The 72,089-nt window shown below is 46.1% G+C and overlaps 3 protein-coding genes across 3 annotated transcripts; all 3 read left to right on the top strand.

The window, feature by feature from the left end:
* Positions 1 to 30,221: 30,221 nt before the first annotated feature.
* On the top strand, positions 30,222 to 31,178 carry LOC309546776 (olfactory receptor 1500-like; the record flags this gene model as incomplete). The annotated part of the gene is made up of 1 exon (XM_082246466.1): positions 30,222 to 31,178. One exon carries the CDS (start codon positions 30,222 to 30,224, stop codon positions 31,176 to 31,178), a length of 957 nt encoding a protein of 318 aa, XP_082102592.1.
* A 7,873-nt stretch (positions 31,179 to 39,051) lies between these two features.
* Positions 39,052 to 45,323, top strand: LOC309546775 (uncharacterized protein; the record flags this gene model as incomplete). The annotated part of the gene is made up of 3 exons (XM_082246465.1): positions 39,052 to 39,382; positions 41,096 to 41,657; positions 45,239 to 45,323. 3 exons carry the CDS (start codon positions 39,052 to 39,054, stop codon positions 45,321 to 45,323), a joined length of 978 nt encoding a protein of 325 aa, XP_082102591.1.
* Positions 45,324 to 50,045: 4,722 nt separating this feature from the next.
* Positions 50,046 to 50,975, top strand: LOC309547842 (olfactory receptor 51I2-like; the record flags this gene model as incomplete). Its single annotated transcript, XM_082247847.1, has 1 exon — positions 50,046 to 50,975. One exon carries the CDS (start codon positions 50,046 to 50,048, stop codon positions 50,973 to 50,975), a length of 930 nt encoding a protein of 309 aa, XP_082103973.1.
* Between the last annotated feature and the right edge of the window lie 21,114 nt (positions 50,976 to 72,089).

Raw genomic sequence — 72,089 nt, 5'->3', positions numbered from 1 at the left:
GAGCATATTTGGCGCCCATGGCAACGCCGGTGTCTTGCCTGTAAAATTGATTTCCAAACCAAAAGTAATTGTGTTTGGTCGCATAATTTAACAGCTCCATGACAAAGTCAATCTGTACCGGGGGTAACATTGAATCCCTCCTTAAGAACATGTACACGGCATCCAAACCCTGGTCATGTGGAATAATTGTATAAAGCGACGACACGTCGGCAGTAACCATCCACATGTTATCCACAGGAACTGTATTTGACAGTAAATTTATGATGTGTCTACTATCGCGAACGTAAGAGGGCATTTGTTGAACTAAAGGTTGTAAATAATAATCAATAAAGTCTACTAATAAATCAATAGTAGACTTACTGGCCTCCAGGAGCGATGCTGCGGAGCTGCTTGATCCTCCTCTGTGTGTGGCGGGAGTGCAGGACCCGCCGCCGGCGCCATCTTGGCTGGTGCGGCCTGATTCAGGGCTGAAGAATTCTGTCAGTTTTTTTGGCTTGTCCCTTTGTTTTCGTTTCCCCATTGTGGACATATCGGTTCCTGGCACTGTTAGGAAGGATCCCGACCAGGTGGATATGCTGTGCTGTCGCTCGGTAAGGCTTAGTTAGACCCGTTATAGCAGAGCGGTGAAATCAGTCGGCCATCGGCTCCACCCCCAAGAACGTAGTATTTGATGGCTGAAGGTACATTAGGCATTCACAGGATACAGAAGTAAGTGTCGGCCAGTATAGGCCCCAAAAATTAGACCACATGGGTTTACCTGACAGCTAAGAACATAGTGTTTGATGACTGGAGGTACATTAGGCATTCACAGGATACAGAAGTAAGTGTCGGCCAGTATAGGCCCCAAAAATTAGCCCACATGGGTTTACCTGACAGTAAAGAACGTAGTATTTGGTGGCTGGAGGTATATTAGGCATTCACAGGATACAGAAGTAAGTGTCGGCCAGTAGAGGCCCCAAAAATTAGACCACATGGGTTTTCCTGACAGCTAAGAGCGTAGTATTTGGTGGCTGAAGGTACATTAGGCATTCACAGGATACAGAAGTAAGTGTTGGCCAGTATAGGCCCCAAAAAATTAGACCACATGGGTTTACCTGACAGCTAAGAACGTAGCATTTGGTGGCTGGAGCGACATTAGGCATTCACAGGATACAGAAGTAAGTGTCGGCCAGTATAGGCCCCAAAAATTAGACCACATGGGTTTACCTGACAGCTAAGAACGTAGTATTTGGTGGCTGGAGATACATTTTGCATTCACAGGATACAGAAGTAAGTGTCGGCCAGTATAGGCCCCAAAAATTAGACCACATGGATTTACCTGACAGCAAAGAGCGTAGTATTTGGTGGCTGGAGGTACATTAGGCATTCACAGGATACAGAAATAAGTGGCGGCCAGTATAGGCCCCAAAAATTAGACCCAATTGATTTACCTGACAGCTAAGAACGTAGTATTTGATGGCTGGCGGTACATTAGGCATTCACAGGATACAGAAGTAAGTGTCGGCCAGTATAGGCCCCAAAAATTAGCCCACATGGGTTTACTTGACAGCTAAGAACGTAGTATTTGGTGGCTGGAGTTACATTAGACATTCACAGGATACAGAAGTAAGTGTCGGCCAGTATAGGCCCCAAAAATTAGCCCACATGGGTTTACCTGACAGCAAATAATGTAGTATTTGGTGGCTGGAGGTACATTGGGCATTCACAGGATACAGAAATAATTGGCGGCCAGTATAGGCCCCAAAAATTAGACCACATGGGTTTATCTGACAGCTAAGAATGTAGTATTTGGTGGCTGGAGGTACAATAGGCATTCAAAGGATACAGAAGTAAGTGTCTGTAACGCTCTGGCGTTTGTTTTAGTGAACTGGATTTGCAGCTGCAGAATTTCCACTCAGTAGTCCTGTAGAGATGTGTTGAATCACCATATCCAACTCTCCAGACTCATCATTGTGGCCCAGCCTGCTTCAGCATGCACATACACAGACACTCAGATAAGATGTTCCTGGAGTGATAGATTGTATGCGATAGTATAGAGGTGATGTGCTGAAGGGACAGGCGTGAGTAGTGATAGCAATGATAGGCACTCAGGTAGTAATGTTCAGGAGTGTTAGCAGATGGTGATAGATAGTATGCAGGTAGGTTAGCAATCATGTACAAGTAACAGGTGGTAGGGGACAGCAGATGAAGTGTACAGGAGATGCTAACTTAGTGCAAGGATATAGATGGTAGTAGGCTCAAGAGCTAGCAATCTAGGTAACCGTGCAGATGATAGATATAGCAGTGCATAGATCCTAGAGATAGCAACAGTCTATAGTATGCAAGAGTAGATAGTGTAAGTTGATAGGAAGGAATCCCCTGCGGGGTACTTATCACTAGTTGGTTTAGCGAGGTGAGGGGTCCGGTAGTGAGATACAGGATCAAGTAGCGAGATACAGGATCGAGTAGCGAGACTCCGGTCAATCCAGGTATTGGGGAAATAGCTGGAGGCTTCGGCAGCGTCAGACAAGGCTGTATAACAGGCGGTTTGCACGAACACCTTGTGAGTGAAAGCCGGCGATTGAAATAGCCGCTCAGAGCGGCACCTAGTGATGACATCATCCGGTGTTTAAAGAGATAGGCAGCTATATGCGTTCCACCTAGCTGAATAGTGGAACGCAATGCGGAAGAAATAGGCTAGAAGGGTACCGAAGGTACCAGAATCTTACAGTACCCCCCCTTAAGGCCGGCTCCGGAAGGCCTATAGCACTGGTCTCTCCGGGTATTTGGAGTGGAACCTTCGTATAAGCCTGGGCGCGTGAACGTCAGAAGTATCCAACCAGGTGTAGTCTTGGGGTCCATAGTTTTTCCATCTTATGAGATATTGGAGTTTTCCTCTGTGGATACGAGAATCCAAAATCTCCCTAATCTCAAATTCTTCTCCGCCTTCAACTTGTACTGGAGGTGGAGGCGAGATGGTAGGTCTTATTCCTTGGTTGGGTATATATGGCTTCAGTAGAGATACATGGAAAATGGGGTGTATTTTAAGATCTGCTGGTAAAGTGAGTTGAACTGCAGCTCTCCCAATGAGCTTCTCGATTGGGAAAGGTCCCAGAAACAAAGGTCCAAGCTTTTTACTGGGGATTTTTAACCTCAAGTTTTTCGTAGATAGCCAAACAAGATCCTCAATAGCATATTGAGGTGAAGGTCTTCTACGAAGGTCATAGTACCTTTTTTGTTGGCTATGAGCATGTGAGATGGTGGTGTTAAGTAAACCCAGAGAGTCCTTTATTTGGGTGAGATAGTCAGAGGCTACTGGGTTACTTGATGGTAGGATGTGTGGTGGAAGAAGTGTGGGTTGAAACCCATAGTTTAGGTAGAACGGACTTTGCTTAGTAGTACTGTGGGTTGCATTGTTATAAGCAAATTCTGCCAGAGGGAGGAGGTCCACCCAATCATCCTGTAGGTATGAGGTGTAGCAACGCAAATATTGTTCAATACACTGGTTGACTCTTTCAGTTTGTCCATTAGTCTGTGGGTGATGGGGGGAAGTAAGTTTTCGCTCAATACGTAGTATATGACATAGAGCTTGCCAAAACTTAGAGATGAACTGTGAACCCCGGTCAGATAAAAGAGTCTTTGGAATTCCATGTAGTTTGAACACATGTTTCACTAGCAATTCCGCTGTTTCCTTAGATGAAGGTAGTCTGCGAATAGAAGTGAAATGTGCCATCTTTGTCAGATGGTCCACTGACACTAGGATGGTAGTAAATCCTTTGGAAGGTGGTAATTCCACTATGAAGTCTAAAGACACAACTTCCCATGGAACTTTGGGTATTGGTAGACTGCAAAGTAGACCAGATGGTTTTGTAGTGTCGATTTTGGACCTTGCACAGATGTCACATGAGGAAACAAATTTTTGTACAGACGTCTTCATCCCAGGCCACCAAAATTGCCTGGTGAGCAAATTAAATGTCTTAGTCATACCCATATGTCCTGCCATAGGTACGTCATGTGATAATTCCAAGATTTTAGTACGCATACCAGGAGGTATGTAGAGTTTGTCGTTAAAGTAGAGGAAGCCTTCTGCATCAGCACTTAGTTGTGGTGGTGGTGAATCCAGTCCTAGACTGTGCAGAATCTCTTCCTTTAAGGAACGAACAACACCAATAATACGGTCATGGGGTATTATAGGAAGTGAAGGGATTTCGGCACAGTTATCTTCGGTTAACCGTGATAACGCATCCGCCTTCTTGTTTTTGTCTGCAATCGTGTAGGTCACTAAGAAGTTGAATCTTAGGAAGAATAATGACCAACGTACCTGCCGGTGGGAAAGGGTCTTGTTGGTCTGAAGGTATTGGAGATTCTTATGATCTGTATATATGAGTATTGGCAACCGGGTACCTTCAAGTAAATGTTGCCAATTTTCTAGTGCCAGTTTTATGGCAAGCAACTCTTTTTCACCCACTGGGTAGTTCACCTCTGGGCTACTTAGTGATTTTGAGAAGAAAGCAACTGGGTGGAGTGGTGAAGTATTCATTGGTCATTGGGAAAGAACTGCTCCTACAGCCATATTTGACGCATCTACCTCTAGGATATATTGGAGGGATGGGTCTGGATGGCGTAGTATGGGAGCAGAAGTGAAGCTTGATTTTAACAAGCGGAAAGCTTTGTTTGCTTCTTCAGACCATTTGAATGTTTTTTTTTTACACTTGTAAGTTGTGTGAGCGGTCTCACAATAGAAGAGAAGTTCTTGATGAACTTCCTATAGAAGTTTGAGAATCCAAGGAAGCGTTGTAATGCCTTACGAGTTGTTGGTACAGGCCAATCCAGAATACACGATATCTTGCTCATATCCATCTTGATACCGTTCTTAGATATGATGTATCCTAGGAATAATACTTCTTCCTTATGAAATAGGCATTTCTTCAGTTTTACGTATAAATTGTGTGCGAGTAATCTGGACAACACAAGTCTTACATGTCTTACATGTTCAGACAAGGATTGGGAATAAATGAGTATATCATCCAGATATACCACAACACAAACATCGAGTAGGTCTCTGAAGATGTCATTTATGAACCGCTGAAATGCTGCGGGAGCATTACACAACCCAAAAGGCATCACTAGATACTCGAATAGTCAGTATCTAGTTCTGAATGCCGTTTTCCACTCATCCCCACCACGGATGCGGATGAGATTGTAAGCCCCTTTTAGGTCCAACTTTGAGAAGTAAGTGGCTCCACGCACTTGTTCAATAAGTTCTGGGATGAGAGGTAAAGGATAGCGATCCTTTATTGTGATAGTATTTAATTGCCTATAGTCAATAATAGGCCTGAGACTTAAATCCTTATTGCGGACAAAGAAAAGTCCTGCAGCTGTGGAAGAAGTAGAGGGTCTAATAAACCCTTTCGCTAAATTCTCATCCAAGTATTCCTTGAGATGAGAAAGTTCATCCTGAGAAAGAGGATAAACATGACCGAAAGGTAGTTTACTGTTAGGGAGTAGATCAATAGAACAATCGTAGTCCCTATGGGGAGGCAATACTTGAGCATTTTTCTCAAGGAAGACTTCAGATAGATCCTGATAGCATGATGGTGGTGTAATTTCATCTGACACCATGGACAGGATTTTTTTATGAGATTGGAGGTTACACGTGGTCTCGCAATAGTGAGAGGGGAAGGTTAGAGTCCGCGTTTTCCAATCAATGATTGGTTGATGTATGTGTAACCAGGGAAGTCCCAAAATAATGGGAAAATGTGGTGAAGGTAATACATCAAAAGTGGTGGTCTCAGCATGAGACTCGTTAGCAGTAGCAAGAAGTGCTTGTGTCTGATTGGTAATTGGACCAGAAGATAACGGAATACCGTTAATAAAACTAACAGAGACAGGTTTCGATTTTGAAATAATAGGTATTTTATTCAAAGCAACAAAACTAGTGTCAATGTAGTTTCCACAAGATCCTGTGTCGATCATAGCCTTGGTGGTGATCCTATTTTGGTCCCACTGTAAGGTCAAATGAATAAAAAGATAGGGATTAGAAAAAGAAGTCGTTAATCCCCCCAACAAGACATGTGAACACTCACCCTCTTTTTTGCAAACAAGGGGACAGATGATCCGGGGAGGCGCAGTACATGCAGAGATTTTGAGTTTTCCTCCTGGCTCGTTCAGCAGACGATAATGGTGGGCGTATGGTTCCTACCTCCATAGGAGTAGGGTCAAAGGACGAAACCCGAGAAGGATTGGGTAATGGTATTCCCATTTTCTCAGCCTTCCTTTCTCGTAATCGTCTGTCAATATTGATGCTGAGTTGTATCAAGGCATCCAAAGTGCCAGGTAAATCCGCTCGGGCGAGCTCGTCTTTAACGGCTTCGGAAAACCCGAGCCTGAACTGGGTTCGCAGAGATGCATCATTCCACCCTGAATCAAGGGTCCATCTCTTGAACTCTGCTACGAAATCTTCAACAGCTCTCCTTCCTTGTTTTAAAGCCCTCAATTGGCTGTCAGCAGTACTCTGCCTATTTGGGTCTTCATATAGGCTAGAGAGCTCTGCTAGAAACGTAGGATAGGAGTTGAGAAGAGGGTCATTTTTCTCAAGGAGAGAGTCTGCCCAAGCCCGTGGATCACCTGACAGATATGAGATAGTGGTGCAGACTTTAATTTGGTCTGTATTGTAAGTACGAGGTTTTAAATTAAAAAGCAATTGACATGCGTTTTTAAATTCACAAAATTTTTTCCGATCACCTGTAAACACTTGGGGAGGGTTTATTTTGGGCTCACGAGGTTGAGCAGCAGTGAGCTGTGACACATGGGCTATCTGCTGTCTCAAAGTCTGATTTTCATTTTTCACTTCGGTAAGAGAAAGGATTAATGCATCTACCTTTTGTGTTAGTTGTATCACATGAGTGGCTAATTCTGCTGAATCCATTTTTTTTCTGGTTCGTGCAATCTGTAACGCTCTGGCGTTTGTTTTAGTGAACTGGATTTGCAGCTGCAGAATTTCCACTCAGTAGTCCTGTAGAGATGTTTTGAATCACCATATCCAACTCTCCAGACTCATCATTGTGGCCCAGCCTGCTTCAGCATGCACATACACAGACACTCAGATAAGATGTTCCTGGAGTGATAGATTGTATGCGATAGTATAGAGGTGATGTGCTGAAGGGACAGGCGTGAGTAGTGATAGCAATGATAGGCACTCAGGTAGTAATGTTCAGGAGTGTTAGCAGATGGTGATAGATAGTATGCAGGTAGGTTAGCAATCATGTACAAGTAACAGGTGGTAGGGGACAGCAGATGAAGTGTACAGGAGATGCTAACTTAGTGCAAGGATATAGATGGTAGTAGGCTCAAGAGCTAGCAATCTAGGTAACGGTGCAGATGATAGATATAGCAGTGCATAGATCCTAGAGATAGCAACAGTCTATAGTATGCAAGAGTAGATAGTGTAAGTTGATAGGAAGGAATCCCCTGCGGGGTACTTATCACTAGTTGGTTTAGCGAGGTGAGGGGTCCGGTAGTGAGATACAGGATCAAGTAGCGAGATACAGGATCGAGTAGCGAGACTCCGGTCAATCCAGGTATTGGGGAAATAGCTGGAGGCTTCAGCAGCATCAGAGAAGGCTGTATAATAGGCGGTTTGCACGAACACCTTGTGAGTGAAAGCCGGCGATTGAAATAGCCGCTCAGAGCGGCGCCTAGTGATGACATCATCCGGTGTTTAAAGAGATAGGCAGCTATATGCGTTCCACCTAGCTGGATGGTGGAACGCAATGCAGAAGAAATAGGCTAGAAGGTTACCGAAGGTACCAGAATCTTACAGTTTCGGCCAGTATAGGCCCCAAAAATTAGACCACATGGGTTTACCTGACAGCTAAGAATGTAGTATTTGATGGCTGGAGGTACATTAGGCATTCACAGGATACAGAAGTAAGTGTCGGCCAGTATAGGCCCCAAAAATTAGCCCCCATGGGTTTACCTGACAGCAAAGAACGTAGTATTTGGTGGCTGGAGGTACATTTGCCATTCACAGGATACAGAAGTAAGTGTCGGCCAGTATAGGCCCCAAAAATTAGACCACATGGGTTTACCTGACAGCTAAGAAGGTAGTATTTGATGGCTGGAGGTACATTAGGCATTCACAGGATACAGAAGTAAGTGTCGGCCAGTATAGGCCCCAAAAATTAGCCCCCATGGGTTTACCTGACAGCAAAGAACGTAGTATTTGGTGGCTGGAGGAACATTGGCCATTCACAGGATACAGAAGTAAGTGTCGGCCAGTATAGGTCCCAAAAATTAGACCACATGGATTTACCTGACAGCTAAGAACGTAGTATTTGATGGCTGAAGGTACATTAGGCATTCACAGGATACAGAAGTAAGTGTCGGCCAGTATAGGCCCCAAAAATTAGCCCCCATGGGTTTACCTGACAGCAAAGAACGTAGTATTTGGTGGCTGGAGGTACATTTGCCATTCACAGGATACAGAAGTAAGTGTCGGCCAGTATAGGCCCCAAAAATTAGACCACATGGGTTTACCTGACAGCTAAGAAGGTAGTATTTGATGGCTGGAGGTACATTAGGCATTCACAGGATACAGAAGTAAGTGTCGGCCAGTATAGGCCCCAAAAATTAGCCCTCATGGGTTTACCTGACAGCAAAGAACGTAGTATTTGGTGGCTGGAGGTACATTGGCCATTCACAGGATACAGAAGTAAGTGTCGGCCAGTATAGGTCCCAAAAATTAGACCACATGGATTTACCTGACAGCTAAGAACGTAGTATTTGATGGCTGGAGGTACATTAGACATTCACAGGATACAGAAGTAAGTGTCGGCCAGTATAGGCCCCAAAAATTAGACCACATGGGTTTACCTGACAGCTAAGAACGTAGTATTTGGTGGCTGGAGGTACATTAGACATTGACAGGATACAGAAGTAAGTGTCGGCCAGTATAGGCCCCAAAAATTAGACCACATGGGTTAACCTGACAGCTAAGAACGTAGTATTTGATGGCTGGAGGTACATTAGCATTCACAGGATACAGAAGTAAGTATCGACCAGTATAGGCCCCAAAAATTAGACCACATGGGTTTACCTGACAGCTAAGAACGTAGTATTTGATGGCTGGAGGTACATTAGGCATTCGCAGGATACAGAAGTAAGTGTCGGCCAGTATAGGCCCCAAAAATTAGGCCACATGGGTTTACCTGACAGCAAAGAACGTAGTATTTGGTGGCTAGAGGTACATTAGGTATTCACAGAAAAAATTATTGTCAGCCATGAAAGGCCCCAAAAATTTGGCATTCAATGGACATGAAATGCCTTTTATGCCGCTGTATTTAGCGAAGACAAGTACCAGGAATTGTTGTGGGTGGATGGCGGTCTGGCAGATATTTGTGGCCTGTTATGAGGAATTTCAATGAAACCTGGTCTACTGGTCACATGTGTTGAATTCCTCAGAGATCCATGCCTCATTCATTTTTATAAATGTGAGGTAGTCTACATTGTCATGAGCTAGGCGAGTGCGCTTATCGGTCACGATCCCCCCTGCTGCACTGAACGTCCTTTCGGACAGGACACTGGACGGGGGGAAAGCCAACAGTTCCATTGCAAATTGTGCAAGCTCTGGCCAGAGGTCAAGCCTGCCCACCCAGTAGTCCAGGGGTTCATCACTCCTCAGAGCGTCCACATCGGCCGTTAACTCGATGTAGTCGGAAATCTGTCGGCCTAGGCGTTCCCTGATGCTGGATCCAGAGTACATCTGTCGATGGTTCGGCTGAAAGAAGGATCTAATATCTGAAGTGACCAAGACATCTTCAAACCGCCCTCTTCTTGCAGGCACTGTTAGATTGCTACCCGCAACTGTTTCTCTGTGAATGGAAATTCCTCTGCCAGCACACACAAAAGCAGAATGCAGCATTTCCTGCAGCAAGGCCTGGAAGTGCTGCATTCTGACCGCCCTCTGTGATTGTGGTAACATTTCCGCCATTTTTTGTTTGTTTCGGGGGTCTAAATACGTTGCCACCCAGTACTGGTTCTTGGCCTTTATGCTTTTTGTACTGGGGTCCCCCTTAAAACACTGGAGCATGATAGCCCCCATTCGCACTAAACTGGAAGCGGTGTAGATTGACGCCTGTTGTTGACTTGTCTCAGATGGAGTAGCACCCACTGGGAATTCATCCAACATTGCGACTTCCTCATCTTCCTGCTCCTGCTCCTCGACGGCTTGATCAATGACATGACGCAATGCCCACTCCAGAAAGAAGGCATAAGGTAGGATGTCACTGATGGTGCCCTGGTCGTGACTGACCAGTTTGGTGATCTCATCGAATAGCCGTAGAAGTCTGCATGTGTCGCGCATGAGCAGCCACTGGTGAAGAAAAAAACCCAAGCTCCCCAGAACCTTTCCTGCCCCAGAGTTCATACAGGTAGTCGTTAACTGCACGTTTCTGCTGGAGCAGCCTATCAAGCATATGCAACACTGAGTTCCATTGCATCGGGCAGTCACAAATAAGACGCCTGACGGCAGGTTGTGTCGCAGCTGAATGTCAGCAATTCGAGCCATGGCTGTGTAAGATCTTCTGAAATGGCCCGAGATTTTCTGGGCCTGCCGCAAGACATCCTGGACCCCAGGGTATTTGGCAACGAATCACTGCACGACCAAGTTCAGGACGTGTGCCATTCATGGCACGTGTGTTATTTTGCCCTGTTTCACACGCTCAGAAGATTGGCACCGTTGTCGCACACCACTTTACCAACTGTCAAATTGAGCGGTGACAGCCACTGTTCTGCCTGTGAACACAAAGCTGAAAGGAGTGCAGGACCAGTGTGGCTCTTGGCTTCCAGGCACAACAGACGCAGCACAGCATGGCAACTTCTCACCTGGCATGTCGAATAGGTTCTGGGGATCTTGGGCGGCGCAGCGGAAGAGACTGTAGCAGCAGAAAAGGAGGAGTCAGCCGAGGAGGAGAGGGAGGATGGAGGAGGAGGAGAAGAGGCAGGCCTGCATGCAATCCGTGGCGGTACAACCAAATCTACATGGGTGCCACGGGTTACATGCTTGGCGGCCGTCAGAAGGTTCACCCAGTGGGCAGTAAAAGTGATATACCTTCCCTGCCCGTGTTTGCTAGACCATGTGTCTGTGGTAAGATGTATGTTGGCACCAAAGCTGTGTGCCAGAGATATATTCACTTGCCGCAGAACATGGTCATACAGCTCTGGAATGCCCTTCTGCGAGAAATATTTCCTGCCTGGGACCTTCCATTGTGGTGCTCCAAAGGCCACAAATTTCCGAAAGGCCTCCGAGTCCACCAGTTGATATGGCAGTAGTTGGCGGGCTATCAGTTCCGACAAGCCAGCAGTCAAATGTTGAGCAAGAGGGGTTATCCGGCGTCATCATTTTCCGCTCCAACATTTGGGCCACAGAAGCCTGCCTTTTTCCAGAACAACATGATGACGGCATGATGGAAGGTGGAGTGGAGAACAATTGTGAGGAGAAGGAGAAAGAGAAGAGGCTGGATGGTGAGAGCCTGAAGTGTGGCTTTGTGGGTTCTGACGGTGTTGCTCCCACTGGGCTCGGTGATGGGAGTTCAGTTGCCTTCTTAAGGCGGTCGTCTCTAGGTGAGTGTTGGGCTTACTGCGACTTATGCATTGACTGAAAAAGTTGCAGATGGCAACACTGTTGTCAGCAACGGACACATTAATAAAAGCCCACACTGCAGAGCCATGTGCTGGTGTCCTGGGAGCGCCAGATGTGACTGTACATGGTTGATGGCTCGCTCCTGATACATTTGCAGTCTGCTTTGTACCTCTTGTGCAATGCAAGTTCTGCCTGCCTCTCCTCCCTATCTGCCGGTCCGTCTCTCCCTCTGAACTCCCCTCCTCTTCCTCTCTTGTGGCCACCCATGTGACGTCCATAGACAAGTCATCATCCATGTAACCTTCCCCACCACTAACATTCGAGATCTCGGAGTAGGCAGCAACAGCGGAGACCAACCTCCTTGGGCTGATCTGGGTACTGTCGTCAGACTACTGAGTGGCGGCTGTTGCTACCTCCTCTTCCTGATCCGATGCCAACAATGGCTGTGCATCGCAAATGTCTTGTGATGGATCGGAAAATTATTCCAGTGACTCAAGCAGAGGGTATGTGGTGGTGGTGTTTGTGGTGGTGTCTTTGGGGGTGTACACAGCAGAGAGTGAAAAGGGTGCAGATAGAGAGGATGAGGAGGGTGCAGAAGAGGAAGGCTGAGTGAGCCACTCAACCAAGTCTGGTGAGTCCTTTGACGTAATCGAACGCACCTTCTGAAACTTCACACTTTGGCTCCGGCCTACTGCTCCTGCCCTACCCCTACCACCCCTGCGTAAGTGTCTGGCTCTTCCTCTTCCTGTCATGTTTTTAAATTACCCTGTGACAAAAGTCTCTAGAGAATCGGAGTATATCTGGAAAAAGGTATATAACACCCCACTTCAATATGTGGTATTGGGGGGCCTCTGGTTTATCACACCAGTTGTACAAAAAATTGGCCAGTGAGTTTTGCACTGTGTGTAGCAGTGCTAATGCAGCAAATGAGGCAATATTGTTGCAGGACACAAGTACACTTATACAAGTATACTCAGATAACACCCCACGTCAATATGTGGTATTGGGGGGCCACTGGTTTACCACTGGTTTACCACACCAGTCACAATGCTGCACAGTGCACAATACAAATCCACTATAATATGCTTTCTATATTAGAAAGTAAATTATAAGTGTATTACACCCCTATATAGTGCACTGCACACCTATAACAAATACCATTCCTTAAAATGACTTTTGTGGACCTTAACAGAGCAATTTGTGTCACTGACAATCTTTCCCTGGTGCACACAGCAGACCTCTCCCTACACTGACAAAAGAGACAGTACACATATACCAAATACCAGCCCTTAAAATGACTTTTGTGGACCTTAATAGAGTGATTTGTGTCACTGAAATCTGTCCCTAGTGCACACAGCAGACCTCTCCCTACACTGACAAAAGAGACTGTAGACCTATACCAAATACCAGCCCTTAAAAGGACTTTTGTGGATCTTAACAGAGCCATTTGTGTCACTGACAATCTGTCCCTGGTGCACACAGCAGACCTCTCCCTACGCTGACAAAAAGCAGAATGTGAAATGGCCGCCACCTCAGGTCTATTTATAAGATAGGGGTTATGTCCATGTGCTGCAATGTTTCAATTGGCTGTCCCGTTCCACCTGATGGCTGTGTCATGGGTCAAAGTTCTCCCCATTGTAAACGAATATGGCCGCTGTGAACGCGGTGGGCTGCGAACGAGCAAAGTTCGCCGCGAACCGACCGCCGGGCAAACCACAAGGCCATCCCTACTGGAGAATTTAGTCAGGAGGGCTACTGAGAGAGGCAGCTGTAGCTAGGCAGTGCATGAAGAGGTGGTGCTGGGATCAGTAGCCACAGGGATGAATGCTGGACACTGACCTTTTTTGCTACACATCAAGAGGCCTCGGATTCCTCCCTCTAATGTGCTAATACTCTAAAAGCTGACAGAGATCTGTGTCAGAATAACTATGAGGGTGCCAGCTGGAATTCTGCAAGCAAGTGTGCTGGAGGAAGTGCGGAGCGTATATAGACTGTATATAGGAGAAGTTGTTCCTAAAGTTGTTTGAAGTCAAGTGGGCATTCCATAATACCCCTATTCCCATCCAAGTTTATTATCCTCAATAAAACAAAAAAACAAACAAACTAAGTCCTAGACTGTTTTCTGACTCTGAAGTGACTGTGGAAATGTTTTGTGCCTGGCTGTGTAGGGTGGAGAATCCCATTGTACTTGTGGCACCTTAAGGGGTGCGCTACACAGGAATATTTATACATCCTGCAGGGTGACAGGAGTACAAGGGTACTGTCAATAATACAGCATATAAAAGCAATTTAGATAAATGTACACTTTCAACCTTGTAGTACCAGTTTGGGGAAGGCCCTTTTCTGTTCCTCGGTGGCTGTGTCCTGTGCACAAAGCTAGTTCCATAAAGGCATTGTTCAATGAGTATGATGTTGAGGAACTCCAGTGGATTACTCAAAAGCCTGACCACAACCTACTGAACACCCTTGGGATGAATTCAAATGCTAATTCCAAGCCAGGTGTTTTCATCCATTAGTACCTGACTTTACAAATGGTCTTTTGTCTGAATTTGCACAAACTCCCAAAGACACCCTCCAATATTTTGTGGAAAAACTCGGTGTGAAGGCAGTTTAAAGACCATTGGAATGGGATTTCCAACAAGCTAATATAAGGGTAATTAGCAGGTGTCCACAAAGTTCTGGAAATATGCTGTACAATAATATGTTATTGAATATAACCGTTTTAATGATTGAGTTTACATCTCCTTTACTAACATTATACAGTAAACCCCCCTCCATTGCGGGGGTTACGTTCCGGACCCAGCCGCGAAAAGTGAAATTCCGCGAAATAGAAAAACCCTATTAAAATGCATTGTAGGCATGTTTTTTTACTGTCACTGTACGTGTAAAAGCATTTTAAGGTCTTTAAACACACTTTTAAAACAATAGAAACTCATTTAAACACATAAAAGATACTTAGAGACAGAGCAAGAGCTATGAAAAACACAAAAATCTTTCATTTTTAATGATTTATATAGTAAAATAACATTACAAAAAAAACCGCAAATTACCGGGACCGCAAAAACTGAACCGCGATGTAGCGGGGGATTACTGTATTACAAAATAGCTTGAATATCATTTTATTTTTTCATATCATTTTTCCAGCCAACATGGAAACACACTTTAAATTCAGTTGAGCAATGGTGGCTTGGAAACCATTTACTAGAAGGTGCCCCATAGATGAGCATATGCTATTTCCCTTGAGTAGGTAAACATAGGCAACATAGGGATTTTGTTTTCGCTCTCATTAAACGCCTTATCATTACAGCTCTTTGATTGGTCCAGAGGGTATTTATTGACTGTATAAAAGAGAAGGTAATAGACTAAAGGGAGTTTCTTGTGACGTTTATGTAAGTATTTCTTCTTATTATTATTATACTATGCTTGTGATTATTTTCCCAGATTGCAGTTTTTTGAACACTATGTAGCAAATGCACTTTATGGCCAACAAATAGTTGAAAACCAATCATATGTATTAAATGATTGTTTCCACTGAAAGGTACTGGTAATACTTCAATAAACAAAGACATTTTAGACAATCTTGAGCAAACAGTTTGAGGAAACTCTGTTTCTGTTCCATCATGACTGTAACCCTTTGCACAAAGCCAACTCCATAAAGGTGTGGTGAGTTTGGTGTTGAGGAAATCGAGTCCTGACCTCAACCTACTGCACATCTCTGGAATGAATTGGAATGCCAATGGCAAACCAATTGTTCTTGCCCAACATCAATGCTTGACTTCACAAATGCTCTTTTGCCCAAACGGGCAAAAATTCCTGCAGATGCACTCCAAAATCTTGTGGAAAGTCTTCCCTAAAGAAAGAAGGATGTTAAAGAAACAAGGTCAGTGGGGTAGGGTAAATCCATATAGTTATGGCATGTGATGTCTAATGTGCTTAAATAAGTGTAATGGTCAGGTGTCTGAAAACGTAGGGAAGTAAGTATGCAGGTCAGGACAGAGTTCTGCATTTTTCTTCACTGGCTGCTCAAGGTTCTCAATATTCTTCATCGGGTGATTTCTCATCTGTGCAGAAGTGATTGGTGGTGATGAAAGCTTGAGTATCTCAGCTTTTCTTTGAAGGTACACCTTTACTTTTTTAGAATTTGAGTGGCTTTAAATATATATTTCCTGCTCATTATTAAAAGGCTACTCTGTAATCTACCTCATTTGTTGTTTTATATCTATAATGTGACTTTTTCTTCAACTTTTTAAAACATTAAATCTCAACTCTAGGAATCCTAAAATTATTCCCTTGCAGTGGAAATGCTCCCACACTGCAAGAAGTAACTTCATGGTTAGTCTAGGGGACAGATAATTGCAGTTTTACCTACATAATCCTCCACTTCCCATGCTCTGACAGCAGACTTTCCCTTGGTGTCCCAATGTCCAGTGCAGGGCTATGGGTCCTGCTCTCATTTTGATGACGTCAGATGATCTTAGATGGCCTTGCAAGAGCATAAGGTAAAAGTGAGTGCACGAAATGGTCTATCAGCACAAAGGAAGTTGCAGGAACAAAGAATTGGGTAAGTAAATTTGCTTTTTCAAATCCCCTAGACAGAAACGAGTAGTGAATCCCTTGCAGTGCAGGTGCAGCTCCACTTCACTCCAAATCCAAGTTGCTGAAGAGAATTTAGCAGATATTAAAATATTTATGGATTTCAAGTGTAGTTGTATTTGTTTGCCTTGAATAAGAATTACATGTTAACACACCTAACATCCACTTGTGTAGACATTGTGCTTTGTACACCCCATAGCACAATTATTTGCCACATTCTCGACTTCCTACCTTTCCTCCCTACCTGTTTCATCTACCTTGGTGCTGCTGTCTTAGAAGCCCCTAAAGTGATTATTCAGAATGGGACTAGTAGTGCCTGTGCAATTTTTCTCACTATGCTGAGATTGTTTGTGTGATGTTTACTTTACAAATTTACAGCAATGGCTCAGGCTACAGACACCACCATGGTGGGAGAAGGTGAGAAACAGTGACATTCTGACCTAAAGCAGAACTTTCAATCAGCATTACCTATTTTTAATCCTTGTGCTGGTAGCATAGGTAAAAAGATAGGAAGGTGTATTATATTTACTTGTTTTAATTTTTTTTTTACATTTCTTCAGTTGCTTTCTGGTTTCTGGCCAAGGCCAAAATGATGTCATGCATCTCAGGAGGCTTCATTGGCATTTTTTTTCTCTCATCTGGAGGGGGAGAGGAGAGGAGGGACTTTCACAGCTAAGTACACCTTCCTGTCTGCATGCCTGAGATAAGGGCAGATGCTACCAGACTCTAGAAGTCTCCTACTGTATGTTGGCTGCTAAAACTCTTGCAGCGTGCCAGCAGCGTCTAATAGTCTTTTGCAGTATATTAAAGACTTCTAGTATTCTCTAGCAGCAGTTAACTTCTTCAGTTCACCTAGTGTCTTGCAACAAATACCTGGCCTCTAGTAGTCACTTTCAGTCTGCTGACCTCCTGTAGTGGTTCTTTTCAGTATGCTGTCCTCCTGTAGTGGTTCCTTTCAGTATGCTGTCCTCCTGTAGTAGTCTCTTTCAGTATGCAGTCCTCCAGTTTTAGTCTCTTTTAGTATGCCGTTCTCCTGTAGTAGTCTCTTTTATGTGCTGTTCTACTTTTTTAGTCTCTTATCCTCCTGTAATTGTCTCTTTTATTGCATTGTCCTCCTGTTTTAGTCTCTTTTAGTATGCTGATCTCCTGTAGTAGCCTCTTAGTATGCTGTCCTCCTGTAGTCAGGTCATCTAGAGCCCAGGGCGAACATGCCAATTTGTGCCACCCCCCCCCCCCCCCCCGAAGATAAGCATTGTGTCAGTGAAAATACCGTCACATTAAAAAAAAATTGAGCACTAATCTGCATGCTAACCCCTAAGCACACTTTCCCCTGCATCCCAGTATGAATCTGCCTCCCTCCTGAAATCAACCACCCCAGCACGAATCTCTGCCCCCCCCATTCCTCCAGCTCAAATCCTTTGCCCCCTCCAAAAAATAAATGTCCCCTCCTAGCCCAAATCCTCTACCCCTCAAAACCCCCCTTGTGATACCCCCCTACCTCACTAGATACCACAGTGCCCAGGGCAGCCGCCCCTCCTGCCTTACTCCTTGTCCCGGCCCTGCCTGTAGTCATCACTTTTAGTATGCTGCCCTCCTGTTTTAGTCTCTTTTAGTATGTTGTCCTCCTATAGTATTAACTTTAGGTTTCCTAGCCTTCTGTTTTAGTATCTTATCCTCCTGTAGTAGTCTCTTTTATTATGTTGTCCTCCTGTTTAATTGTCTATCAATATTTTGACCACCTGTAGTAGTCTCTTTTAGTATGCTTTGCTCCTACTGTAGTCTCATTTAGTATGTTGTCCTCTTGTAGTAGTCTCTCACCATGGCTCTATTATAATTCACAAATAATGGAAGATAAATGGTAAAGTGCTTTTAGGTAACATCGATATTCTATGCCTTTGTGATTGCTTACAGAGTATGTAAATCCTAACAATAAACTTCTCCCACTTGTTAATTTTGGGTCTGATAAATATTCCATTTAAAATGTTTTTGTCATTACTGTTGAAGTGCAAAAAATTACTTGTTGATTTTATCAGAAATCTTGTGATCTGATAACTTCCTATGCGCTTAGCCTGTGCAAATGGAGGGGTTATGGAGATGAGTAAGAGAGAAGAAGATGAGGAGAAGCAGCAATGGAGATAAGTAAGAGGGGAGGAGATGCGGAGTAGTTATTGAGATGAATAGGAGGGGAGGTGATGGGAAGGAGGGGTAGCACATGATGATGCCAAAAGACAGTCCACTAATGGAGTGTGGGGGAGCAGAGGATCAGGTAAGGTAAAAACGCTGCTACCTCCACCCTAGACAGAATGAGTTACCCCTTCCTTCCCTGTACAAGGGATCATTTTAATACTTCCTGGAGTTAGGTTTGAACTAGTACCCGCATCTATGTTTTATTCAGCTTCCTGTAATTCCCCTGCAAATCAAAAATAACTCTGCAGAGGAAGGCCAGCACTAGAAGCTAGTTAGGCTTTACAGAATTCAGCAGAGCTATCAGTTGAAGGCAGGAAGCCTGATAACAGAAGAAAAAAGCATGAAGAAGAAGATCTGTGATTGCCTAGTGTGACATACATACTTATAAAATGACACTTGAAGGAGTTATCGTGCCTTTACGACATCAGTGTAACGCTCCTGCGTTTTCTGAAACAAGATGGATTTGCAGCTGCAGAAAAACTCCACTCAGCAGTCATGTAGAGATACGTTGAAATACCAATTCCAACTCCCAGGACTCATCACTGTGGTCTGTCTGATTCAGCATACAAATATACACACTCAATAAGATGTTCCTGGAGTGATAGATGTATATAGCAGTATAGTGGTGATGAGCTGAAGAGACAGGTATGAACAGTGACAATAGGTGAACAGCACTTGAGAGAAATGTTCATGAGAGTATAGATGGTAACAGGTAGGATGCAGATAGGTTAGCAATCATGTATGGTAGTAGGTGGTAGGATAGCAGATGACATACAGGAGAGACTAACCCAATGCAAGGATAGATGTTAGTAGGCTCAAGAGCTAGCAATCTAAATAATAGTTCAGATGATAGTAACAGTCCTTAATATGCAGAGCTAGATAGTGTAAGCTTAGTAGGAAGGTTATGGAGGATTCCCCTGCGGGGTACTTATCACTAATAGCAAGCAGTGGTAGAGAGGTTCGGTATGAGCGAGTGATCTGGTAGCGGGATACAGGGATCAGTAGCGAGGTTCCAACAGCGAGGTACGCTTGTAAGCATATGAGCTTCAAGGAAGGTTGAAGAGTGAAGGGTGAAAGCAGCATGCCGGGAGTGATCGGGTGGCGAGACACAGGATCAGATATGAAACAAGTTCAGGTAGCGAGATACGGGAGCGAGTAACATCTGGCATGCCGACTTCAGACAGGGATGATCCAACCATGACGGTTGAACGAACATGTGAGTGAGAACGCCGGCGGTTGAAATAGCCGCTCTGCGGCGCTCAGTGAACTACCAGAAGAGAATGGTGGGACGCATACACTGAATTGGAAAGTGGAATAAGGGTACCAGAGGTACCAGAACATTACAGTACCCCCCCCCTTAAGGCCGGCTCCGGAAGGCCTCTAGAACTGGTTTTTCCGGGTATTTCGCGTGAAAATTGCGAATCAGCCTAGGGGCATGTATATCAGAGGTATCCAGCCAGGTGTCGTCTTGGGGCCCATAGTTCTTCCATCGTACTAGATATTGGAGTCTTCTTCTGTGGATACGAGAATCCAGAATCTCCTTTATCTCATATTCTTCTCCGCCTTCAACTTGTACAGGAGGTGGAGGTGGGATGGTAGGCCTTATTCCTTGGTCAGGAACATGGGGCTTCAGTAGCGACACATGGAAGATGGGATGTATCTTGAGGTCTGTTGGTAATGTGAGCTGTACTGCAGCTTTTCCAATAAGTTTCCTGATTGGGAAGGGTCCCAAGAATAGAGGCCCAAGCTTTTTGCTAGGGATCTTTAATCTTAAGTTTTTTGTTGATAGCCAAACGAGGTCCCCAATAGCATACTGAGTTGAAGGTCTTCTACGAAGGTCATAGTACTTTTTTTGTTGACTATGAGCGTGTGAGATGGTAGTATTAACCGCTTCCATACAGAGCAGTTAGACACCCTTCCTGCCCAGACCAATTTTCAGCTTTCAGCACTCTCACACTTTGAATGACAATTGCTCAGTCATGCTACACTGTAACCAAACAAAATTTTTATCATTTTTTTCACACAAATAGAGCTTTCTTTTGGTGGTATTTGATCACAACTGGGGGTTTTTTTTTCGTGATATATGCAAAAAAAGAGTAAAAATTTTGGAAAAAAAACACTTTTTTTTAGTTTCAATTATGAAATTTTGCAAAAAATAAATTTTTCTTCATACATTTGGGCCAAAATGTATACTGCTACATGTCTCTGGTAAAATTAACCCAAATTAGTGTATATTATTTAGTCTGTGTGAAAGTTATTGAGTCTAGAAGCTATGGTACCAATTACTGAAAATTGATCACACCAGATGTACTGACTGCCTATCTCCTTTCTTGAGGCCCTGAAATGTCAGGACAGTACAAATACCGACCAAATTACCCCTTTTTGTAAAGTAGACAGTCCAAGGTATTTAGTAAGAGGCATGGTGAGTTTTTTGAAGTTGTAATTTTTTCCCACAATTCTTGGGAAAATGAAGAAAAAAAAATTTCTTTCTTTTTTTTCCCACAAAGTTGTCAATTTATAAGCTATTTCTAACACATAGCATGTACACAGCAAAAATTACACCCAAAAATACATTCTGCTACTCCTTCCAAGTATGGCGATACCACATGTGTGAGACTTTTACACAGCCTGGCCACAAAAAGAGACTCCACGTCCAAGAAGCACATTCAGGCGTTCTAGGAGCATAAATACACATAAAACTTTCTTACTACCTATCACACTTTTCAAGGCCCTAGAGCACCAATACAATGGAAAAGTCCACAAAATGACCCCATTTTGGAAAGCAAACACTCCAACGTATATTCTATGAGGCATTATGGGTCGTTTGAACATATCATTTTTTTCCACAGGTTTTTGGAAAATGTGGGAAAAAAATGAAAACTTTTTTTTTTTACACAAAGTTGTCAATTTATAGGATATTCCTAACACATAGCATGTACACAGCAAAAATGACACCCCAAAATACATTCTGTCACTCCTCCTGAGTATGGCAATACCACATGTGTGAGACTTTTTCACAGCCTAGCCATATAGAGGGGCCTAACATCCAAGGAGCATCATCATGCATCCTAGCCACTTGCCTAGGCCTATTTTTGACATTTGGTGTTTACAAGCTAAAATCAGTTGTTTTGCTAGAAAACTGCTTAGAACCCCCAAACATTATATATTTTTTTTTAGCAGAGACCCTAGAGAATAAAATGGAGATTATTGCAATATTTTTTATCACACCGTATTTGCGTAGCGGTCTTCCAAACGCAATTTTTTTGGAAAAAATTCACTTTTTTTAATTAAAAAATAAGAAACCAGTAAAGTTAGCCCAATTTTTTTCCATAATGTGAAAGATAATGTTACGCCGAGTAAATAAATACCCAACATGCCATGTTTCAAAATTGCGCACGCTCACGGAATGGTGACAAACTTTGGTACTTAAAAATCCCCATAGGCGACAATTTAAAAATTTCTACAGGTTGCCATCTTTGAGTTACAGAGGAGGTCTATTGCTCAAATTATTCCCCTTGCTCTAACGATCGCGGCGATACCTCACATGTGTGGTTTGAACACCGTTTACATATGTGGGCGGGGTTTCTGTATGCATTCGCTTCTGCGCGCGAGCTAACGGGGACAGGGCGCTTTAATTTTTTTTTTTTTTTTTTTTTTACTATTTATTTTATTTATTATTTTTTATTTTTACACCGTTTAAAAAAAAAAAAAAAATTGATCATTTTTATTTCTATTAAAAGAAATGTAAATATTCCTCGTAATAGAAATAGGCACGACAGGGCCTCTTTTTTGTGAGATCTGGGGTCAAAAAGTCCTCAGATCTCGCAAGTACACTAAAAGATAGAAAAAAAAAAATAATAATTATAATATAAAATGAAAAAAAAAAAAAAGGACCTTTAAACCGGTTGCTAGGCAACAACATTTTCCGTAGCTCCGGTCCTCCAAGACCATAGAGTCAAGTGAGGGCAAGCTTGCCCTCACTCGACATCCTGTCTGTGAGGATTCGGGACCGGATCGTTTTCCCCGCTGCCGGCGGGTCCGGTAAGCGGGGAAAAGGACCGGAACGCGTCGGGAGGGGGGGGGGGCGCCTCTTCCGCCATCCCGGAAGGGTGATCCCACGGCGAATCCGCCGCTGGGACCACCCTTATCGGAAAGCCAACCGTCCACCGTTTAAAAAAATACCAGGGTTATGGCAGCTATCTGCTGCCATAACACCGGTATTTAGGTTTAAACGGAGGACGTATATAAACCTTTTTGGACTTGGACATGGTGGCTGTATGAAGGGTGACAGGTACTCGGGTACTTTGTTGGGCAGGTGACAGGTACTCTGGTACTGATGAGCAGGTGGCAGGTACTCGGGTACTCCGATAGGCAGGTGACAGGTACTCGGGTACTCTGATGGGCAGGTGACAGGCAGGTGATAGGTACTGATGAGTAGTACTCACTGACTGATAGGTGATAGGTGATACTGTACTGATGGGTACTGATGATCAGTACTGATACGTGATAGGTACTGATGAGTACTGATGAGTAGTAATGGGTACTGATGAGCAGGCGGCAAGTACTTGGGTACTTCAGGCGTCAGGTACTCTGATGAGCAGGTGGAAGGTACTCGGGTACTCTGATGCGTAGGTGACAGGTACTCAGGTACTCTGATGACGGGTACTCCGTTGACAGGTACTCAAAGTACCCGAGTACCTGTCATCAGAGTACCCGAGTACCTGTCATCAGAGTACCCGAGTACCCGTCATCAGAGTACCCGAGTACCTGTCATCAGAGTACCCGAGTACCTGTCAGAGTACCCGAGTACCCGTCATCAGAGTACCCGAGTACCTGTCATCAGAGTACCCGAGTACCTGTCATCAGAGTACCCGAGTACCTGTCATCAGAGTACCCGAGTACCCGTCAGAGTACCCGAGTACCTGTCATCAGAGTACCCGAGTACCTGTCATCAGAGTATCCGTCATCAGAGTACCTGTCATCAGAGTACCCGAATACCTGTCACCAGCCCATCAGAGTACCCAAGTACCTGTCATCTGAGTACCTGATGGGCTGGTGACAGGTACTCGGGTACTTTGATGGGCTAGTGACAGGTGCTCTTTATTGGGGGGGGGGCAATCAGTGTGTTTAGGGTGCACTGTAGTTGGTAACTAGCTGTTACCACAATCTCCTCCTCACACAGGATCAGTGTGTGAGGAGGAGAACACGGTGACAGCTAGTTACCGTGTTCTCTGTTGACATTTGTGATTGACACAGCCGATCACGTGGTAAACAGCCAATTTCTATTGGCTGTTTACCTTGATCAGGGATGGGCTATGTCCGAGGGACGAGGCTCATCCCTGATCGCGCCGCTGCGCGCCGCCGGGGGCGCGCAGTAGCAGCTAGAACGGGCCGACGTCATATGACGGCGGCCCGGATCTAGACAACCACTTTGCCGACGTCATTTTACATGACTCGGTATGGAAGTGGTTAAGTAAACCCAGAGAGTCTATTATTTGGGTAAGATAGTCTGAGGCTACTGGGTTACTTGATGGAAGGATGCGTGGTGGAAGAATAGTGGGATGAAACCCATAGTTCAAGTAGAACGGACTCTGTTTGGTCGTACTGTGGGTTGCGTTGTTGTAGGAGAGTACTGCTCCTACTGCCATATTTGACGCATCTACTTCCAGAATGTATTGGAGGGATGGGTCTGGATGGCGTAGTATGGGAGCAGAGGTAAAACTTGTTTTTAACAAGCGAAAAGCTTCATTTGCTTCATCTGACCATTTAAATGGTTTCTTAATACTTGTGAGTTGTGAGAGGTCTCACAATGGCAGAGAAGTTCTTGATGAACTTCCTATAGAAGTTTGAAAATCCAAGGAATCGCTGTAGTGCTTTGCGGGTGGTTGGTATAGGCCAATCCTGAATACAGGATATCTTACTCATATCCATCTTGATTCCTGTTTTGGATATGATGTATCCTAGGAATAATACTTCTTCTTTATGAAATAAGCATTTTTTTAGTTTCACGTATAGATTGTGTGTGAGTAATCTGGATAACACAAGTCTTACATGTTTTATATGTTCAGACAAGGATCGTGAATAAATAAGTATATCGTCCAGATATACCACAACACAGACATCAAGTAAATCTCTAAAGATATCGTTTATGAATCGTTGGAAGGCTGCGGGAGCGTTACATAGCCCAAATGGCATTACAAGATATTCGAACAATCCGTATCTGGTTCTGAATGCTGTCTTCCACTCATCTCCATCACGGATTCGGATTAGATTGTATGCCCCTTTCAGGTCCAATTTTGAAAAGTAGGTAGCTCCACGCACTTGTTCAATGAGTTCAGGGATAAGCGGCAAAGGATAGCGATCTTTTACTGTAATGGCGTTCAATTGCCTATAGTCCATAATAGGCCTGAGACTTGAGTCTTTATTGCGGACAAAAAAAAGTCCTGCAGCTGTGGAAGAAGTGGAAGGTCTAATAAAACCTTTTGTCAAATTCTCATCCAAGTATTCCTTGAGATGGGAAAGTTCATCCTGCGAAAGAGGATAAACATGACCAAAAGGCAATTTACTATTTGGGAGTAGATCAATAGTGCAATCATAATCCCTATGGGGAGGCAGTACTTGAGCATTTTTCTCAAGAAAAACTTCGGACAGATCCTGATAGCATAGTGGTGCAATCTCATCTGACACCACAGACAGGATCTTTCCATAAGACGGGAGGTTACACGTACTCTCGCAATAGTAAGAGAGGAAGGTTAGGGTCCGTTTCTTCCAATCTATGGTTGGTTGATGTGTGTGTAACCAGGGAAGTCCCAAAACAATGGGAAAGTGGGGCGAAGATAATAGGTCGAAGGTAGTGGTCTCCGTATGAGACTCGTTAGTGGTGACTAGGAGTGCTTGTGTCTGATTAGTGATTGGGCCAGAAGATAACGGAATACCGTTAATAAGACTCACAGAGACAGGCTTAGGTTTTGAAATAATAGGTACTTTATTTAAAGTAGCAAAACGTATATCGATATAATTTCCGCAAGATCCTGTGTCGATCATGGCCTTAGTGATAATCCTAGTCTGGTCCCACTGCAATGTCAAACGAACAAAAAGATAAGGGTTAGTAAATGAAGTTGTCAATCCCCCTAGGAGGACATGTGAACACTCACCCTCTTTTTTGCGGACAAGGGGACAGACGCTTATCATGTGATCCGGGGATGCGCAGTACAAGCAAAGATTACTGGATCGTCTCCTGGCTCTTTCAGTAGTTGATAAAGGTGGGCGTATGGTTCCTACCTCCATAGGAGTAGGGTCAACGGCCGAAATCCGAGAAGGACTGGACAATGGCATTCCCATTTTTTCAGCCTTTCTTTCTCGCAGCCTCCTGTCTATGTTGATACTGAGTTGTATCAAAGCATCCAGGGTGTCCGGTAAATCCGCTCGGGCGAGCTCGTCTTTAACGGCTTCTGATAGGCCGAGTCTAAATTGAGTTCTCAGAGATGTATCATTCCACCCTGAATCAAGGGTCCATCTTTTGAACTCTGCTACGAAGTCTTCTACAGGTCTCCTACCTTGTTTCAAGGACCTCAATTGAATATCGGCAGTACTCTGCCTATTGGGGTCATCATATAGACTAGCGAGTTCCGCTAGGAATAAAGCATAGGAGTTGAGAAGCTGATCATTTTTCTCAAAGAGAGAGTCTGCCCAGGCCCGTGGATCACCCGTTAGGTATGAAATAATAGTACAGACTTTGATATGATCAGTAAGGTAGGTACGAGGTTTTAGCAAGAAAAGTAACTGACAGGCGTTTTTGAATTCACAAAATTTTTTGCGATCACCTGTAAACACTAGAGGAGGATTTATTTTGGGTTCAGGGGGCTGAGCAGCGGCAAGATAGACGGGTTACCTGCTGCTTCAGAGCCTGATTGTCTTCTTTTAATTCAGTAAGAGCGTATATTAACGCAGTCACTTGTTGTTTTAATTGTCTCACTTGAGTGGGTAAATCTGCTGAATCCATTTTGGGTTCGTTCAATCTGTAACGCTCCTGCGTTTTCTGAAACAAGATGGATTTGCAGCTGCAGAAAAACTCCACTCAGCAGTCATGTAGAGATACGTTGAAATACCAATTCCAACTCCCAAGACTCATCACTGTGGTCTGTCTGATTCAGCATACAAATATACACACTCAATAAGATGTTCCTAGAGTGATAGATGTATATAGCAGTATAGTGGTGATGAGCTGAAGAGACAGGTATGAACAGTGACAATAGGTAAACAGCACTTGAGAGAAATGTTCATGAGAGTATACATGGTAACAGGTAGGATGCAGATAGGTTAGCAATCATGTATGGTAGTAGGTGGTAGGATAGCAGATGACATACAGGAGAGACTAACCCAATGCAAGGATAGATGTTAGTAGGCTCAAGAGCTAGCAATCAAAATAATAGTGCAGATGACAGTAACAGTCCTTAATATGCAGAGCTAGATAGTGTAAGCTTAGTAGGAAGGTTATGGAGGATTCCCCTGCGGGGTACTTATCACTAATAGCAAGCAGTAGTAGAGAGGTTCGGTATGAGCGAGTGATCCGGTAGCGGGATACAGGGATCAGTAGCGAGGTTCCAACAGCGAGGTACGCTTGTAAGCATATGAGCTTCAAGGCAGGTTGAAGAGTGAAGGGTGAAAGCAGCATGCCGGGAGTGATCGGGTGGCGAGACACAGGATCAGATATGAAACAAGTTCAGGTAGCGAGATACGGGAGCGAGTAACATCTGGCATGCCGACTTCAGACAGGGACGATCCAACCATGACGGTTGAACGAACATGTGAGTGAGAACGCCGGCGGTTGAAATAGCCGCTCTTCGGCACTCAGTGATGACAGCATCGGTCTTAAAGGTGTATGCGTACCTACCAGAAGAGAATGGTGGGACGCATACACTGAATTGGAAAGTGGAATAAGGGTACCAGAGGTACCAGAACATTACAATCAGAAATAACTTCAGTGGAGTTTCCAACTATCTACACCCTACACATATAGAGCCTCACAATCACTTGGAGATGAAATATTGGAGTCCTTCAACTTTAGGAATAGTCCTGAGGATATGGACTGTGCACACCTTTTCTAAGCAAGTGTTTTGTAAAGTTGCCTGATACATGGTCACGATTCACGGACGTATGTATTCTCCCTCTTTTTCTGGTGATACAAGGATGCACATGCCAGTGGTCTGGTAACTTTCGTATGTATTTTCAAATGCACATATGCTTTATATCCTTGATCAAGGTGTTCACATGAAGTGGTATTAATTTATACGCTTACCACTATTTTTTACTTCTTGTTGATATGTGGGCCCTCTGCATCATCCTCACTGGATTTAGTTGTCTGGTATTCGTTCATGCGTGTGTATATATAATGTGAGAACTAGCATCTAGTGTAGAGCGTTTAAAGGACACCGCCAATCGCTTTTCTTTCTTTTTAAGGGCTTTCCTTGCCCATGATTATTAAAGAAAAGTTAATCAAGCAGAAAAATAACAGGGTTTCCCTCGCAGGGGTTTCAGCATTTCAGTCCTAAGCAAAACAGACAATCATTCAGCCCCTATGGCTTGAACTCGCAGCACTGCTGCTCTGGCCTTAAACTCCAGGCCCTTGTCTGTCTCCTACAGACTTAGCTCACCCAACAGGGTGCACACGTATAGCAGCCTCGCGCCGCACTGACTCCCACGTGGAGCCCTCCTGACTCCTGGGCCAGACCTCCTGTCTGCCAGGGGTGGAGCCCAGAACCATGGTCAGGTTACTACTAAAAGCCCAGCACACACCTGACCAATTATTATGCTGGCTGTTCTGAATATCTGGACCCAGGATTGGAGATTTCATCCCACCCGGATCACTTAGAAGTCCCAAACTGGACTTTTTAAAACACTGAGGAAACTGAAAAGCCAGTTTCCTCTTCATGTCACAAGCTCCCTGGAGCCCCTTAACCCATCTGGTTTAGAACTCTGGGTCAAAACCTCTTTTTAGATCCTGGCAGGGCAACACTCTGACACAATATATATATATATATACACTAACGTACCATATATATATATATGTACATACCATTCACAACTGAAGACACACCTTGGTTGTCTTTAGGGGTGTCTCTCTTGGAGCTGCTGCAGGGGGTTGGGTTTTAATATATACATTGGCCAATGTCTTACCTTGTGTGGTTTTTCTTTGGTTTGTTTCTGTTTTTTGATACAATAAAATCATCAATGTATGTATATTGTGCTAAGTTGTCCTTCAAGTCCCTCCATCCTTGGATCTTGCTATATAAATTTATATAAAGTGGTTGAGCCTCAGTCAGGTTTTAATTTTTTTTGTTTCCATAACAAGAGAAGAAAGCATAGGAATGACTTCATCAGTATGCTGCTGCTTCTTTAATATCCAGTCACCGGCTAGGGAGACCCTTGACCAAGCTGTATTGCTTTAACTGCAGTGGAAAAAGTGAGGTCAAGGATCAGGCTCTGCTATCTGGCAGGGGAGCTTGAATTACAAGAGTTTTTTCTTCTATAGAAGGTAAAACAATTTTCACACACTTTGTAAAATTAGCATTTGGCTACGAGGCTACACAGTGTAAACTTTCTACCTGCTTTTGGGAAAATAATGAATCTTTTGTGAATGTATTTAAGTGACTTTGTGAGGGGTAGGAGGTAGGGGGTTCAGTGTAAAAAACCATGGCCATGGATTCGGTGAATTGGACAGTAAACATAAAGATTAAGCCACACCCCTTAAAGCCAATATAGTGTAGACACGACCGCTAGTGCTTTTTCATACCGCTGATTCATCTTATACATTTATAAGATACATTTTATACTGTATAAGTATGTAATCTAAAAAACGTTCTATTCTTGTATAATTATATATATATATATATATATATATATATATATATATATATATATATATATTAGCAAAGGTGTTGTAGAATATTTAAACTGGTAAAATAAAACTATAACACTAGCAGCGCTAGAAAGCAGAACTGTTGTGTAAACCCAAAGTCCTTAACAACTCATGTAATAAAAAGGCATATAGTCCATACAGTGATTAATCAAGCGAAGTCCATCAACCAGGGTAAGGGAGTGAAGGGTCTTGCCTATTCGCCAAGCTTCCAACACACTTCGGTGCTCCCCCCCTTGTATGGAACACTCACCAGAAAGCGGTGAAAATGGAGCCTTCCAGTATATCCACCAATCGACGGGTATAGGACTCACTGCTGGACATCACCTAGCTCCTTCCTCCTCCAAAATTCCTCCGTTCAAAGCACTGTGTCCTCCTCTGTGCAGTCTATCCTCCGTACAATGATCAGCCTCCTCCTCTGTATCCTCCGTACAGAGATCAGCCTCCGTACAAAGGATAGTGTGGTGGAAGCTTGGTGAATAGGCAAGACCCTTCACTCCCTTACCCTGGTTGATGGACTTCGCTTGATTAATCACTGTATGGACTATATGCCTTTTTATTGCATGAGTTGTTAAGGACTTTGGGTTTACACAACAGTTCTGTTTTCTAGCGCTGCTAGTGTTACAGTTTTATTTTACCAGTTTAAATATTCTACAACACCTTTGCTATTATCTGTTTCTGTATAGCAGCTGCTTTGAGACTTTGGGTCTGTAAAATATTGTTCCATCACAGTTGCCATTTACTTTATTCAGTGTTGTGCGCGGGGTGAGTTACTATATGAGACTGGTTCTTTTGTCTTACATATTTTGACTCTTTGTGTTTGCATATATATATATATATATTTGCAATTTTTTATTTAATTTAACTGTTTTTGTTGAACTATTTTAGGAACCGGCTGGAATACAAATGCAGAATTCAACACTCTCTTCTCCTCTGGTTCTAAGCCTGACATTTGGCACAACTTTGGATTTTAATTATATCTATGGGGTGATATCATTGGTTGGCTTTTTGATGATCATTTTATCCAACTTGACAATAATATCCACAGTATATTTAAACCAGAGTTTGCATGAGCCTATGTATGTTTTTATATCTGCCCTTTGTATCAATGGCCTTTATGGAAGCATCTCATTTTTCCCCAGCCTAATCGTAAACCTATTTTCAAAGACTCAAATCATTTCCTATGTAGCCTGCATAACACAAATATTTTGCATCTATTCCTATGGGTCATGTGAGATGATCCTGATGACAGTCATGGCGTATGACCGTTACATGTACATATGCAACCCGTTGAGGTATGCCACCATGATGAACCTAACAAAGGCATTTAGGATCATTATTGGCGTGTGGCTTTATTCTTTTATCTCCATCATTGTGCATACTATGCTGACAATGCGACTCCCTCTTTGTGACAATGTCATCCTGAAGATCTATTGTGATAACTGGTCGGTGGTGAGACTCTCCTGCATTGATACCACAGTCAACAACATTTATGGTCTGTTTCTAACTGTAAAAATGTTGGGGGTGATGCCGTTGCTGGTCATTTTATCCTACGTTAAAATTTTAACGGTTTGCGCAAAGTCAAAGTACAATGTTTTGAAAGCAATGCAGACCTGCTCTCCTCAACTGATATCTTTTGCAATTTTTGTTACTGACTGCCTCTTTGAGGTTATACTCTATCGCTTGGGGCCTACCCAAGTACCCTATGGACTTAGAGTAGGCATGTCATTACAGTGCCTGGTGGTGCCACCATTTGTAAATCCACTCCTTTATGGAATAAAGATGCAAGCAATAAAAGTGAAAATACTGCAGTCTTTTACTATGAAGAAAAGATATATGGAAAAACAAATTAATAGATCTTAAAAAAATGTTTTTTTTTCAAAAAAATCGACTATAGCCCTGGTTTAATCAGAGTATAAAGAAGAACCTAAACTAGAAGCTCTGCCCAAAAGAGGATAACAGAGGGCATTTATGCAGGCAAAAGAGGATAACAGAGGGCATTTATGCAGGCAAAAGAGGATAACAGAGGGCAAAGGACTAGTCACCAGTATTGCCCATGGTCCTGCAGTTGATCACTCCCCATTACTGACTTACTATAACTTGGTGTCAATGTGTCTGCCATCTTGGTAGAGGAAAGGCTTTGCTAAATCATGTCAGAGCCAGTTGAGGATTAAACTCTATGGAGACCCCTAGGCAGTCGAAACCTTGGGCCCCCCCCTCACAGGTTTCTGGAGGTTTCTCATGCCTGTGCTCTAGTGGGATAACATTGAACTAAGTAGTGTGCTCGTTGGTCGCTAGATGGAGATGAGAATCAATCACTACTGTACATTACACATACAAAGGTTGCATCAATATTTTTTCCAAACTGAAAGCTCAAAGAAGATGAGCTTTTAAGAGACAAACTGTAATGTGAGCCTGATCTCTATGGTTTATGTAACTATGTTGTTATTGCGTACATTACAATAAAACAGTATTTTTTCTTTAATCAATAGTTTTTGTTTCTTTGAGTTGATTAATTTTTTCTATCTATTGTAAACAATTTAACCTCTTGGCACTGACAGAACACATATACATGGCCTCTCGGAGGGTGGCCCTGTGTAAACAACTTACCATGCTGAGAGCAAGATACCTGCATGCTCCCAGCACAATGCTTGCGATCGGTAGCTTTCTGATCATGCGACTGCTGTAACAGCCCATTACAGTGGTCACATGACCCAAATGCCCATCTCCCGGCTATTACAACTCTTAAGGGCTGGGAGGCCGTCGGTTTCAAGAGGTTAAGAAAGCTTTTATGCAATTTTCTTTTAAGAAAGAAATCAATATTATTTTGATCATAGGCATGCACACTGGATGTGCCAGGTGTGCCTCTGCAAATCCTAATCATCCCGTGTGGTGCAGTCCCTATTTAGACCCCTGATATTTTACCAAAGCCCTCTTACGGTGCTCACAAAAAAAAACAATTATTAAAAAAATTAAGTTGTAAAAAATCATAAAAAATAACAATAAAACTACTTAGACAATGTGGGCTATGTGGGACTTTGAATGAGACACCGGCAGGTATGCCCAGCGTCTCCATCCCTGTATGGGAAAAAACAAATTGAAAAGGATTAAAGAGGTGCATGGAGGCCAGCCAGCCCCCAGTCTGATGTACTCACCCTCCAGTCTGCCACCAACCAAGTAGACCTGTCTCAATGTACATAAGGAACAGGGGTTTAGTTGACACGCATTTGCAAACGCATGTGTAAGCTGCAGAGCCACGACACGGCACCCTGTTTTATCTGCAGTCCCTAACACTTTTAAATGTAAGTGTCTCCACTCTGGGAGCACATGGTTGCTAATGGGTGGATAGGAAGCAGGTGGGAGGGAGCAGCCCAAACTTCCCCCACCCCACTTCCATCCACAACTGGTATGGTATCTCAATGCTCTAATAGCAATGTTCTTAAGATGGTACAAACTGAAAACGACCAGCTGAAAAGCATACACCTCCAATCCCTTGGCCGGATGCAGTGTAAAACACAGATTGGGACTTTATATGAGGCAATTTGCCTGTATTGCTCAGTGCCTCCATCCCTAATTTCATAAAATATTTGGAACTCTGCAGCTTACACATGCGTTTGCAAATGCGTGTCAACTAAACCCCTGTTCCTTATGTACATTGAGACAGGTCTACTTGGTTGGTGGCAGACTGGAGGGTGAGTACATCAGACTGGGGGCTGGCTGGCTTCCATGCACCTCTTTAATCCTTTTCAATTTGTTTTTTCCGATACAGGGATGGAGACGCTGGGCATACCTGCCGGTGTCTCATTCAAAGTCCCACATAGCCCACATTGTCTATGTAACTAGGGATGGAGGCACCTCGCCTACAGGCTGGTGCTTCATTTAAAGTCCCACCGTGCGATTTTCGTGCGTTTTTGGTGGATGCAGTCAAATTTGACCCCAGTTTTTTCATATACAGGGATGGAGACATTGCATGACCTGCTTGTCTCATGTAAAGTCCCAAATATTTTATGAAATTAGGGATGGAGGCACTGAGCTATACAGGCAAACTGCCTCATATAAAGCCCCAATCTGTGTTTTACACTGCATCCGCCAAGGGATTGGAGGTGTATCATTTCAGCTGGTCGTTTTCAGTTTGTACCATCTTAAGAACATTGCTATTAGAGCATTGAGATACCATACCAGTTGTGGATGGAAGTGAGGTGGGGGAAGTTTGGGCTGCTCCCTCCCACCTGCTTCCTATCCACCCATTAGCAACCATGTGCTCCCAGAGTAGAGACACTTACATTTAAAAGTGTTAGGGAGTGCAGATAAAACAGGGTGCCGTGTCATGGCTCTGCAGCTTACACATGCTTTGGAAATGTGTGTCAACTGTGTCAACTAAACCCCTGTTCCTTATGTACATTGAGACAGGTCTACTTGGTTGGTGGCAGACTGGAGGGTGAGTACATCAGACTGGGGGCTGGCTGGCTTCCATGCACCTCTTTAATCCTTTTCAATTTGTTTTTTAACAATAAAACTACTGACATCGTCCACTGCTCTACTGACACTGTCCACTGCCCTGCTGACACCAATCTCTGTCCTACTGACACTTTCCACTACTCTACTGACACCGTCAGGATAGTACACGTGCAGACACATGCATATGTGTTTGCACTTTGGGGTGCACACCCTAATGCAAAAGGCTGTACACACCTATGATTTTGATCATTTTGTCACAGGGCCCTTAAACTGGGTGGGGCCCATAAGCCTATTTGGTAATCCAGTACATGTCAGAGCTGCCTCCTGGTGACTGTAGGGTAATGATTAAGCAGTAGCAGGAGTAGTGGAGGAAATACAGATTCACAAAACAAAGCAGCAGCAGCAAGGAGATCCTTGCACTTAATTTCCTCATACTGTATACAGCTTTCTCTCCAGCAAGGAGAACAAGGAGCAGAAAAGTCATGACATCACCAAATGTCACTCCACTCCAAATGTGGTGGAAAAAGCAGTCTGGGACAGCAGTGCCATAGATTAGCCCACATTGCAGATATAAGGCTATTAGGCTCAAGGCTGTTTTTCATGAGAATTTCAGATGAAAGCTACATTTTTCACAGATCTACTTAGGCACAATTAACATTTCTGTACATTCACCAAGGGTAAAAATCGTTCACTTTTTTAGTTTGAGTCCACTTAAATGTTCCTTAAATATTTAGCAATCAGAGACAAATTAGGCCTTTGTGTTAAAAATTCCCTAGTGTCAGTGGGAGCAAAAAAGTTTGAAGTTGGTTGTAAGCTGGAGTAAAAAATGCCTCAGCATTGGTGGTCAGTGGGAGAAAAAATGTTGTCGTCAGTGGTCAGCAAGAGAGAAAATATACCTTGGTGTCAGCTGAAAATATGCCTCATCATTTGTGTCAGTGGGGGTATAGTACCCCAGCACTGGTGTCAATGGGAAAAAGATGCCCCTGTTGGTGTTATTTGTATTAGGAAAGCCCCAGAAGTGTATACATAGAATTTGCTTCTACTTTGGAGGCCTCACTACTGGAATTATGCGGGCACCATTGAGCAGAAGATCCCATTGAGTCAATGCCAGTTGCTGGAACACTCTGTTTTCTACAGAATTAGGTATTGTCACTCTGCATGCAAGGGAACTGGTGTCTTCACACCTTTCTTCAATGGCCAGTCTAGGGGTGTTGTTTTTGTTTGTTTTATTTTTGGAGAACTTAGATAGGGTTGAGGGAACTAGTTGGGATACTCCAAAAACAAAAACTATGTACACTTGAGGACTTAGGTATTCTTCAGGACAAGCTATATGAAAGTCTTTGCTTGTAGCAAACTGTAGACCTTAGCTTTAAGGTAGAGGTAGTAGTAGTTAACTTTGAGCAGAATCTCTTTAAGTAGATGACAACTGGACAAAGCTCCTCAGGACACCAGCCGCTGTCCCCTTTAAGTAGGCCCACAGCTAGCTTTCTCTAGCACCAGAGGGGTAGCAAAATCACAAAGGTCCCCAAGATCCCTCAAAGTGTCTGTACTCCCACAAGGTCCAAAGAACAGCTGGTTACCTCCTTCCAACTTCCAAGTGACACCTTATTCTAGTGATACCAGACTACATCTTCTGTGGACAGCCCCCCCTCAGTCAGCTCTCTGTACCTCCAGGGTCTTAGCATCCAGATCAGGTCACCAACAGCAGACATAGCAGCACAGCCTGGGAGGGAAGCCTGCCCTCCGGGCTGGATGATTCCTCTCCAGGAAAGGACCCTAAACTCAGTGTGAATACAGTCTCAGAATATATACAGCTTCCTGGCATGCCATCATAGCCTGCCTTTCAGGGATAGGCCAGGGCTGTATCATGCTGCCATCTGCATAGCTCCACACCTATCATCCAGAAACTTCTTAAGTTCTCTAGATGCAGAGGGAGCTACTAGACCAGACTGGCAGCAGCTGAGCACACTGAGCAGACCTGATTAGCAGATTGCAGCTTCACTGAGTACAATGAGCAAACTATACTTTTACCTGTAGCACCCTCCAGTGTGCTAGATAGAGTGTACATAGTTGTTACAGTAGGTAAATTGGCCTAGCTGAGAGCCAGGTCTGGGTTGAATCTGGGTCAGGGAGGCTGGATGACTCATTAAGCAGCACCTCTGGTAATTCCCCCTGCTCTCTGGAACCTTGGAGAAGTTCCAGACATAGAAGGCAGAGTTTAGGAGGAACTGCTTGAAGTATTCACGAGGGCCCCATCCAATCCCCAGCAGAAAAGGCTGGAAGGGGGCAAGCACCTTCTTAATACTCTTGGGTCATGCCAGCAGGCGCAGTCAGGTAGAAGATAGGGATGGAGGGCTGAGAAACCTGTTAGTGGCCCTGAGGGTGCCCCCTAGTCTGGGAGGATGACCTCGGCCCTGGGGTTTGGGTGCTGGATTGACCCTCTACAACACATAGAGGAATACTTGCCTTGATGCACGGGAGCAGGTGTGAGGACCACAGGAGAGAGAGTCAGCACATCTGGGAGATCTCCTGAGAGTCAGTCTGGGAGGACTGGTGAGTGTCAGTTCGGAGGACTGGGGAATGTCAGTCTGGAGGACTGGGAGCATCAGTCAGGAGGACTGAGGAGAAGTAGCCAGAAGGGCTAGTGAAAGAGGCTGTTGCAGCCAGGAGGGCTGGTGGGGCCTGAAGAAGTGGTGCTGGGATCAGTGACCACAGGAAGAGATGCAGTAAATGTGTTAGTGGTGTCACTATACATTCTATAAGTCTATGGGCTGCAGGTCCCTGCCTGTAAAGTACAGCCCGGAGCAAAAGAACAAAAGAAATAGGCGGAGGGATAGCATGACTTGGCCATCAGTGGAATTGTCTCTGAAAGGGTTAACATGTTAGGCAGTCTGGGGTTTGTCCTTCTATTGGTCAGGACAGCTAAGGGAGGGGCTGTTTAAGGGGGAAGTGAGCTCACTGTAGTCTTTCCCGCGATTGGTCAGGGCAGCTAAGGGAGGGGCTGTAGAAGGGGGGAAGTGAGCTCACTGTAGTCTTTCCCGGGCTTCAGTTCCAGCGTGGGTGAAGAAGCATTAGAAGCATTCGGATCGTCTGCTGCCGTCGGGTATTGTGCCCCCCCCCCGCTATTGCCCCGCACTGCCTGACCATCTCCCCGTGCCTCCTCCCCCTCCATACTGCTTTTAAGCCCCATGTCGGACGCTCGGTCCCTCGTGGAGCAGCTGCGGTCCATGGCTGAGTCCATGGGACAGGACTGGCTGCAGCAGCAGGTCTCCGGACTGCTTGCCCCGGCCACAGCGAATGCAGGGGGGAGACGTGCTTGGGGGACTCGTCCCCCGGAGCGCTTCAGCCCCCCCCTCCCTCTAGAGCTCAGCGCCGCTTTGGGAGCCCCTCGGAGGACCCTCCAGGCACGTCGGAACAGCGCTCTCCAGCTGTCTTCGGCGCTGGCACTGGGAGGAATCACCGTCATCGGCGGAGCTCTGCAGGTGGGGGCCGCAGCCACACTCTCTGGCCCCCCCCCCACCTGCGCGTCGTGGGCATCCGGAATATGCGGCTGCCTCCCCTGTGGATGCTCCGGCGGAGGGGGCAGCCCGGCGTGGGATGGTCAGTGCGGCGGGCTCCGGTCAGTCCGGTAGAGCGGCCGGAGGCCCCTCCCGCCCCAGGGCCTCTTCGTCATCTTGTCGGGATCTCGGTCAGGGCAGATCCCCTCCCCCCAGCACCAGCAGGAAGAGGAAATCGTGGGGGTCTGCCATGCGGTCGGGGGACTGCAGTCGCCTGAGCCGGGATGGTCGTCCGAGTCCGGGAGCGGTCGGTGCGGCCGTGCCAGACCTTTCTACCGCAGATGCCCTGCATGAATCATCCAGGTCCGAAGGCGAGCTGTCCAGCGCAGAGGAAGAGGCGGCGCCACGTCCAGCGGCAGCGATGGAGTCCGGTGACGCGGCTGTGGGGTCCGTTCCAAGTCAGCCCGGTGAGTACAATTTTGCTTCCTTGTTTTCTTCACAGAGTGTGCAGTCTTCTGGGGGGGTGAGTGGGGGGGTGGGGGCCCCCGGGGCGGGTCTAGTGGCGCCTTCTCCCGCTGTGAGTGGGTTCTCCTCGCCCCAGACAGCGGGCATGGCGTCTGCCGTGCCTGCTTCCGTCGCAGCGTTTCAGGAGCTGGTGGCGGGTTTGCGGGTTTTGGTACAAAGTTTGGACGCGGCTGCTCCTCCCGCAGCGTCGCCGGTGTCGGCTTGGGTGGCTGCTTCGCCTGGGGTTGGCCTGGCAGTAAATCAGGGGCAGGCTGCCCCCCCTGCTGTGGTTCTGTCGGGTGCGGCTCTGGCGGGGGGCGCGGTGGGTGAGCGGCCCGCGGCCGAGGCGTCTAAGGATGCTGGCAAGGGCGCGGATTCTGTGCGTTCGGCGGACTCCACCAAATGCGAAGTTTATGTTTGTTTTGAGGGTCCTTTGGGCGCCCATCTCAAACCGGAGGTGCGGGAAAAGATTTTGAAAGGGGACTATGTGGAGATTTTTACCCTTTTGCCCTTAGAGAAGTTTAATCTGGACCGGATTAAGCCTGAGGAGTCCCAGAAGGAGGATGAGGAAAAGCGCCGGTATCGCCTTATTCCGCAGACGTTTAGCAATTGGCTACAAGCGTTTGCCATTTTTGCTAGCGTGATTGGGGAGAAGCACCCCGAGAATTGTTCACCTTTATTCTGCTATCTTAATGCCATCGGCGAGGCCCACAGGGTGTATGGGGGTGTAGCTTGGTTGCGGTATGATGAGCAGTTCTGTCAGCGGAAGGCGGTGCGGCCGTCGTTGCGTTGGGATCATAAGGACATCGGTCTATGGATGAAACTTATGACCTCGGCGCGGGCCTCCTCTTCGTTTTTTCCAGGGGGGGCCGGGAGTCCGACCACCCCAGGACAGCCGGCCACAAAACGACGGGGTTGCTGTTGGCAGTTCAACGAGGCGTATGAGCGGCCCCTTTTCTGTCCCTCCTTTGCCTGATTTGGTGGTCTCCCCATTGGGGGTGGTCCCTAAGAAGGAGCCTAATAAGTTTCGGCTGATACACCACCTTTCTTTTCCGAAGGGTGGGTCGGTCAATGATGCCATTGCCCCAGAGTCATGCGCGGTTTCATATACCTCTTTCGATGCTGCGGTCTTCTGGGTCCGGCACTACGGCAGGGGTTCTCTGATGGCAAAGACTGATATTGAGTCAGCTTTTCGGCTATTGCCAGTTCATCCGTGCAGTTTTCATCTTTTGGGTTGTAGATGGTCTGGGGGTTTCTATGTGGATCGCTGTCTACCTATGGGGTGTTCCATTTCCTGCGCCTTGTTCGAGACCTTCAGTTCCTTTGTGGAATGGGTGGTCCGGGATGTGGCGGGGGTGAATTCGGTCATCCATTACTTGGACGACTTCCTGTGCGTTGGCCCACCTTCTCCTAAGCTCTGTGGTGTACTGCTGGCTACGGTTCTGCACATAGCGGAGCGTTTCGGTATTCCACTGGCGGCGGATAAGACGGAGGGCCCTCTCGCCGTCATGAAATTCTTGGGGATCATTATAGATTCCCAGGCCATGGAATGTCGCCTGCCGGAGGACAAGCTGTCGGCTCTCAAGGATGAGGTGCGGGTCGTTGCCGGTAAGCGTAAGGTACAGCTTCGCGAATTGCAATCGCTCCTGGGCAAGCTGAATTTCGCTTGCCGCATTATGCCGATGGGCCGGGTTTTTTGTCGCCGGCTCTCTTCTGCCATGGCTGGGATACAGTCCCCCGGGCACTTTATTCGTTTGACGGGGGAGCACGCAGCTGACCAGAGGGTGTGGCAGGTTTTCCTGTACACGTTCAATGGGCGGTCGTTGTGGATGGACGGGCCGGTCAGCAACAGTGATATTGATCTTTTCACCGACGCGGCCGGGTCGGCCGGGTATGGTGCATACTTCGGGGGGTGTTGGAGTGCGGAACGATGGCCGGAAGACTGGCGGGGGGCAGGTTTTTTTGCGCAATCTGGTCCTCCTGGAATTGTTTCCGGTTCTAGTTGCCATTGAGTTGTGGGGGGGGGTTGTTTCGTGACAAGAAAGTCCGTCTCCACTGCAATAATTTGGGGGTTGTCCAAGTCATCAATACTCTGTCTGGGTCTTCTCCGCCGGTGGTGCGGCTCCTGCGTCATCTGGTATTGCGTTGTCTGCAATTGAATGTCTTTCTGTATGCTGTGCATCTCCCGGGGGTGAAAAACACTTTGGCTGATGCATTGTCTCGTTTTCAGTTGGACAGGTTCCGGGAGTTGGCACCCAGAGCGGAGCGACACGGCACCCCTTGTCCACGACGGCTTTGGAAGATTGCATTGGCATCGCCTCCGGGTTGATTCGCGGCTCCTTGAGTGGGTCCACGTGGTCTGCTTACACCAAGGTTTGGCGGGAGTGGGGGGCCATGTTACTTGAGGCAGGGGTGGATATGCTCGGGACAGAGGTCAGGAATCTTTTGATCTATTTTATCTGCTTGAATTTCACGGCGGGGGTGTCGGTTTCTGCGGTCAATCGTAAACTATCGGCTATTGCTTTTCTGTGTAAGTTGAGGGGTGTTGCGGACTTTACCAAATATTTTTTGGTTCGGCAGGCGCTGAGGGGTTATCGGCGGGGTGCCCCAAAGCTTGACGGGCGCCGGCCGATCACGTTTGAGCTCCTGCAGACGTTGTTCGCCCAGGTGGGCGGGGTGTGTTTCTCCAGTTTTGAAGTCCTTTTGTTCCGGGTCGCCTTTGCGCTGGCCTTTTACGGGGCTCTTAGGGTGAGCGAGCTCGTCAGCTCCTCTAGGGTGGCACAAGGGGGATTACAGATGGCGGATGTTCACAGCGATGGTTCTTCCGTGGTTTTGATTATCCGCTGTTCAAAGACGGACCAAGTCGGCAGAGGCGCATCCGTGCGTCTTGGCCACATATGAGGCTCGCCCATTTGTCCGGTTTCGGCGTTTTTCGAATATCTTAGGGTTCTACCGGCTGGGTCCGGTTCTTTCCTGGTGCACGCGGACGGGTCGGCCCTGTCCACTTTTCAATTTGTTTCGGTGATGCGCCGTTGTCTTACGGCCGCAGGCTTGCAGGCACTGCAATATTCTTCCCACTCATTCCGCATCGGGGCTGCTACAGAAGCTGCTCGGTGGGGTTTGGATGAGTCTGTTTTACGGCGTATTGGTAGGTGGGAGTCAAACAGATTCAAGCTTTATGTCCGCCCCCATTTGGTGTAACCACGGTTCTTGCGGGGTTTCTTTTTTGCTTGTTATTTGCTTAATATGCTTGTTTTGCCCCCTTTTTTCCTTTCTCTGGCGCTGTTTCGTAGTGTTATCGTTGATCTGTTTTCGTTTCAGGTGCGGTGGCCCTCGTGTGGATTTTGGGACACTCTTTTGTCTATTGGGGGACCAGACGGGCGGATGTTCGGCCGCAAGGGCGACAGCTTGGTATCCCTCGGTCTGAGGCTACCGTCCGGTGGATCGGCGTTCCAGGCATGTTGTGGGGCAGGGTGCTTCCAGAGGTACACAGGGTATCCCGGTTGGACAGGGCCCCGGACGTTTTAGTCATCCACGCCGGCGGCAACGATATGGGTGTTAGGTCTTGCCGCCACCTGATTCGGGACGTCAAGTTTGACATTCTCCGGCTACGCATGGAGTTCCCGGACACGGTGGTGGTATGGTCGGACATTGTGGGCCGCGCGTCTTGGCGTCAGGCCCGGTCCGTGGAAAAGTTGAACAAAGCCCGGGTGAAGGTCAATAAAGAGGTTGCCAGGTTCCTCGTGCGTAACGGGGGGTTCGTGGTCAGACACAGGGAGTTGGAGGTTGATACATGGCGGTATTTGCGCAGTGATGGGGTGCACCTCAATGCGGTGGGCATAGATCTTTGGGCCCTGGGTCTGCAGGAGGGGATACAGAGAGCGTTAGGTTTTTGGCGGGGCACAATGGTGTGAGGTTTCCCACCTTGTGCTGTGGCGGTTGGGGGTCTTTGGAGGTGTGTCTGGTAAAACCTGCTGTACTTAGCAGCTGAGGGACCCATCTAAGGTATGGAGTCACCTGGGGAATGCCATGTTAATAGATGGGTTAACTGGTATTTTAAATTGGGAGGTATCTGCTGTGTGTTGAGGTCGTCCCCGAGCCGGTGCTGCGGCTGGGGACAGTTAAGAGTTACACAGATACACAAAATGGTACTTGGTATTTGGGGCCTCCAAAGATCGGCAACCTTATGTGATCTTTTATTTGAATATTTTGGTTCCAGTTTTAAGGAACGTGTTATATATATTTTGTTATTGGTTAATAAATGGCCACGTTGGCCAATTTTACTCCAATAAAGGTGTCCGTGTATTTATTGCAGGAAGTTCATTGAAAGGGTTTGGGATTCGAGATAAGGGTTATGGTAAGTGTCCAAATTTCATCTGGGGTGCCTTAGTCAAGTACAGACCGGAGCAAAAGAACAAAAGAAATAGGCGGAGGGATAGCATGACTTGGCCATCAGTGGAATTGTCTCTGAAAGGGTTAACATGTTAGGCAGTCTGGGGTTTGTCCTTCTATTGGTCAGGGCAGCTAAGGGAGGGGCTGTTGTTTAAGGGGGGAAGTGAGCTCACTGTAGTCTTTCCCGCGATTGGTCAGGGCAGCTAAGGGAGGGGCTGTAGAAGGGGGGAAGTGAGCTCACTGTAGTCTTTCCCGGGCTTCAGTTCCAGCGTGGGTGAAGAAGCATTCCCGCCCGCCCGCCCCTACATTGGGATGTCTGTTTCATGTGTTTATGTGCTGATTTTCGGTTGGGGGTCTTTGGAGGTGTGTCTGGTAAAACCTGCTGTACTTAGCAGCTGAGGGACCCATCTAAGGTATGGAGTCACCTGGGGAATGCCATGTTAATAGATGGGTTAACTGGTATTTTAAATTGGGAGGTATCTGCTGTGTGTTGAGGTCATCCCCGAGCTCAACACACTGCGGCTGGGGACAGTTAAGAGTTACACAGATACACAAAATGGTACTTGGTATTTGGGGCCTCCAAAGATCGGCAACCTTATGTGATCTTTTATTTGAATATTTTGGTTCCAGTTTTAAGGAACGTGTTATATATATTTTGTTATTGGTTAATAAATGGCCACGTTGGCCAATTTTACTCCAATAAAGGTGGCCGTGTATTTATTGCAGGAAGTTCATTGAAAGGGTTTGGGATTCGAGATAAGGGTTATGGAAAGTGTCCAAATTTCATCTGGGGTGCCTTAGTCATGGGCTACAGATTTTTACATAGTGATACCACTGGTAATTCTGCAAGCAAGTGAAGTGCTGGAGGAAGGAAAAGAGCTGTATATAGGACTGTATAGGAGTTATACCTGAAGATGTTTCAAAGTCAAGTAGGCATCCCATAATATCCTTACTCCCCATCCAAGTTTTATACCCTCAATAAAATTAGAAAAACTAAGTAATAGACTGTTTTCTGACTCCGGAAAATTGTAGAAATACAGTATGCCTGGCCGTGCTGGGTGAATAATCCCAATTCACCAGTGACTCCTAGGTAGGATGTGCTACATACCTAACCTGCACAGACACACTGGCGACAGTGTGGCAACTAAATTTACCTATCAAAACACAAACTAGATTCTATCTACCTAAACCTAGCACCCAACTAGGGGGGTGCTACAGTTACAGTAAAAAGAGTACATTCAGCAGGTGGCTTTGACCATTGGCAAAAGCCTCCTGAATGATGGGGCAGGTGTAGCATAGATAAATAGCTCAGTACACATTTTAAAGGTCAGGAGAATCGCTATCTGACCAAACATACTGCATTTGCAGCACTTGTTCATGCTTGGCAAGCTACCCTTGCGCTTCCTGTTCCTAGAAGATGATTGGAACATGGTTGAGTCATAATTCTAACAACATGGGATGCTATTTTGCATCCAGAGCCTATATGTATCAAGGCATTTTGTGTGAGTACACTACAAATACAGGCTTAGTGGAGAAAAATCAATGACTTCCAATATAGCAGCGTGGACCCATTAGTTGTATGATGGAGTTGAATTCCACCAAATTGTAAGCAAGCAACCGGACAGACCATGCATGAAGATATTTTGGTTTATTTACACATCCTGCCGGGGGGACAGGGTGATAGGTGCAAGAAACAGAGCAAAGGTACTGATAATACTACAACATACAAATACATTGGTAACTCCCACTCATACTTTTCCGACCTTGTGATAACAGTTCAGGTAAGACCCTTTTCTGTTCATCAATGACTGAGCCCTATGCGCAAAGCTAGCTCCATAAAGATGTAACAGGAATAAGTGTTACTAGGATATGCAGGACTCCTTTTTAACCAAAAGATGGTAGCAACAAAGGTGCTTGTTGTTTGCGATTGACTCTGAACTACAGAACGCGGGGAAATGTAGTTTAGGCAGTCATCAGAGTCATTGACAATGCTGGGACAGAACTACTGTAGATGCCGGGTGTACCTGAGAGTAGGAGGAGCTGACTGGGGAAGGGGGGGGGGATAAAATGAAAAGCCGGGGAAGCCAGGGGGAGGAGTTGGGGAGAGCGCCAACTAGAGAGCGGCTGCAAAGGGAGAGGTGCTGTGTTGTGTCTCGCTGGGGAAAGAATAAGGTAGCGAGTTGTGTGCATGTTGAGCACTGCAACACTGTGACCCAGGCAGCTGGACTGAGGTAGACTTTGTCATGCTATTGGATTTCCAGTCTATGAAGCAAGATGCCACTGTGCAGGCCTGCTAGAGGAGCCATGCAGGTTAATCACACCAAGCTACTTGTTATCCTTCCTGCCACACAGTTAAAGGCCAACGAAAAGAAGAAAAAGCCAATCGCTGCAGGATTCCAAGGGTTCCAGAAAGAGAGAGCAATAGGAGGGTTGCAGACCCACACTTAAGCTGAACCTTTGACAGTGTTATAACTCACTTGCAAGAAACTTTGAGGTTTAATTTACTAATCACCATCATTCTGTTTGCTGCTGTTATTGAACTAGGCCCAACATGCCCAATCTATTTGTTCTTTCATCCAACCATTGCAATTGTACCTAAGCATCAATCCTTATTACTTAGTACAACTCACTGGGTGTAGTACTTTAACTACTCAAACCATAGACATACCACATCCCTGCATGTCAACGTCTTCAAGGGCCCCAACTTAGCCAGCAGAAAAATTACATTAAGGACTATGACCACATGATTTTGTTCTGAAGGCAGATTTGTGTTGGTCCCTTATCCATAACCTCAGGCCTAAACTTGGCCCCTTTGCCGGGAAAGCTCTCAAGTTACGTAGCCTAAACCCTGTTGATACGGGATTGTTGTCACTTGTCACAGTTCATCTCACAAGGAGAGCTACAGTTACACTGTTGGGGCCACAGTATATGTTGGAGTTAAAAATCACTGCAAGAAACCCTGTGAATCTAACTGTGTATTCATTTTTATGCTCTATGTTGGTTGACTTGCAAATACATCCTGCTGTTTTCCATTGAGTTTTAAGTCCAATTCTTTTGTGCTCATTATTACAGCTTTAAGAAAGATATACCAGTGGTGTCAGAGAAGTTGAGGACTCAAACTAGGACCCAAATCAACCAGAGGCTCATGCTGGAGTAGCTATACAAAGACCTAGCTTGATGAGTATGATGTTGAGGAACTTGAGTGACCTACACAAAGCCCTGACCTTAACCTACTGAACACCTTTGGGATGAATTGGAATGCTGATTCCAAGCCAGGTCTTTTCATACATTAGTACCTAACCTCACAAATGCTCTTTTGTCTGAATGGGCACAAATTCCCACAGACATCCTTTAAAATCCTGTGGAAAGACTTGGTGTGGAGGCTGTTAAATGACCATTGGAATGGGATGTCCAACAAGCTAATATAAGGGTGATGGGCAGGTGTCCACAAAATATGTTAATGATTATAACAGTTTTAATGATTAGGTTTACATTTGATTTATAAACATTATATTACAAAATAGCTTGAATATAATTTATATTTGTCATATCATTTTTTTTAGCAAACATGGAAACACACTTTAAATTCAGTTGAGCAATGGTGGCTTGGGAACTATTTACTAGAAGGAGGCCCCTAGGTGAGCATATGCTATTTCCCTTAAGATTTCCTTTTAAAGAAGTAGATAAAAATAGGCAACATAAGATTCTGTTTTCACTCTCATTAAACACCTTAACAATACAGCTCCTTGATTGGTCCAGAGGGTAATTACTGACTGTATAAATAAGAAGGTGACAGTAAGTAGACTAGAGAAAATTCTTTGTAACATTTGAGTAAGTATTTATCATTATTATCACCATACTATGCTTGCGATCATTTTCTAAGATTTCAGTTTTTAGAACAGTATGTAACTAGCAAATGCATTATAGGGCCAAAAAATAGGTGAACGCCCCATCATATTTATTAAATGGTTGTTTCCACTGAAGGATACTATTAATGCTATACTATACAAAGACATTTTAGACAATTTTGAGCTAACAGTTTGAGGAAAGTCCTTTGCACAAAGCCAGCTTCAAAAATACATGGTTTAGTGAGCTTGGTGTGGAAGAAATAAAGTGTTCTGCACATAGCCTTGACCTCAACCCTACTGAACATCTCTGAAATGAATTGGAATGCTAATGCAAAACCAGGTGTATCTACAGACACCATCCAAAATCTTGTGGAAAGCCTTCCCAAAAGAAAGGAGAATGTTAAAGCCGCAAAGTCAGTGGGGTAGGGCAAGTCCATATTAATGTCTATAGTTATGGAAAGTGATGTCATATAGGTAATGTTCATATAGGTGTAATGGTTGGGGGTCCACAAACCTAGAGCAGTAGGTATGTAGATCAGTAGCTCTGCATTTTCCTTCACTGGCTGTTCAAGATTCTCAATATTCTTCTTTGGATTATTTTTCATTTGTGCAGAAGCATTCAGTGGTGATGGAGGCTTGAGTATCTCAGCTCTTTTTTGAAGGTACAGCTTTACTTTAGATAATCAGTTTTAGAGCCAGAGTGACTTTAAATATATATTTCCCACTCTCTGTGGAAAGGCTGCCCTGCAATCTACTTATTTGTTATTTTATATCTATAATGTGACTTTTTCCAACTTCATCTAAAACATTAAAGCCCACCTCCGGGAAATCTAAAAATTCTCCCTTGCAGTAAAGCTGCCCCAACACTGTAAGAATTAACTTCATGGTTAGTCTAGAGAACAGGTAAAAGTCGTTTTCTTGCATGACCCTCCACTCTTCATACTCTGACAGTGCACTGTCCCTTGACATCCTCATGTCCAGTGTAGGGCATTTTTTTTTTTTTTTTTGGTGAAGGATGCGGGCATGTGTAGGGCATTTTGATGACATCAGATGACCTTGCCAGAGCATACGGTAAAAGAAAATGCAGGGAGCAGTCTACCAGCACAGAGAAGCTTGCAGGAGCGAAGGATCTGGTAAGTAAATCTGCTTTTACTAATCCCCTAGACAGAAATGAGCAGTTGACCCTGGCAGTGCAGGTGCAATTCCACTGCACAGGATAATTTTCAGGTTTCCTGAAGTTCAACTTTAATATTCAACATGCTCAACAGAATTTAGCAGATATAAAAGTACACATTCATAGATTTTAAGTATAGCTTAATTTGTTTGTTTGGAATAAGAGTTTCATTATAAGACTCCTAAAATTTACTTTTGCTTCGTACACCACATTGCACAATTATTTTCCACATCCTAGCCTTCCTATATTTTACTCCCTACCTGTTCCAGTGATCCGTCCTGCCTGATCTCCTGCAACGCTGATCATCGGCTCAGTGTGCAACTGGAACAGGATGGAGGGCTGGAATGCACGTGGACTGCAGCCGCGGGCATCTGACGTCACCGGAAACCGGTTACACATTGAGCTGGCGATTGGCATTGCAGGAGACCAGGCAGGATGGATCACTCTCAGCAGCATTTCAGCAAGCACAGATACTTACCTCACACGATTCCCTGAAGTCCCTTACTTCACTTACCCAGATGTAAGTGCTTTTATTCATTGTTTTATTAAATGTTACACAGTTTTACTTAAGAATCTCCTCTGCTTCTGTCTTTTACATGTCTCTGGAGTGTGCTTCTACTTCCCTTTAAGAGGCTTGATCTAAGTTTTTAACTGTGTCCCACCACTGCAGGATCATCATCTGCTGTTCCATAGTAAAGACTTTTCTCTTCCCCTATTGATCACCACCCATTGTTCACCCATTGACTACCTACCCTTAGTATGATGGTCCCCCCTCATCATTAGTGATTGACAGCTTGCGCCAGTATAATTCCATTGTTTGCCAAAATAATGTCATACATAGATGGAGGTGGAGAGGAGTGGCTTTTTCAGCTAAATACACATTCCTGTCTGAATGCTTGAGCTAAGAGTAGAAGTCTCTTGCTGAATATTAGCAATCTCTAGTAACTCTTGCAGTGAGCCAACAGCCTCTAATAGTATTTTGCAGCATATTTCAGGACTACTAGTAGTAATCTCTATCAGCAGTTCTCTTCTTTTAGTAGTCTCTTGCAACACATACCTGGCCTCTAGTAGTCACTTTCAGTATGTTGACCTCCTGTAGTAGTTCCTTTCAGTATGCTGTTCTCCTGTAGTGTCTTCGCCCCCATGCTCCAGCATTCTAAGGTCCTTCTCCCCCATGCTGCGGTATTCTAATGTCCTTCTCCCCCATGTTCCAGCATTCTAAGGTCCTTCTTTTCCAGGCTCCGGCATTCTAAGGTCCTTCTTTTCCAGGCTCCGGCATTCTAAGGTCCTTCTCCCCATGCTCCAACATTCTAAGGTCCTTCTCCCCCAGGCTCCAGCATTCTAAGGTCCTTCTCCCCCATGCTTCAGCATTCAAAGGTCCTTCTCCCCCAGGCTCCAGCATTCTAAGGTCCTTCTCCCCCGTGCTTCAGCATTCTAAGGTCCTTCTCCCCCATGCTCCAGCATTCTAAGATCCTTCTACCCCATGCTTCAGCATTCTAAGGTCCTTCTCCCCCATGCTTCAGCGTTCTAAGGTCCTTCTCCCCCATGCTTCAGAATTCTAAGGTCCTTCTCCCCCATGTTCCAGCATTCTAAGGTCCTTCTTTTCCAGGCTCCGGCATTCTAAGGTCCTTCTTTTCCAGGCTCCGGCATTCTAAGGTCCTTCTCCCCATGCTCCAACATTCTAAGGTCCTTCTCCCCCAGGCTCCAGCATTCTAAGGTCCTTCTCCCCCATGCTTCAGCATTCAAAGGTCCTTCTCCCCCAGGCTCCAGCATTCTAAGGTCCTTCTCCCCCGTGCTTCAGCATTCTAAGGTCCTTCTCCCCCATGCTCCAGCATTCTAAGATCCTTCTACCCCATGCTTCAGCATTCTAAGGTCCTTCTCCCCCATGCTTCAGCGTTCTAAGGTCCTTCTCCCCCATGCTTCAGAATTCTAAGGTCCTTCTCCCCCATGTTCCAGCATTCTAAGGTCCTTCTCCCCCATGTTCCTGCATTCTAAGGTCCTTCTCCCCCATGCTCCAGCTTTCTTAGGCCCTTCTCTCCCATGTTCCAGCATTCTAAGGACCTTCTCCCCCATGTTCAAGCATTCTAAGGACCTTCTCCCACATGCTCCAGCATTCTAAGGCCCTTCTCTCCCATGCTCCAGTGGGCTAAGGTCCTGATGTCATCATCAAGACCAATGCAGAAGGTTTTATTCAGCTTGCTGTAATTCCTCTGCAAATTAAAAGTCACTCTACTGAGTAAGTTCAGCATTGGAAGCTAATTAGGCTTTACTGAACTCAACAGAGCTGTCAGTCCAATGCAGGAAGCTTGCTGACAAGAAGTTGGGGAGACCCTTAAATAATGCTCTATTACTTTAACTGCAGTGGGAAAATTTGAGGTCAAACATCTGGCTCTACTGTCTGGAGGGGAAACTTGATTGCAAGTGTTTTTTTATTTTATAGGAGGTAAAACAACTTTCACAAATTTGCAAGATTACCTCTTTTGCTATGAGGTTGCACAGTGTAAATTTTGTCCTGCTTTTGGGAAAATAAATGAATCTTTTGTGAATGTTTCCAGGAGACTTTGTAAGGAGTAGAGGGTTTAGAGCAACAGACAATGACCATGGTTTTGATGAATTGGACAGTACACACAAATATTAAGCCACACCCTTTCAGGCCATTTTAGTGTAGCCACACCCAGTTATCATAACACTGCATTCGTTTGAATAACACTTGTGTGTGTTTTTTTTTTGTTAGGGATCTTACCCCTAGATATACTTTATACTATGTAAGCAATTTTTCTATTTTTGTATAATGATACATGTATGCAATTTTTAATTACATTTTATTGACTCATGTTAGGAACCGGCTGGATTACAAATGCAGAATTTAACACTTTCTTCTCCTCTGGTGCTAAGCCTGACATTTGGCACAATTTCAGATTTTAATTATGTCTATGGGGTGATATCATTGGTTGGCTTTTTGATGATCATTTTTTCCAACTTGACAATAATATCCACAGTATATTTAAACCAGAGTTTGCATGAGCCCATGTATGTTTTTATATCTGCTCTCTGTACCAACGGTCTTTATGGAAGCATCTCATTTTTCCCCAGCCTAATCGTAAACCTGTTCTCTAAGACTCAAATCATTTCCTATGCAGCCTGTATAATGCAAATCTTTTGCATCTATTCCTATGTGTCCTGTGAGATGATCCTGATGACAGTCATGGCGTATGACCGTTACATGTACATATGCAACCCGTTGAGCTATGCCACCATGATGAACCTAACGAAGGCATTTAAGATAATTATTGGCGTGTGGCTTTATTCTTTTATCTCCATCACTGTGCATACTATGCTGACAGTGCGACTCCCTCTTTGTGACAATGTCATCCTGAAGATCTATTGTGATAACTGGTCGGTGGTGAGACTCTCCTGCATTGATACCACAGTCAACAACATTTATGGTCTGTTTATTACTGTAAAACTATTTGGGGTGATGCCGTTGCTGGTCATTTTATCCTACATTCAAATTTTAAAGGTTTGTGCAAAGTCAAAGGAGAATCTTTTGAAAGCAATGCAGACCTGCTCTCCTCAACTGATATCTTTTGCGATTTTTGTTACGGACTGCCTCTTTGAGGTTATACTCTATCGCTTGGGGCCTACCCAAGTACCCTATGGACTTAGAGTAGCCATGTTGTTACAGAGCCTGGTGGTGCCACCATTTGTAAATCCACTCCTTTATGGAATAAAGATGCAAGCAATAAAAGTGAAAATACTGCAGTCTTTTACTATGAAGAAAAGATAAATAGACAAACAAAATCCATAGCTCTTAAAAAACAGAATCATTTTCAAAAATATCTACTACAGCCCACGTTTAATCAGAGTATAAAAAGAACATAAACTCTAGAAGCTCTGCCCAAAAAAGGCAAACAGAGGGCAAAGGACTAATCACCAGTATTGCCTATAGTCCACCTGCAGCTGATCACTACCCATTACAGACTTACCATGACTTGGTGTCAACGTGTCTGCCATCTTGATAGAGGAAAGGCTTTGCTAGGTCTCGTCAGAGTCAGTTGCGGATTAAAGTCTATGGAGGTCCCTAGGCAGTCGAAACCTTGGGACCCCCCTCACAGGTTTCTGGAGGTTTCTCAAGTGCGTGCTCGTTGGTCTCTAGATGGCGATGAGAATCAATTACTACTGTAAATTACATGTACATAGATTGCATTAAAATTATTTACAAATTGACATCTCAAAGAAGATGAGCTTTTAAATGACAAACTGCAATGTGAGCCTGATGTCTGTGGTTTAAGTACTTATGTTGTTATTGGGTACATTACATTAATACAGTATATTCTCTATAGAGTCTTTAACCTATAGTTTTTGTTTCTTTGAGTTGATTCATTTTTTCTATCTTTTCTAAACAATTTAACCTCTTGGCACTGACAGGGTGCATATATGTGGCCTCTCGGGAGGTGGACCTTAACGCCAAGTGGCCGCATATAGGTGGCCCTGTGTAAACAATTTACCGTGGTGAGAGCGTGCTACCTGCATGATCCCAGCATGGTAGCCGGCAGAGATTGGTAAGCTCCCGATGCATACTTGAGATTAGGAGCTTTCCAATCATGTAACTGCTGTAACAGCCAATTAACTTTAGGCAGTAGCAGGAGTGGTGGAGGAAATAAAGATTCACAAAGCAGCAGCAGGGAGATCCTTGCACTTCAGTTCCTCTGGTACAGCTTCCTCTCCAGTAAGGAGAACAGGGAGCAGCAAAGTAATGACATCACCAAATCTCACTCCACTCCAAATGTGGTGGAAATAGCAGTCTGGGACAGCAGTGTCTTAGATGATCTCACATTGCAGAAATAAAAATATAAGGCTCAAGGCAGTTTTTCATAAGCGTAGCACTACCCATGTAGGGCTGCTGGTGATTGTGGTCCATCTCCCTCCCTGCACAGCCAGTCACACAAAATTCCAAACACACTGAGTCAATAAGAAGTCCTTGCACTTTTTTTTTTTTGTTTTATTATGGAAATTAAACTTGGATGTGGGTAGGGTACATATGTGGATGCCCACATGATTGAAGAAGTGAACAGAGGGACTGAACTACATATACCATCAGTATATGCAACCTCTTCTTTTCTCCTCCAGCACATACACATTTTGCAGACTATTACTCCCGAGACCAACTAGCACTGTGGTTGGGGCCAGACACTGGCTCAGCCAGGCCCAAAGCAAATGCCCTTTGCGGGAAGAGACCGCAGGCCCCTATGGTGCAGCAAAAAAATTATAGTAGTTCTTGGTGCTAAGCTGTCTCACATGTGACTACTGCTCCCAGTACCACCTCCTAAGGCCCTGTCAGTCCCCCTGGCTGTAGCTACCTCTTTCCACTGCCCGTGCTACCACAGTGCTCCTGGCTGGCTCTGCACCCATCCAAGACTGCTCCATCCCAGTCCTCTCAGTCCTCCTGACTGTGTGTCACTCACCAGCCCCCCTAGCTGTTCCTGTTGCTCCTGGAGACTTTCTCGGCAGTGCTCTCCCACTGTCCTCTACTTGCTCCCATGCCTCCTGTCCAGGACCCCTCTGTGTGCTTTTGTGGGTCCTGTCTGCACCAGAGCCCAGGCCCAAGGTCACCCCCTCCTCCCCCAGACTGGGGAGCTTCCCCAAAGGCCACTGACAGCCTAACACCCCATCTCCAGCTTCCACCCAAACACAACCCTCCCCAGTTGGACTGACCCTGAGTATTTGAGGGGGCCTGCCCCCTGCCAATCCAATTTAGGGATTAGTCAGGACCCTCAGAATGATCCAGGCCGCTCCACCTTACTTCCCCTCCCATCTTTCTAGAAGATTCCAGTACATTCTAGAAAAGGGGGGGTCTCAGTGATGCTGCCTGTGAGTCATCCAGCCCTCCCTGGATCTCTGCCCAACCCAAGAAAAACAGACAGGATTGGCTGCCAGCCAAGCCTGCATACATTTGCCTGTACTAGAAAGAAAAAAAAAAATATTTACACTTCTAGGACAAGAGGGTGGTACGGGAGATTTGAAGAATTAAAAGAGCTACATTTTTCAGGGATCTACTTTTTATCTTAATGCATTCTTTACATTAAGATGTAAAAAAATCTTCTGGGTGTAGAAGTCCCCTCCCTTCCTCAGCACCTCCTAACATTTACTTGAGGTCCTTCTCTGTCCTCAGCTATCCCGAGACTCTCCCTCCCGATTGGCTAGATCAATCAAAGTCAGTTAGCCAATCAGGAGAGAGAGGGGGCGGGACCGAATGGCAGCTCTGTGTCTGAATGGACATACGGAGCTACAGCTCGGCTCAGGTGCCCCCATAGCAAGCTGCTTGCTGTAGGATCACTCAAAGAGAGAGGGGGGCCAGGAGCAACAACGAGGGACACGAGAAGAGGAGGATATGGGCTGCCCTGTGCAAAACCAACTGCACAGAGCAGGTAATTATGGCATGTTTGTTGTAAAAAAAAAACGAGACTTTGCAATCAACTTAACATTTCTCTACATTCATCAAGGGGTAAAAAGTCCACTTAAATGTTCTTTAAATATTTAGTAATTAGAGACAAATTAGGCCTTGTGTTAAAAATTCCCCAGTGTTCAGTGGGAGCAAAAACATGTTTGAAGTTGGTTGTAAGTGTAAGTAAAAGAAGCCTCAGCATTGGTGGTCAGTGGCAGAAAAAAAATTGTTGTCAGGGTCAGCAAGAGAAAAAAAAATACCCCGGTGTCAGCTGAAATAATGCCTCATCATCTGTGTCAGAGGGGGATAGTACCCCAGCATTGGTGTCAATGTAAAAAAGATGCCCTTGCTGGTGTTATTTGTATTAGGAAAGCCCCATAATTTACCTTGGATGCCTTACTACTGGAACAATGCAAACGCTGTTGAGCAGAAGATCAATGTGAGGTGCTGGAATCCAGAATTAGACACTCATTGCCATTCTGCATACAAGGGAATCAGTGTGTAACGAGAAAGTCAAACAGTTCTATGTCTCCAAACTGCTGTGGGCTTGAAAGCACAGCAAGAAGTTTAGGGACCCCAAACTGCTGAACTTTCCATGTTGTGTATATGTTGCATTCCCTACAAAGCTGAACACTGCTCTTTGCAGTCCATTCAAATCACTGGGAATTGTTCTAGGAGAGTTTGCAGAGTATTATCAACTTAAATGAACAGGCACAATTTTTCTATTATAGATAATACCTCAGTGTTAGCTTCCTAACTGAAGCTTATTGAACTTCTACTTCTATTTGCACACCATGGTGATCAAATGCCTTTGGAAATCTTTCCAAAGATTTTCCCTCTGCACTTCAAGTACTTAGGAACCCAAACCTGCTCTTCAAATGCCTAGGTACAGCTTCTTCTCCAGCAAGGAAAAAAGGAAGCATCACGGTTGTAATATCACCAAATCTTACTCCAAATCTGATCGGACTAGTAGTCAGAAGCAACAGTGCCTTAGATAATCTTACATTGCAGATATAAAGCCATTGGCCTCAAGGCACAGGAAGCACACTGCTGTTTTTCATGAGAATTTGAGACCTTAAAAAGAAACTGTCACTTTCCTTTTAAGGTTTATGTAGTGTAGGAGCCGCAGGAATACTGTTCGAGTCCCCCCACAATCTTCGCCCCGCTGCCAGGCACACAGGCTCATTCATACGTTTCTTCAATGACCAGCTTAGGGGTGATGTTTTTATTTTTGGAGAACTTGGGTAAGGTTGAGGGATTTAGGACAAGCTATATGAAAGTCTGTGCTTGTAACAAACAGTAGACTTCAGCTTTAAAGGGTAACTCCACTTTCGAGGAGAAAATAAATAGAAAATAAAGAAAAAAATATGTAGCATATACAATTGCGACACAAATCATATTGTAATTAAATGTTATTAAAACTTTTCAGGGTAACGAGTAATCTATCTGATTACTCGTCCTCTCCCTGTAACGCCGTTGCCGCTACTTTCGGCTGCGTTACCGCAATTACATCTACCGCCACTAGATGGCAGTAGATGTAATTGTATTCCCCCTCTCCTCTATGACCGCTGTCCGCGGGTACTGGAGAGAGAAGAGGAGGAGACTCAGTCGAGTGAGTCACGCCACGAGTTGGACAGCACAGCAGCAGCACAGCGCGCCAGGAGTCCGGGCGGCGAGTCGGCGATCCGACCCAGCCATTGCCGCCCAGTGCGCCCACAGTGCCACTACTTCACTGTTGTGGCAATATATATAAAACAACCAGTGGCAGTTACAAAAATATATAGTCCAGGACTCCACCACCACCACAGGGCACTGGGCAGCAGGAAGTCCACCACCACCAGTCCACCAACGGTCAGCCAGCCCAGAAGAGGAGAGAGGCCCAGACAGGCAGGCCTGAGGCCTGCAGGAGGACAGAGCCAGAGGGACCCGGACAACAGTGTGCCAGCCAGTGCCTGCCAGGCCACACCACCAGCAAGCAGGGCCGGTGCTAGTCCTCACAATTCCAGCCCCCCTCAGTTTACACAATCCCCCTCCTCCTCAGTCTTCACAATCCCCCCCCCCCCCCAAGAACGCACAGCCCCCCTCAGTTTACACAATCCCCCTCCTCCCAGTCTTCACAATCCCCCCCCCCAGAATGCACAGCCCTCCCTCAGTTTACACAATCCCCCTCCTCCCTAGTACTCACAATCCCCCCCCTAGAATGCACAGCCCCCCCCAGTTTACACAATCCCCCTCCTTCCTAGTCCTCACAATCCCCTCCCCAAATGAACAGCCCCCCTCAGTTTACACAATCCCCCTCCTCCCTAGTCCTCACAATCCCCCCCCTCCAGAATGCACAGCACCCCTCAGTTTACACAATCCCCCTCCTCCCTAGTCCTCAGAGTTCCCCCCCCCCAGAATGCACAGCCCCCCTCCTCCCTAGTCTTCACAATTCCACCCCCCCGCAAGAATGCACAGCCCCGCTCCTCCCTAGTCCTCACAATTCCACCCCCCAGAATGCACAGCCCCCCTCAATTTACACAATCCCCCTCCTCCCTAATCCTCACAACCCCCCCCCCCCCAGAATGCACAGCCCCCCTCAGTTTACACAATCCCCCTCCTCCCTAGTCCTCAGAATTCCCCCCCCCAGAATGCACAGCCCCCCTCCTCCTTAGTCTTTACAATTCCACCCCCCCCCCCCCGCAAGAATGCACAGCCCCCCTCCTCCCTAGTTCTCACAATTCCACCCCCCCAGAATGCACAGCCCCCCTCAGTTTACACAATCTCCCTCCTCCCTAGTCCTCACAATCCCCCCCCAGAATGCACAGCCCCCCTCAGTATACACAACCCCCCCCAGTCCTCACAGTTCCCCCCTCCCAGAATGCACAGCCCCCCTCAATTTACACAAACCCCCTCCTCCCTAGTCCTCACAATCCCCTCCTCCAGAATGCACAGCCCCCCTCAGTTTACACAATCCCCCTCCTTCCTAGTCCTCACAATTCCCCCACCCCAGAATGCACAGCCCCCCTCAGTTTACACAATCCCCATCCTCCCTAGTCCTCACAATCCCCCCCCCCGAATGCACAGCCCCCCTCCTCCCTAGTCCTCACAATTCCACCCCCCCAGAATGCACAGCCCCCCTCAGTTTACACAATCCCCCTCCTCCCAGGTCCTCACAATCCCCCCCCCCACAGAATGCACAGCCCCCCTCAGTTTACACAATCCCCATCCTCCCTAGTCCTCACAATCCCCCCCCCAGAATGCACAGCCCCCCTCCTCCCTAGTCCTCACAATTCCACCCCCCCCCCCCCAGAATGCACAGCCCCCCTCCTCCCTAGTCCTCACAATTCCACCCCCCCAGAATGCACAGCCCCCCTCAGTTTACACAATCCCCCTCCTCCCCAGTCTTCACTGTAAGGAATGACAAGGGAAAGAAGAGTAGCAGGGGGAGATAGGGGAAGGGGGGTGGTGCAGAGTGTAGATAGTTCACAAATTAAGTTTCCCCCCTCAGGCTGGTCTCCACAGGTAGGCTGAGCACAGACGCACAGTGCCTGTAGGAGGCTGGAGTGTAGGCGGGGTTTGGCTAGAAACAAATGGGAGGAGTGTCAGATTAAACAGGCAGCCGAGTGTGAGGGAGGAGCTAGAAAGACAGTGGGCGGCGACAGGACAGGACGGGCGGCAGACTCCCAGGAAAGCTAGCTTTCTCTGCAATAACTAGCTGTGACAGGAAAAGCGGAAGTGATCGCTTCCGCTGTCTGAGGTACGGTTAAGCAGCCTATTTACAGTCCATCAGAGCTGCCTGGGGGGACTGCATGCCTGCTCCCTGCTGGGCCAGTCCGCCCTTGGCCGCCCGCACCCGCCAGCGGTCATTACTTGATTGATTCCGGGTGCAGCAGCAGGATGCTGGCGCACCCTGCTGCATTGCGCCCTAGGCGGCTGCCTGGGTCGCCTTACTGGTAGCACCGGCCCTGCCAGAATGCTCAGCACAGCAGGTACCAAAAAAATAAAAAATAACTCACAGTCAGTCAGTCACAGACAGTCAGGACAGGAGTCAGGACTCAGACCCCCACCACCCACCAGCCACCACACCACCACCAGCGTGCCACACCACCACCATCAGTGTGTCACACCACCACCAGTGTTCCACACCGCCACCACAAGTGTTTCACACCGCCACCACCAGTGTGCCACACCGCCACCACCACCAGTGTTCCACACCGCCACCACCAGTGTTTCACACTGCCACCACCAGTGTGCCACACCGCCACCACCACCAATGTGCCACACTGACACCACCAGTATGCCACACCGCCACCACCACCAGTGTGCCACATTGCCACCACTCGTGTGCCACACCGCCAACAGCCAGCCACTCCAGGCAGCAGGTACCAAAAAACAAAACAAAATACAGTTACTCACAGTCAGGAGGACTCAGGACTCAGACCCCCACAGTGTGCCACACCGCCACCACTATAAAAGATCTCATAGAACGTAATTGCATTATAGAATAGTAAAAAAAGTCGCAGTTACTTTTCTGAGTAACTAATTACTTTTTCAATGTGGTAACTGAGTCACTAACTAAATTACTTTTTGGGAGAAGTAATTTATAACTGTAACTAATTACTTTTTTAAAGTAAGATGACCAACACTGCTGACACCCCAGAAACATAATTTTTTTTTAGCAAAAAATACCCCTAGAATAGTCAGGGATAGTGCATTTAAATAAAGATATCCTGTAAACTGTCCCCTGTTTTGTGTACATGCAGCATGAATTACTTACCTTGTGAAATTCTTGTACAGCACGGCCATCTGCGGTGTGGGCATCTGAAGCCGCAGTGTCCCTCTTCCTGGATTTTGCGGTTGTAAGCGAGTCCCAGAATGCTATACCCTCGTCACTTCTGGGGCAGGTGCGTCATCCCACAGCTGGTTCCGCGTCATTGCCGCGTTATTGCGCATGCCCAGAAGCTGTTCTCCATCCATCGGCAGAGAATGACGCGCCTGCACGAGAAGTGACGAGGGACACCGGTGCAGGTGCATTGATTCCTGAGATTGATGACGCTCATCTCACAGGAGCAAATGCGAAGCAGGAAATGACATCAGCGGCCGCGGCCACATAGGGAGGAAGTGAAGTTATTTTTCATTAAAAATAAGGTAAAGGAACCGGAAAAAAAAATAGCCAAATCGTTTTTAACATGTGATAAAGTTATGCATGATGGGAAGTTTAAAATGTGGCCGGAACTCCCCTTTAAGCTACAAGTCAGATTTTAAGCATCCTCTAACAAAAATATAATTTTTAGTGAGATGCTCCCATTGGAAACACGTCTAAAGGAATGCAGACCCAGTAGCTCTCCACACTAGTGTAGAAAAAATTGATAAAGATGCGCTGATTAGAGATGGGGATTGCTGCACTTAAAGTTCCTGAATGGTGGAAAGATAATGGTGAAAAATATATATTAAAGTGCGCTATCCTGAAGGTGCATGTGTACCGTCGAATAATTTCAATGAAAGGAAATATATGTATAAACAAAATATTATTAAGTTAATAAGTGATAAAAGATTAAAAATGATTGAATAATCTTCAACATAAAACAATACCAAGTGTACTCTTTAGCTCTGGGGTCTTAGCATCCAGGTCCACAGGTCGTCAACAGGAGACATAGCAGCACTGCCTGATAGGGCTGCCTGCCCTTCAGGCTGTATGATCCCGCTCAAGGAAATGACCCTAAACTCAGTGTGCTCACAGAATATATAACCTCACAGCAGGCCATCAAAGCCTGTCTCTCTGGGATAGGCCAGGGCTGTATCAATATTTATGCTGCCACCTGCATAGCTCCACACCTAACATCCAGAAATGTCTCAAGTTCTGTAGATGTAGAGGGAGCTATTAGACCAGATTCCAACAAATTGCAAGCAAGCAACCGAACAGTCCATGCAAAAATATATATTGTTTTTTTTTTACACATTCTGCAGGATAATAGATTTAGAAACAGCGCAATGGCACTGTTAATACTACAACATACAAATACATGTTGGATAATTGTACACTCCCACTCGTACACTTCCAACCTTGTGGTAACAGTTTAGGGAAGACCCTTTTCTGTTCCTCGCTGACTGTGCCCTGTGCACAAAGCTAGCTCCAAAAAGATTTAACAGGAACAATTGTTACTGGGACATACAGAACTCCTTTTTATCCACAAGATGGTAGCAACAGGTGTGCTTATTATTTGGGATTGATTCTTGACTACAGAACACGGGCACATGTAGTTTGGGAGAGATCAGAGTCATTGGCAATGCTGGGAAATGAACTAATGTAGTCAATGGGTATACCTGAGAGCAGAAGGAGCAGAATTGGGGGGGGGGGGGGGGGTAAAATGAAAAGCTTGAGAAGCTAGGGTGAGCAGTTGGGGAGAGAGCCAACCAGAGAGCTGCTGCAAAGGGATAGGTGCTGCGTTGTGTCTCGCTAGGCAAAGACCAAGCTGGTGAGTTGTGTTCATGATAAGCGCTGTAACATTATGACCCAGGTCCCCTTGTCACACATCACCTGTTACCGGTCTGTGAAACAAGCTGCCACTGTGCAGGCCTGCTAGGGGAGCCATGGAGATGAATCGCCACAATGCTACTTCTCATCCTTCCTACCACACAGTTAAAGGCCAACAAAAAGGAAAACGGGGGACTCCTCTAACATCGCAGCCAATCGCTGCGGGAGGATTCCAGAAAGAGAGAGCAGTGAGAGGGTCACAGACACACAGTTAAGGTAAAACTTTGACAGTGTTATAATACTCACTTGCAAGAAGCTTGCAATTCAATTTACTACGCACCATTGTTCTGTTTTCTGCTGTTACTGAACTAGGCCCAAGGTGCCCAGTCTACCTGTTCTTTGCATTCAACCACTGCAACTGTACCTAAGGATCAATCCCTATTACTCAGTACAACTCACTGGGTGAGTACAGTGTTGCTATGGCTATTTAGGTGATTTTATAAGAAATGTATTTGTAAGTTAGATTGCATAGTAAGATTTTAAGATCATGTGCTGTGTTAAAAGCAAAGCCTCCCCTATTTAAAAGCAAATGAACCGGTTGGACTAGTTTATGAGCTAAGCAGAGGAAGCTCTTTGCAGGATATGATGTAACAGTAAGTAGTAGGAGGAGATTAGGGTTTGAAACAAGCATGTGGACAGACAAAAGTGAATTGGTTTGGAAGACAAAGAGGGAAGACATGCGTGTTGGAAGCTGGAGGACTTTGGGGACAATTTGAGTTGGACTCTGGGAAAGGGACCATGAAGGACGTTACATCTTGATTCCATCTCTAAGTTGAGTAACTGTTTAGTTTACTTATTGCATACATATTGTACATGCTTATTTTGCTAGAAAGGATAATTGGCTAGTGCATGTTGTAGGCATATTTTTTAACTATGAATAGGGTTGAGCGGACACCTAGATGTCCGCGTTCGACGGGTTCGGCCGAACTTTAAAAAAAAGTCCGGGTCCGTGTCCCGGACTTTTACCGAACTTTTCCCGGACACCAAACCCCATTGAAGTCAATGGGGACCCGAACTTTAAGGCACTAAAATGGCTCTAAAACACCAATGGAAAGGGCTAGAGTGCTGCAAATGGCAGCAAAACGTAGTTAAGAGCATGGCAAGTGCTCTGTAAACAAATGTGGATAGGGAAATAACTTAAAACAACAAAAAAAAAACAGAAAAATAAAACAATGTTCTTCATCTCTGAAGGACGAGGCCCATATGGAGTAGGAGGGAGGTTGAGGTGGTGGTGGATGTGGCGGTGTCATAGGCGTGCGCACAGGGTGTGCCTGGTGTACCTGGGCACACCCTAATCACCTAGGGCACATAGCATTATCGCTCTATTTGCCAGTGAGGAGATGGGAAAGATCTCCCTCGCACCTGCTCTGCTCTATTTCTCTTTGCCAGCAGGGAGAGTAATGTATCGGGGCCATGTACATGTAGGCAAACACATGCATGTGTATTTCAACTTTGGGGTGCACACCCTAATGCAATAGGCTGCGCACACCTATGGGCGGTGTAGGTGGAAGCGGCGGTGGAGGAGGACCAGGGCCGGATTAAGAGCATCATGGTCTTGGTGCTGAGGATTTTGAAGGGCCTTAAGGGCCGTGCCTTGGCATGCACCCAGAGGAGGAAGGGTGCAGCCATGCATGCCTAATTCAACATGGGATGCTGTCTCTGAAGCCCATAAACACATCCATGCATCGGCAACTGTCCCTCCTTGTCCGGCCTTCGCGCTGTGTGGGGAGGTTCTGAGGGTGCTGCCTGGGGAAGCGAGCATAGAAGCCAGACTTCTGTGTTTACAAGTGACAGAAGAGCGGTCACAGTGAATATGGCCAACCCGGGGCCTATATAAAAGGTAGGGGCCTGCATGGAGCTGCAGCTCCAATAGCCCCTACGTTAATCTGGCCCTGAGGAGGAGGACGAGGTAGCCAACACTGCTTCTTTTCACAAATTTTAAATGAGGGTACACCCCAAAAGAGTGAGAAAGAGCAAAAATGGAACAATGGCTGGGTAAGGTCGGTATCCATTGCTATTCTGCACAAGGTACGGAAAAGTCCCGTGGGATCCATGCCTGGTTCATTTTAATGAACGTGAGCTTGTCCACATTGTCTCTTGACAGGCGGCTGCGCTTGTCTGTTATAACACCCCCAGCCGTGCTAAATACCCGTTCAGATAATACACTGGCTGCAGGGCACGCCAGCACCTCCAAGGCGTAAAGGGCAAGCTCAGGCCATGTGCCCAATTTGGAGACCCAGAAATTGAAGGGGGCAGACCCCTCATTCACTACATGTAGGCGTGTGCACACATACTGCTCCACCATGTTGGTAAAATGCTGCCTCCTGCTAAGACGTTCCATCTGAGCTGCTGGTGCTGCTGTTTGTTGTGGCGTGCTGACAAAGCTTTTCCACATTTCGGCCATGCTAACCCTGCCTTCTGAGGTGCTGGCGGTGCCCTGGTTAAGTTGGCGACCTCCTCCTCCTCCTCCTCTGCCTTGTGCTTCCACTGTGGCCCCGCTGTCAGATGGGAATGCCAGCAGCATCGCGTCTACCAGCGTGCGCTTGTACTCGCGCATCTTGCGATCGCACTCCAGTGAGTGAATTAAGGACGGTACGTTGTCCTTGTAACGGGGATCCAGCAGCGTGGCCACCCAGTAATCAGCACAAGTTAGAATGTGGGCAACTCGGCGGTCGTTGTGGAGACACTGCAGCATGTAATCGCTCATGTGTGCCAGGCTGCCCAGAGGCGACGAAAGGCTGTCCTCTGTGGGAGGTGTATCGTCCGTGTCCTCTGTATCCCTCCAGCCACGCACCAGTGATGGCCATGAGCTGGCCTGGGTGCCACCCTGCTGTGAACATGGTTCCATCTCCTCCTCCAGCTCCTCCTCCTCCTCATCCTCCTCATCCTCCAGAACTGTGCCCCTGCTGGACAATTGTGTCCCTGGCGTTTGTGTGTGCAGGAACCCACCCTCGGAGCCCCTTGCGAATGACTGCCCTGAAAGCCTTTGAAATGTTACCTCTTCATCCTCCTCCTCCTCCTCCTCATCCTGTGCCACATCCTCTTCCATCATCGCCCGAATTGTTTTTTCAAGGAGGCATAGAAGTGGGATAGTTAAGCTGAGAACGGCGTCATTGCCACTGGCCATGTTGGTGGAGTACTCAAAACAGCGCAACAAGGCACACAGGTCTCGCATGGAGGCCCAGTTATTGGTGGTGAAGTGGTGCTGTTCCGCAGAGCGACTCACGCGTGCGTGCTGCAGCTGAAACTCCACTATGGCCTGCTGCTGCTCGCACAGTCTTTGCAGCATGTGCAAGGTGGAGTTCCACCTTGTGGGCACGTCACATATGAGGCGGTGAGCGGGAAGGCCGAAGTTACGCTGCAGCCCTGCCAGGCGAGCAGCAGCAGGGTGAGAACGCCGAAAGTGCGCACAGACGGCCCGCACTTTCTGCAGCAGCTCTGACATATCGGGGTAGTTTTTAAGGAACCTCTGCACCACCAAATTCAGCACATGCGCCAGGCAAGGGATGTGCGTCAAACCGGCTAGGCCCAGAGCTGCTATGAGATTTCGCCCGTTATCGCACACCACCAGGCCGGGCTTGAGGCTCGCTGGCAGCAACCACTCATTTGTCTGCTGTTCCATGCTCCTCCACAACTCCTGCGCGGTGTGTGGTTTGTCCCCCAAACAGGCAAGTTGTAAAACTGCCTGCTGTCGTTTAGCCCTGGCCGTGCTGAAGTTGGTGGTGAAGGTATTACGCTGTCCGGATGAGGAGGCGGTAGAGGATGAGTTAGCGGAGTAGGATGAGTTAGGAACAGGAGGCAAACTGAAGCGCCCTGCAATCCTCGGTGGTGGAAGGACATGTGCCAAATTGCTATCCGCCTCAGGCCCATCCGCCACTGCATTTACCCAGTGTGCCGTTAGGGAGATATAACGCCCCTGACCGTGCTTACTGGTCCACGTATCGGTAGTTAGGTGGACCTTGGCACAGATGGCGTTGCGCAGTGCACACCTGATTTTTTCCCCCACTTGGTTGTGCAGGGAAGGGATGGCTTGCCTGGAAAAGTAGTGGCGGCTGGGCACGACGTACTGTGGGACAGCCACCGACATAAACGTCTCCACCAGACGGAATGACAGCATTTCAAAGGCCAATAATTGTGAAATGCTGGCATTCAGGGCCAGGGATCGCGGGTGGGTAGGGGGGTACTTCCTCTTCCTCTCAAGTGTTTGGGAGATGGAAAGCTGAACGCTTCCACGGGACATTGTGGAGATGGTTGTTGGTGACCCAGGTGGTGGTGTTGCTGACAGATCGTCTGTTTGCGGGGTGGCAGGTGCCGGTATGACTACAGAGGTGGCTGGAGCGGCCGAGACTGCAGCAGAAGAGGAAGCAGGATGAGCCAGAGACGTTTCTTGGTTTTGAAGGTGTGTACTCCACTGCAGCTCGTGCTTTGCACTTAGATGCCTGATCATGCAGGTTGTGCTCAGGTTGAGAAGGTTTATGCCTCGCTTTAGGCTCTGATTGCACAGGGTGCAAACCACTCGTGTCCTGTCATCGGCACATTTTCTAAAGAACTTCAACGCTAGAGAACTCTTTTGAGCTGACTTTGGTGCGCTCGTTCCCTTGCTGCGTTGGGCAGTAGCAGGCGTAGTGTCTAGGGCACGGCCGCTCCGCTTCTGCACCCTGCTCCCTCTTCTGCTGCGCTGGTGGCTCTGTGCGACCACCGCCTCTTCCTCCAAACTACTCAGGTCACCTGCATGACCTTCATTCCATGTGGGGTCGAGGACCTCATCGTCCTCCACATCATCTTCCACCCAGTCTTCACCCCTGCCCTCCCTGTCGGTCTCCACAATGCTGAACGCCGCAGCAGTTGGCACCTGCGTTTCGTCATCATCGGAGACGTGCTGTGATGGTCCTTCCATGTACTCATCTTGAGAAATAAGTGGTTGGGCATCGCTGCACTCAATCTCTTCCACTTCTGGGGCAGGGCTAGGTGGATGGCCCTGGGAAACCCTGCTGACAGAGTCCTCAAAAAGAATAAGAGACTGCTCTATGGCTTGGGGCTCAGACTGCTTGCCTGATTTGCAAGGGGGTGAGGTGAAAGACGGTTGGACATTGGCTGCAGGTGCCAACTCTGACCTTTCTGCAGTAGACTGGGTGGGAAACAATGTGAAGGAACTGGAGGCACTGTCAGCAGCAAACCAATCTACTATCGCCTCTCTGTGTTCTGGCCTCATCACTTCTAGAGGCGTATGATGCCCTACCAAATACTGATGCAGGTTCTGTCGCCTACTCACACTTGAGGAAGGTGTTTCACTTGTGCGTGTAGCTGGCACAGATCGACCACGTCCTCTCCTTGCAACAGGAGCTCTAGCAGCAGCACCACCACGACCCAGGCCACGGCCCCTATTTGACGCTCTCCTCATATTTCTGAAATTTAAGATCTTGCCCTAGAAAGGTCTTTATTGAATAGCGGAACAAAAGAACAACAGTATCGCACGGGTGTATCTCACAGTCAAATATGCAAACTATGCCGCAATTTAATGTTTTTTACACCAAAAGGGTGTGTATTGAATAGCGGAATAGGATAAAAAACTGTGTATCTCACACGTACAAACACAGACTAGGCCCGATTAAATTTTTTCCTACCCTAAAGGGAGGATGAGGAAGAGGAGTATGGAACAGGCAGCACCCTCAAATCTTCAGAATTATGAGATGAACCCCAAAAACTTGGAAAGGTGGATCTCACACGTACCGACACAGACTATTCCGCAATTTAATTGAGCCCCAAAGGTTTTTATTGAATAGCGGAATAGCAAATATGATCAAAAAAAAGTGTATGTTTTTCACACGTACAGAAGCACACTAGGCCCCAATTACTATTGTTTGTACACCTAAAAGGATGGATGAGGAAGAGGAGGAGGAGGAGTATAGAACAGGCAGCACCCTCAAAGCTTCAGAAGTATGAGATGAACCCCAAAAACTTGGAAAGGTGGATCTCACACGTACCGACACAGACTATTCCGCAATTTAATTGAGCCCCAAAGGTTTTTATTGAATAGCGGAATAGCAAATATGATCAAAAAAAAGTGTATGTTTTTCACACGTACAGAAGCACACTAGGCCCCAGTTACTATTGTTTGTACACCTAAAAGGATGGATGAGGAAGAGGAGGAGGAGGAGTATAGAACAGGCAGCACCCTCAAAGCTTCAGAAGTATGAGATGAACCCCAAAAACTTGGAAAGGTGGATCTCACACGTACCGACACAGACTATTCCGCAATTTAATTGAGCCCCAAAGGTTTTTATTGAATAGCGGAATAGGAAATATGATCAAAAAAAAGTGTATATTTTTCACACGTACAGAAGCACACTAGGCCCCAATTACTATTGTTTGTACACCTAAAAGGATGGATGAGGAGGAGGAGGAGGAGGAGTATAGAACAGGCAGCACCCTCAAAGCTTCAGAAGTATGAGATGAACCCCAAAAACTTGGAAAGGTGGATCTCACACGTACCGACACAGACTATTCCGCAATTTAATTGAGCCCCAAAGGTTTTTATTGAATAGCGGAATAGGAAATATGATAAAAAAAAAGTGTATGTTTTTCACACGTACAGAAGCACACTAGGCCCCAATTACTATTGTTTGTACACCTAAAAGGATGGATGAGGAAGAGGAGGAGGAGGAGTATAGAACAGGCAGCACCCTCAAAGCTTCAGAAGTATGAGATGAACCCCAAAAACTTGGAAAGGTGGATCTCACACGTACCGACACAGACTATTCCGCAATTTAATTGAGCCCCAAAGGTTTTTATTGAATAACGGAATAGGAAATATGATCAAAAAAAGTGTATGTTTTTCACACGTACAGAAGCACACTAGGCCCCAATTACTATTGTTTGTACACCTAAAAGGATGGATGAGGAGGAGGAGGAGGAGTATAGAACAGGCAGCACCCTCAAAGCTTCAGAAGTATGAGATTGTGTTCACTGAACCCCACAAAGATTGTGTTCACTGTACCCCACAAAGATTGTGTTCACTGTACCCCACAAAGGTTTTGTTCACTGCACCCCACAAAGATTGTGTTCACTGTACCCCACAAAGGTTTTGTTCACTGCACCCCACAAAGATTGTGTTCACTGTACCCCACAAAGATTGTGTTCACTGTACCCCACAAAGGTTTTGTTCACTGCACCCCACAAAGATTGTGTTCACTGTACCCCACAAAGGTTGTGTTCACTGCACCCCACAAAGATTGTGTTTACTGCACCCCACAAAGATTGTGTTCACTGTACCCCACAAAGGTTTTGTTCACTGCACCCCACAAAGGTTTTGTTCACTGCACCCCACAAAGATTGTGTTCACTGTACCCCACAAAGATTGTGTTCACTGCACTCCAAAAGGATTGTCTTCACTGCACCCCACAAAGATTGTGTTCACTGTACCCCACAAAGGTTTTGTTCACTGCACCCCACAAAGATTGTGTTCACTGTACCCCACAAAGGTTTTGTTCACTGCACCCCACAAAGATTGTGTTCACTGTACCCCCCAAAGATTTTGTTCACTGCACCCCACAAGGATTGTCTTCACTGCACCCCACAAGGATTGTCTTTACTGCACCCCACAAGGATTGTCTTCACTGCACCCCACAAAGATTGTGTTCACTGTACCCCACAAAGATTTTGTTCACGGCACCCCACAAAGATTGTGTTCACTGTACCACACAAAGATTTTGTTCACTGCACTCCAAAAGGATTGTCTTCACTGCACCCCACAAAGATTGTGTTCACTGTACCCCACAAAGGTTTTGTTCACTGCACCCCACAAAGATTGTGTTCACTGTACCCCACAAAGGTTTTGTTCACTGCACCCCACAAAGATTGTGTTCACTGTACCCCACAAAGATTGTGTTCACTGTACCCCACAAAGGTTTTGTTCACTGCACCCCACAAAGATTGTGTTCACTGTACCCCACAAAGGTTGTGTTCACTGCACCCCACAAAGGTTTTGTTCACTGCACCCCACACAGATTGTGTTCACTGCACCCCACAAAGATTGTGTTAACTGTACCCCACAAAGGTTTTGTTCACTGCACCCCACAAAGATTGTGTTCACTGTACCCCACAAAGATTGTGTTCACTGCACTCCAAAAGGATTGTCTTCACTGCACCCCACAAAGATTGTGTTCACTGTACCCCACAAAGGTTTTGTTCACTGCACCCCACAAAGATTGTGTTCACTGTACCCCACAAAGGTTTTGTTCACTGCACCCCACAAAGATTGTGTTCACTGTACCCCCCAAAGATTTTGTTCACTGCACCCCACAAGGATTGTCTTCACTGCACCCCACAAGGATTGTCTTCACTGCACCCCACAAAGATTGTGTTCACTGCACCCCACAAAGGTTTTGTTCACTGCACCCCACAAAGATTGTGTTCACTGTACCCCCCCAAAGATTTTGTTCACTGCACCCCACAAGGATTGTCTTCTCTGCACCCCACAAAGATTGTGTTCACTGTACCCCCCAAAGATTTTGTTCACTGCACCCCACAAGGATTGTCTTCACTGCACCCCACAAGGATTGTCTTCACTGCACCCCACAAAGATTGTGTTCACTGTACCCCCACAAAGGTTTTGTTCACTGCACCCCACAAAGATTTTGTTCACTGCACTCCAAAAGGATTGTGTTCACTGCACCCCAAAAAGATTGTGTTCACTGCAGCCCACACACAGAAAAATGGATGTGGATCACTGACACCTGCCTATCTCCTATCCCACACCACACAGCAATATCGATTGTAGTTTGTAGAACACACTTTCCCTAAAATTCAGCAGACTCTGTCCCTAACAGGATTGAGAAGAGATCGTAGATCAGGAGAACTAAGTGCAGACCCCACCCCACACAGCAATATCGATTGTAGTTTGTAGAACACACTGACCCTATAATTCAGCAGACTCTATCCCTAAAATGCCTACAACTCGCCCTGCCTAAACACTCCGACCTGTCCCTCAATTCTATCCGGACACAAATGGTTTTTTCCTGCCTATCTTTCCCTAATCAGCAGCCAGCACGTTGATGTGTGCTCTGTCCCTGATCTAAGCAGCATAATGACGCCGCTGCGGCTGCCTCGAACTTATAAAGACTTGGTCACATGCTTCAGACGGCCAATCACAGCTACTGAGACATTTGCAGGCATGGCTGGGATGGCTTAAGGCACACCAGTTAAACGATTGTTGATTGGCTGTTGAAAGCCCGCCATGAAAAGAGCGCCAAAGCATGCAAAACCCGGAAATAAAACGCCCGAACACGGATTTTTACCCGAATATACAGTAAAGTGTCCGTGTTCGTGTTCGGGTTCGGGTAACAAAAATCCAATTATTCGGTACGAACACGAATAATACAGTACGTGTTCGCTCAACACTAACTATGAATTGTGTTTTGCAATTGTATGTGCAGCTTTTCTGTTTAGTAAAAGCATTGATACAATAAAGAGGTCTAAGTTTTCTTGACTTTTACTGCAAGAACCTTTAGTAGACACCATGAAAAACAATTGGGGGCTCGTCCGAAACATTTGTGGGCTCGTAGCCTGGATTTGCGATAAAGCTTAACTGAAGCAGACCTGTTCTCTGTGGTGTGTTTTGTAGCTTGTGCTAACCAGAAATGGAAATTGGATCAGCTCAAATAGAGATGGCCGAGTTGAGTCAGATAAGACCTATGGTCTCCAGAAGACACATGTGGACTGATAAACTTAAGGTTGGGGTCCCTAGAGATGAAATAGATGGGATTCCTACACTAGCATTGCTTAATAAGTGGAAGCAATGGGTTGGGAATGGTGGATTCAGTCACATTAGGTGTTTATATTGTCATAGAATGGGTTATTTTGCTACACAGTGCCATGTTGTGAATACTGGACAACAGCTGGTCAATGTTCCCAGAACAGCACGGAGAGAGATTCAGGTTTATTCTTTCCATTGGAAATCAATGCCTCTCCATTAAAGTGCTACAAGGCAACAGTTGGCACCCTATAATAGTTTTGCAGTTAGAACTGGGGAGATAGAGAAATGTGAGCAGTGAGCTTTGTTTTTGGCACAGTTGGAAGGAACATATAATCTGCTTTGTCTCTTGCTCGTTTCAAGTACTGAGCATTGAGAGGTGGAGCAGGCAGAGCAGATGACCAGGCCAGATGGGAGGAGGCAGACCAGAAGAGAGCCTGAGGAAGATGCAGATGATTTCCTGATGGTGGCTAAATTGAAGTGGACTTTCATCTGAGCATTTCCTTATGACCAAGAAGGCAAGAGACTTAATCACCTGGGACTTTCTTTCCACAGACTGTTAAGGACATTGCTAACCCTGCTCAAAGGAATGTTGCAGCCTTCCAGGGACCAAAAAAAAAAAAAAAATCTTCTCGTCCAGAAGATATGGGGCTCCATCAGAGTGGGATGAATCAGATTCCTGTGCCTGTAGTCCGGTGGTGACTGGATGCATTTTGTTCTAAGCAGCAGGGGTAAACGCAGAAGTCAAAAGTCCCAGGTCATTGCCCAATAGTACCTTAGCAGGTAAATCCTGCATCAGCCCAACCTCAGTGTTTCCGGGCGCTGGCTCCCCAATCTAGGTGCACCTGAGCAGTGGGTATGCAGTACACATGTCCTCCAGCTACCCGCACCACGACAGAGTGTCCAGTCTTATTGGGTTCACGTATCCATTGTGGTTGGGCCAGCGTAAGGGTGGCCCCTGCGTCCCGCAATCCCTGGGCCACTCCACCATTAATCCGTACAACCTGCCAGTGATGTTGTCTATTGTTCTCTGCTGCTGCTTGTACTGCATTGGTCTCATACAGGACTCCAAAATCTTTCTCCCCTTCATCGCTGTTCCTACAAGACGGGGAACAGCAAGGGGTAGAGTCTTCTTCTCTAAGCACACAGTATGCTTTAGCCTTGTCTGGATTGCTGGTATGTATCCTCCACCTTAGTTGCCCGACAGCCCTGAACCCAACTTCTCAGGGCATGCTGTAGACAATAACCCCACTCAGTGTAGAAGTCCTTATCCCCTTTATTCAGACTCCAGAACTTGATTCAATATGCCTCCATGGTTAAAGAATAGTGGGCCAGTGTCTGTTCTTTGACTCGATCATAAATCATACAGTGCTCATTAGCTACTGCACTGTAAGCTTTGGCCGCTCGGCCTGTCAACTTACTGACCAGGATGGTTTTCCAGTGCGTAACCGCGATCCCCTGGAGGTGACACTGCCTCTCAAAATCCTGTAGGAACCCATCAATGTCTCCATCAGCCTTGGAGAAGGTTTTGAAGGTGGCGTACGGCAGCTTCTTTTTATCAGCCACCCCAAAGACACCGGGTGATGTGGATCCCCCCCAGCCACTGCTGCAGCTCTGTGACTCGTAGCTAAGTGGTTTCTGCTAGTACAGAAGAGATGATCTCAGCTGATGGGGAGGGTCTGTACAGGGCTAATCGCCACTGCACCTCCTTTTAGAAGTCAGAGACATCCAAATCTTCTGACCGTACAGTGCACACCTAATCATCTTTCATGAGCTCTGTGATGAGTGTGGATTTAGGTTTGTTACCGAGGATTCTGCCTCGAGCTTCCACCAGATCTTTGAGGGTTGTCCTTTTAAGTTTGTTTTAGTAATGTTCCATTCACTTCCTAATTGCCTCTTATTCGATAGGGAGAGGTAGATCCCAGTGGTGCTTTAAATGTGTCCACAGCAAGAAAGCACAATCCCATTGCTGCCACCAATGCGACGTACTCCTTAGGAGTATGTCGGCTGTATGAGCTCCCTTGCCTGGTGCCAGGACAACACCCGATCCTGAAGCCCACCCAGTCACTGGTCAGGACTCAAGTACACTTAAGTGGCCCCATCGGGGTATTAGCGTGTTGTGACTGTTGATTATTTATCCCCTGACTTTAAACCCCTCCCACTATCAAGTTTGGCCACACCCACTTTT

Source organism: Pelophylax lessonae (assembly GCF_965119305.1).
Source record: "Pelophylax lessonae genome assembly, chromosome: 2".
NCBI classification, from domain to species: domain Eukaryota; kingdom Metazoa; phylum Chordata; class Amphibia; order Anura; family Ranidae; genus Pelophylax; species Pelophylax lessonae.
This window is presented reverse-complemented; position numbering and strand designations above follow the sequence as displayed.